At 39.1% G+C, this 72,089-nt stretch overlaps 1 protein-coding gene across 2 annotated transcripts; it reads left to right on the forward strand.

The window, feature by feature from the left end:
• Positions 1-5,544: 5,544 nt before the first annotated feature.
• Positions 5,545-52,385, forward strand: PKDCC (protein kinase domain containing, cytoplasmic; the record flags this gene model as incomplete). Of its 2 annotated transcripts, XM_081346671.1 has the most annotated exons (7): positions 5,545-6,303; positions 27,478-27,600; positions 30,327-30,598; positions 31,925-32,004; positions 33,493-33,600; positions 46,559-46,732; positions 49,981-52,385. In XM_081346671.1, the coding sequence occupies 7 exons, from the start codon at positions 5,545-5,547 to the stop codon at positions 50,058-50,060; spliced, it is 1,596 nt and encodes a 531-aa protein (XP_081202797.1). In that variant the 3' UTR covers positions 50,061-52,385. The 2 variants fall into 2 exon arrangements, with proteins under 2 accessions (XP_081202797.1, XP_081202798.1); XM_081346672.1 differs by lacking the exons at positions 46,559-46,732; positions 49,981-52,385 and adding an exon at positions 39,220-39,416.
• Positions 52,386-72,089: the final 19,704 nt, after the last annotated feature.

A 72,089-nucleotide genomic window follows, 5' to 3' on the forward strand; every position in this document is an offset into this window, starting at 1 on the left:
CTCAAATCTCCCAACTTTCAGCCATGACTTCTGATCAATCATTAAGTCTCTTTGCCCTGCAGAACTGAAATAAGAATAAACAGAGGAAGATAATTATGTGCAATCACTCGTTATGCATAACAACCAAGCTGAGAAATAAATGTTAAATAATATTATGTAGTGCTTATAATACAATATGCATTATATTATATATAATCTGTATTATATTTTATTTAGAAAAGTTGTTCCTTTATATCCTATGTAGTATCTTATGTATTTGTAAGCAAGAAAACAGAAATAAAACTTTGCTTCTAGGTTTTGTGTAGAGAATTCAACTTGCAAGGCAAAGTGACCGTCTCCTCCTCTCTCTAAACTGCATTCTGTTTCCATTGGGAGCTGGTCAGCCAGCATGCACGTTGTCTGCGCCAGGAAGCAGGTAATTTATGTGTAAATCTAAGATTCCTCCTGAAAATAATTGCACTGTATCCATGAACACTCATCAGACAGCTCTTTATTGGCATCACAGTATCATTTAGAGAAGGAATGGACTACTTATTACTCTTTGTATATTGAATGTGTTGTCTGAACAGGACTCCTGTTATAAGGTATACAAAGAAGGAGATAGGCATGCTAGTTTTAATGGTTTCCACTCATATTTCACCAATAACAGACTTAGTTGCAAACTAAAATCCCAGGTAGAATTAAGTTAAATGTTTTAAATCCTTCTACTGTAAATCATTCATCCATTTAAACAGAATAGAATAGAATAGAATAGAATAGAATAGAATAGAATAGAATAGAATAGAATAGAATAGAATAATAACTTTATTGCCACTTTAAATGTACATTAATCAGCATACATTAAAATAAGATTTCATTGCATACAACTCTCAAAGAGTAACCACCTCCAATATACACTGCATAAACATAACAAATAAAAATAAAATTAAAATAATTATACATATACCCCCACACACACATATGACCCAGAGAAACAACACAGTCTAGTTCAGATATATACATATACATGGTGAGAAGTCTGTCTTATTAACTTTTGTATTTATGCAAGGAAACATTCAACAACCTTTCTTGGTTATTCTTGAGAATTATCTCTTTTCCAATCCTTTGGCTTAGTCATTTGTGCAACTGTTTCTATTGCCTCGTTTTTTCACTGTAGATCTTTATGACTGGTTAAAGAGAAAAATTCTTGGCTGGTTCAGGGTTTCATGTTATTCCATTATAACCATCGTCATCATTATTACCTATATGAGCAAGTATGGTACTTTTTCAAAAGGCCACAGAAGGTATGAGGGTTAGGCTGGGGAGTTCAAGGAACTGAAATCACAAAAATTAAAGTTGCTGAGATGGAGAAACACAGTCCTATTGATAAGCTAAGGAGTGGCAGTGCAACACATGAAAAGGTTGGTTTTTAGAACAGGTAGACATTTCAAGCAGTATTTATTTGTTTGTTTCTTTGTTTGTTTGTCAGTCTCTTTGGAGGATGAAAGAAAGAATGAATAGCAAGGTGGAGGAGGAACATGCATTTCATTATTTTTCAGCCCAATTTAGTCATGAACTGCTACAAAAATAGTTTGCTACAACCCTGGGGGTTGTAAGCATCATGGACACATTAAAGCAGATTGGGCTAAAACTATCACAACGAAATAAAATGGCCTGTTGTTTTTTCTCAGGCACTAGTGTTTCCTTTGCAGAAGGAGCAGGTTCCACATTATGGATGCTTGTGACACCTTGTGCTTTTACAATTGGGAGGGCTCTGATAAGGAAAATCGCAGGATCCAGAGCCACTTTTATCAAGATATTAGGTGGACACCAATTCTGCGCCTGCTTGTCCGCCCTTTTCTCTTCCAATGAAGGAGAATATTTATAGCTTGGTGCTCTCTTGAGCTTGTTTTCTTGCAGACGTTTCATTACCCTAGTGATGATGTTACCTAGTTTGGGTAATGAAACGTCTGCAACCTCAGAGAGCACAATCCAAACTGGGCATTAATTGCCGCGACTTGCTTGCTTTGTGCCGGAGACCCAAATGGCGCTCTCCAGCTACAACTTTCTCAATCGAAAGCAATTTCAACTGGATCGCTCTCTCTCTCTCTCTCTCTCTCTCTCTCTCTCTCTCTCTCTCTCTCTCTCTCTCTCTCTCTCTCTCTCTCTCTCTCTCTCTCTCTCTCTCTCTCTCTCTCTCTCTCTCTCTCTCTCTCTCTCTCTCTCTCTCTCTCTCTCTCTCTCTCTCTCTCTCTCTCTCTCTCTCTCTCTCCCCTTTATCTCCTTTCTGGGACTAATTTCATTTGTTAATTAGTTGCTAAGAGCGTCGGCCCGGGCAGATAAGCACACCATTAGCACTCGTCCTCGGCCAGTCTCCAGCAGAGCAGTGGCGACCTCACGCCGAGCCCGGGAGAGCAGGAGGGGCGCAGAGCTTTAACCCCCCACGGATCTCGGCGGGGACCTTTCATTCCTCCCGCGGTAGCCACAACACAGAGCTCCCGGCTGAGGGCTTTAATGAGGGGTAGGGCAAGCTCAGGGGAGAAGCGGAGCTGTGTGGATTGTTTTAAAAATTGTGTCCAGGTCTGTGGACCGGAGAGGGAGAAGCAACTCTCCTAATTTCTTTGTCTCTCTTTTTTACCTTTAAAAAATCCCCAGGAAACTTCCTCCCACCGTTTCTAGATCCGCCCCCAACTCGATGGTGAAATTGCTCTGCCCAGCCGAAAGATGCCCTTGAGGTGTGTGGAATGACAAGGCTCATCATCCCCAGCCAGCAGCAGGCCAGAAAAGATGAGTGTTGAAGACTCACACACCCACACAACCTCGGGTGGAGGCAAGCCAGCACAGAGATTCCTTGAAGATTCCTTCATCGATCCGTTAAATTTAGCACGCCATCCAATGAATTTCGACATATTCCTATCTTACACATCTTTTATTCCGCTTCCAGGAGAGTTAAAACCCTTTGGCCTCGGGCGACGTCAGATTATAGGTGGAAAACTGAGCTGTAAATTTCTCACACAACCTTCCCAGGAGATAAAGGCGCTCAAATAAAGCTTTATTTCTCTCCGCCCCACAAACTTCGCAATCCACCTTGAGCAATATTTGTACGTACGTGCTTTAAGCACCTTTGGCCGGGTAATCAGCGAACCGCTGCGATTAATCAACCCCTTTCAATGGGCTTGCATGTGCATTTAAAAGCTTATTTTTATCCGGTCCTGCCCCGTTCGGTTATGCTCTGATGGAGAAATAGAGAAGCCCATTAATTTAAATATCATGTCAGAAGGAAAGGTTACTTTCCACCCCACCCCCGTGATTTTCTGCAGTTATTTGAAGAAGAGGGGAGGGAGGACGAAGAGGAGGGAAATGGCCTTCATTACGTGGCTTTAAAATATCAATTCGTTCTTATATTTGTACCTTGAGTAGAGTCTAAAATCTTAACGTTAAGATTTCAGGAAAGAAATTTAGGGCCCCTTTAAGCCAAACAGAACGGAATGTCCTGAAAAGCATATCTGAAGAGAGATGGCCAAATCGTGCCCCAGAATTCAACAAAAAATGGTACAATTCCCACAACGTGGAACTAACCCTATTTATTATTGCAGTTCATGTGATGATCTTACTAATTCGAATACTATGGCCTCCGCCCTCACCAAATGATCCCAAGAGCGAAGTTACCTCTATTATGCCTTAATACATGAATGGCCGGCAATGGCACTTATTTCTTTGCATTCACATGAAGCGTTGACCTATGTTACGACTGAATCCATTTATTATTTTATTATGCAAATTTAATACACCCCCCCTATGCAATCAATTCTGGGAGGCAAACAAAAATAAAATCACATACAGGAGCACGGCAGTTTTTCTTCCCGAGTTTCGATATATTATTCAAAGGACTGATTAACAAAATGGTCTAGGATTCACTCTCCTCCCGCCGTTAGAACTAACCAAGTTTCATAAATTATGCAAATGCAGTTGCTTGGCCTATGAATGATCAGGCTAAGCGTGTGATGTGAATACAGTCATTGAGGAGCCTCCCCTACCCGTGTTTACCGCTTGAGGTTGCTCTCATTTTACTAAAATCCCTAGTCTTAGGGATTACACTCGCAGCTGATTTTTCCAGGCAAATCGATCCGTTTGTCAGCCGGTAGAACGACCGATGCAAGTGACTGATTGACTTCCTTTCGCTGTTCATTTCGAAGGGCATTGCGGGGGGGGGGGGAGATCACTTTCGCCACTATTGCAAAAAAAAATAATATCATTTTCGTGGGAGGACAGTTCGATCATTTGGCCTTAAGGGGAAAAATAGGCTCAACTACGCGACATATTTCACATGTACGAGCACATGTGCTTGAGGTTCACGGTGGGCAGTACAAGTTAAATATACTGCAGAACTTGCTTTTAAAAAAAAACGGGAAAGAGTTTCATAAATAAATAAAAAATCAAACATGCCTCTCTTTAATTTCTACTGTATGTAGTTGGTATAGATGTTTGAAAGGTGGGTTATTAAAAAATCGAGGAATTAAACGCGGGCGCCAAAGGTTTCCGCCTCTGGCTAACGGAACATTTTCAAGTAACGCTGCGAAGACTGTCAAAACGGGGCTGTCTGGTCGTGTGAACAGGATGCAGGTCTATAAATACTTACCGAAACAAATTCATAATTAGACATAAACACTCCGATGAATGAATATGGCTTTTCGAAGATCCTGAAACGATCATCAAGAGGCTGGGAAGCGCCACCTAATTTCACTTGCCCTCCCGCTTTCTCGCAAAACGCAACCGTCTTTCCCACACCTCTCCTCGGGATCAATACAGAAACAGCGCGACTGTGAAAGGCGTGGAGGGCAAACGTCGAGTCCCCTTCGGACCTCAGAGAAAGATGCCCTTGAAAGGCTCCTTATCTTTTTGCCCAACCAAAGGCTTCGTTTCCATGTTCTGCTTTCTCAGTGCGTGACGCGACTTGGATCACGCCAAGCGGGATACTTTTCCTACCGTCCCGCTCCATTCACTGCTGTCTTTGGGAGGCGACACCGTTATCAAGCTCCTGCCGCCTCTCGAGCCCGGAGCACCGTGATGATTTCTGGGAGTTGTAGTTCTCAGTCCCATTGTGTTCTGGCCGCCTCCGGTGACCAGAAGACTTCGTTTCCCAGCGATCCTCTCTGCTGTTTTCCCTGTTCGACTGGCGAGGCCGAGCCGTCAATCAGCTGGCGTCACAATGAATGTAAGCACACTTGGATTATTATTTTTTTTCTTGGTATGCAAAACTCTCCTTTTTCCTCCCCACTGCGGTGTATCTAATAATAAGACTTTTAGGGCGGGTTTATAAAGGCAAGGCTGGAGGCAAGTGTCATGTGGGCTTCAGCTCGCCTCAGCGAGGAGTGGCGAGGAAGCAGGGCTGAGTGAAGACGGGGGTTTGGTCGGGGTCCCCCCCCCCGCCATCCACCCTCCATCTGTACGCCCGTCCGTCCGTCTTTTGGTCATCTGGAATGATGCAAGTGAGATCGCGGCGAAGCTGATCGCGGAGACAGGGAGCCCGGGCAGGGGAGGTTCGCGGTGGAGCTTGCAAGGGCAATGAAGCGGCAAAAGCTGGCCGTGGCAGCCGGCTTCTGTCTGTCCTTCTTGCTGGGCACTTTGCTCAACGTCTTATTCATCCCGGCCTTTGATCCCCTTCAGCAGCAACAGCAGCAGCAGCAGCAGCAACAGCAAAATGCGGGCATCGCGCACTCCCTGGCTGGCTCGCCTCGGGACAGGTCGTGGGAGGCGGAAAGGAGAAGCAGCGGCCGTCACCGGCGCTGGGATTTAGCCCGGCAGATCCGAGAGCGCTATGAAGAGGTGCTGCGTTACCAACTCAGGCAGCAGCCCGGAGAAGCGGGAGTGGCGGGAGCCGCTGCGAAGTCTCGGCCGGCGGTGCGACCTCTGGAGAGGCGGCTCATGGATCTCGCGCCGCCGCCGAGGCTCCCCTCCTCGCCCACTGACCGCAGCCCGAGGGGGGCGCAGCCCAATTGGGCCGGTCTCGTCGCTTCCGGGGCGCCCTGGGTCCCCGAATCCAAACTAGAACTCTCTCTCGGGCCGCTTCGGCTGGGATGCCGGGACATTAGCAACGTGACCGAGGTACATTACCTGGGTTCCGGCTACACCAAAGCGGTGTACAAAGCGGTGCTCAACAAGAGCCTGTCCGTGGCCTTGAAATCCGTCGATTTTGGGGGACACGACATCGACAATTGCGTCAAGCTCTATGGGTCTCTGGAAGACTGCTACAGGCTGGCCTCTTATAAGATTATCAAGGAGATGGTCCTTTTGCAGCGCTTGCGGCACCCCAACATCCTCCAGGTAAGTGGCCTGAGGGACTTAAGAGACTTGTATAGGTCGCGCGGCCCAGGCGGTGAAAGATGGGCTCTTAGGATTCAGAATGGATTGCCTTTTTCTTAAGCGAAGGCGAGGGCTGTTTTGTTATCAGGAGACGGAATGATTATTTGTGGTTATCACAACCTATAGTCTGCTCGCTTCCCTCTGATGGGCTCTTGGAAGTGGCGACAGGGGGTTCGTCTCCCTGGGGTATCAAAACTAAGAGTTTACGTCTGGCCACTTGCGATTTCTTGCTAGTGAGGGGGACGAGTTGTTGCAATCTATTTGGAAGTTCTGCAAGTTTGCTATAAAGTGAGCTGAACTGGCTTGGAAGGTAACGTAGGATCTAGGATCGTGTTTCAAGCCGTTGAAATCAAGGCTAAATCCGGAACAAGATTCAGAATATTTAAGAAGGCTTTTTTGGCTACCGATGCTCCTGTCAGAGGTCAGATGCCAGAGAAAGAGTTTGAAGAGTTTGCAGAAGACTGAATACTGTAGAGCCAGCTTCATCATCTTAGGAACACAATCCCAAGCACTTAGAACCTTAAAGCATGTATAGAGTCCCATGCAATTTACTTCCATTTAATTTCCTAATTGTAATGCGTAATGTCATCTCTATAAATGAAGCTGGAAATCTTATGCAGACCCCTGGCAAGTAAATCCTGCTGAATTTTCTCCTGAGCAAGTGAGAAAATGGCATGAACCTGACCTTATAGTCATCGAGAGTCGAGCTCTGCTTGAGGGAGTCTTTATTTTTAGACATGCATAGTAGGATGATGTTATGAGAGTCAGGGTGTTTGGGGACAAGTTGTGAAATGTTTCCTCTAAACTGGAAGTATTGACCCAGTGGTGAGAAAATTGGTAAAACACATAACTGTAATTGGAAAAAATGTATCATGCTGTCACTTACAAACTCTTCGAATTGTGTGTGTGTGTTAGGTTAGTTAGTTGTACATGAATTAGGTGTGGAATTTGGACCAAGCTATTGTAAATCTGGCAGGCCATTCTGTGAGTTCAGACAGGGAAGTGCTGTAATGTAAATGTGTAAATTTTACAGCAAAATGAAATGCTGAATACTCATCCAGCTGTTTCCTCCTGTCTGCATACTGAAACGGTGGAAGTAGGCAAAGCAGGGAGCTAATTTACTTTTAGCAACTCTTGGAATTTAATATTTTCCCAAATCATTATGAATCTTAAAAGTGAGATGAAAATGTGGTGCTTCACAACTTTGTTTCATTTTTTTTTCTGTAAGGATTTAATAAGGCAAAGGAACACCTGCAATTCTGGGTTCTGGACTAGAACTTGACCTTCTTTCATTAGAAATCAGAACTGATAAAAAATAAAAAGCTTGAGTAAAGTCATTTCTCTATTTTTTTTTCCAAAGACAAACCAAGGACCATTTAACTCTGGTTTTCTCATTGAATGTGCATCATACTAATTTGAAGAGGAATTCATTGGCCAATTTCATAATTGCTTGAGGACCAATGTATGAAATTAATTGAAGTTTGAGTGTTTTCAGTTTCAGCAGACTTGGAAATCATCCTACCCAGAAAAGATAGATGAAAAGGCAAGGCAGATGTCAGAAGGGGAAGGAGAGATGGCTAGGCAGCAGCAACTCTCCTCATTCTACATAAACAGCAAGCAGAGCAACAGGAGGCCAAAGTTTCTGTTAACAATTTTTTACTCTAGGTGCTTTTTGTTGTTGGGGGCAAATCGCTTTTGTCAAAAGTACAGACAAGTCAATCAGTGGGGCATGACAGCCAAAACTTCTTTTTCTCTTTTTGTCCTCCTTCAAACTGAGCTTTATATGTTTTGAAAACAAGGATGGTCTTTCAGATTCATACTGACTTTGCAAAGTCTCCCACCTGTGGCACTGTCCAGAATGTCATACGCTGGAGGAAAAAAGACCCCCCCTTTTTTCATTTCCTCTTCCCACTTTCTTCTTTGCCACTGTTAAACCTATGCCTGGGAGTAATCAACTTTGAATTTAATATGCATAGGGTTTCTGTTCCAAATCCACATTTTAAACCAATCCTCCATTCAGTTCTATCTAGGTCATCTGAATCGTTTTTTCTTACCGAATCCAAGTTTTCAGAAAAAGCATATCCAATAAGAAAATTAGTCAGTTCTGTCCACATGGACTTAAGCTCTCCTAGATTCAATAGGTCTTTCTCCCAACTAAAAGTGCCAAGCCTAGAGGAGAATTTGATGCCCCTTTTTCCTCTCCTTCTCTCCTCTGTACTCCATCCTATTTCATCCCAAGTGCTAACCATTTCTTTAGGGCTCCTCTGAGAACTGATTTTATGTGCTTCTTCTTCTTGGAGAAAATAATTGGATGGCGCCTTTCAGTAATCACTGCACCTAGGTACTTCCTGGAGAACTGCTATTTGGAGAAGAAGGTGTGGGTTTTCTGTAAAAAAACAACAACCCCTCTCTTTTGTTCTGTCTTTGGTCCATGAAATTAAGAAAAGGTGGATGAGAAGTTATTTTAAGTATTTCTTGTAGCTTGTCTTTCCAATCTTGTTTTTTCCCCTTTCTTTTTTGAGTGACTTGACAGCCATCTAGTTTGCTTTCTTTCAACACGTATCTCTCTTGCCACTGCAGTTATAACTTTGTTGATGATGTGCCCTTCACACACAAATATACCCCATCAATTATGGAATAATTCATTTAAATAATATGAACCATATTTGCCTATGAACATTTGATTGTGCTCTGAGAAAGCCAAAGCAAAGACTTTCTTGACTGGGATATCCTATGCCCAGGAGGAAAGACAGATGGAAAAAAAAAGAAATGTTACTGCTCCCATTTGACTTAATTCTGCAAATATTGGAGGAAATAGTAATGTGGTTCTGTAAAATGCAAGTTAGGACTAAATGTTTGCTAAAAATTTTGAAGAAAACTTAAGCTGAGAGATTTAGCTAATTATGCTTCCTGTGCCACATTTTCTTTCCTGAGATCTTTGAAATAGATTTTTGAAAGGATGTGTGGAGTAAGGCAACACTGTGGCTTTCAGTTTCATGAATCTGTAGTCAATCTACTTCATTGTCTGAAGTGGAGTTAAGGTTTTCTTTGAAGTTGTCACGCCATTTTTATTCCAAATAGTTAGCTCTGGTTTCATCTTGCTTCATGATAGGAAGCCGTAGCCTTTCAAAAATTCTAGATTCATGTGTATTATTTAAATTTGTATTACAACTTCTAATTTTGTAATCAGTTTGAAATGAATTGAAAGTTCCAGGCAAAAGAGTCTCACTGACTCTGCTAGAATACTGAAGAATCTGTTCTTTCCTCAGGAAAAAAGGGTCTTTTAGAATATGAATATTCTATTACTATTTCAGCTTTAAACTGGATATTATATTACTCAGTGATTTTCATAGAATGTAAGACAGGATCCATCTAAATAACCCTCCAGAGTAGGGGTGTCCAACTTTGGCAACTTTTAAGAATTCCTCAGTTAGCCATGCTGGCTGGGGAATTCTGGAAGTTAAAGTCCACAAGTCTTAAAGTTGCCAAGATTGGACACCCCTGCTCTAGACCAACATTACCAACATTTTTAACAATGGACAACCAGATGATTCTCAGAAATCCCTAAAAGGACACAAAGACAACAACAGATAACCAACTGTGCTCTTCATTACTTCCTCTTCAGTGAGAGAAGGCTTTCCTGACCAAGAGGTTCTGTTAGAGATAGCAATAGCAATAGCAATAGCACTTAGACTTATACATGCTGCATAGTGCTTTATAGCGCACTCTGAGCAGTTTACAAATGTCAGCCTATTGCCCCAAGCAATCTGAGTCCTCATTTTACCAACCTTGGAAGAATGGAAGGCTGAATCAACCCTGAGTTGGTCAGAATGGAGTGAGCAGTGAGTACTGCATTCTAACCATTGCACCACCACAATTATGGTACTTTACCTGTGCATAAGTAATTTCACAAGATTCTCCACTAGATATCCCAGCCATCCTAGGTAAATTAAAGAGCCAAATAAGTCAGTAGTGATCAGAGAATTAAAAAATTGCCTTGTGTCTAATCTTTTGCCAAAGGCTTTTTATTCATTTCATTTCCTGTAAAATTGAATTTTCACTATTCTAATATTTGTTTGTAAGGTTGTTTTGTTTAGGTATCTGTTTTTAAATGGTTATTTAACTTCTATAAAGCTGCCCTAAGAAAATTTCTTTTAAAGATTGGGAAAAAATACTGTCTATAAATATGACTTAGCACACTAGAGAGATTTATCCTAGTTTACTAAAAGTTTTCTCTTTACTTCCAAATATCTAAGACTGTAGATGTGGTCATGTCTTCTGTAACAAATTGCATACAGTACAGTATGTGAAATCCCAATGTCATGATGAGAAATTTGGCTTTCTCCTAAATTCTGAATTTTGTTTCCTTCCTTTCCATCTTGAAGGTAGTAATGGCAAAATGAACTTCTACTTCCAGGCACTAGCAATATGTGCCACTTCACTGAACTTTTTATATAAATTTCTGGGAATGCCTGAAACTCCATCCTTTGACACCCCCCACCTCAGACTCTTCTGGTTTTTGATTTAATTTTGACAGGGGGGACAAGCTTTCTAAATAAACTCAGCCTGTTTAGGGGAATTTCCTTAAGCAAAGCTCTTAGTGTCCAGAGAAAGTGTAGAGAGCTTTCAAGAACAGAAGCTTATTTTCCAGTTGCTGCTTCCTTGAGTGCTGGAATACACTGGAGACCACCCATTCTCCCGCTCTTCTCTCCAGTTCAGCAGCACATCCATCTGCTGTGAGTGACGGGTTGCCAAGGGCCTCCAAAGCATTACTGAATTAGTCTATTTATTCACGAATAGTGCTTTATTTTGGAGTGGTGTTTAACCCTCAGCCAGAAATCAGACTTGAGGAATATGTGCAGGACAGTTTAGCGCACCATTGGTAACTCCCTTTTCGAATAGGATTAGTTCTGGATGAACTCTAAAAATTCAAGCTGCATCTCTTCCTGTCCAGTAAAAAGTATATGTACTTAATAAGTGACAATCTGATATTCTCTCCCCATCTTTGATTCATTAGAAGGCTCTTCCCATTTCTTGCTGTACTGATTCATGCTTTTGGAATTTCCAGGCTTGATTACTGCAACAGAGTTTATCAGGGCAGCTGCTGAAAGCAACTTGGAAGCCTCAGCTAGGGCTCTGGGCACTTGAACAATGAGGGAGGCCCTCCCAAAACATGGCTTGTTCTAATATTTTCAGATGGATCAGTACTTCTGATGCAAGACCACAGAGCCAATTGATTAATCTTTAAAAGCCAAGAGCCATGTCAACATTTTGGATTTTCTTACACTCTCATATTTACTTGATTTTTTTTGTTTCAGTAGATGCAATGCAATGGGTAGGAAATAATCCTGGATATAAGATGCAGTGGGAAGGAATTGTGAAGAGGTCTGAAATGGTTACTGGGTTACCAAGCTGTTCAGTTTTTAAATGCCCTGGTTGTACAGAATGTTAGAAAGCCTATTTTATGCTCATCCTTTCTGCTTCATGAAAGTTGCTTATGGACCTTGCTTAAGGGTAGTGATTGGAGCCCTGAACATCTCATGTACTCGTGTTTCTCCTGCAATAAGTCAGCCTGCCCACATAAATTGAGATCCATCCACCATTTTGCTGTGCATCTTTATTTGCTGCAAGTCAGAGCAACAAAAAGCCCTGCCTAGGAAAGGTAACGGCCATTATTGCAAGAAATGTGGAAAGCTCCATGCAGGCTGAAAATGCAGTTGCTCCATTCTCTTTGCCTGTGCGGAAAGTCACATTGGCATGCTGCTGATCATTTCCAGAATGGAACTGATAAGATAAGATAAGATAAGATAAGATAAGATAAGATAAGATAAGATAAGATAAGATAAGATAAGATGATAACCTTTATTGTCTTTTTTTTAACTGTGGGCACAACAGCACACATCAAAAATTAAATTTAGTTGCCTGCTCTCAAAATGAACATATACATGACACACACCTAAAATACTATATACAACATATGTATAGACTGGTGCTTAATATGTGTGTGTGTGTATGTATATGTGTATGTATATATATAAATAAATATAAATTTATGTATATATATAAATAAATATAAATATAAAAAATTATATATATAAATTTTTTGGATTGCTAACAAAGAATTAAAGGGGAGCAATCCAAAAAATTTACACAAATATGAGCTGTCACTGTTGTGACTACAGCCTGTGGATGGCCTTGGGTTAGGCTGAAACAGGCAATAAGATTTGTCCCGTGTTTGGGGCCTAGCAAGGTATTCTAAAATACTTAACAAACACTTAACACACACACACACACACACACACACACACACACACACACACACACACATTATACACACAGTGCTTTTTTTGTAAAAGAAAAAGGTGCCGGAACTCACACATGTCATACAACCCACCTTGCCTACCCTACAAGGTTCCATCCAAAAAAGGTGCCGGAACTCCGTTCTGAGCGTTGTATGAGAAAAAAAGCCCTGTATACACATATACACATATACACATATACATATATATATGTTATACACATATACACATATACATATATATATATATGTTATACACATATACACATATATATGTATATGTATATGTATGTGTGTGTGTGTGTATTGGTGCTTAATCAACAAAACAAAATAAAATATAATACAACAAAACCAAACCTTGTCCAGCTTCTTTTAATCCCAAGGATGTAAACCTTTGACTCATTGTCTGCATTTAATAGACTTTCTAGAGTCAGACATGACCAGACAGGGAAACTATACCTTTTAAATGATTTTTTGGGGGGCAACAAAATAATAAGTTCCTGAATTACACTAACAATAATATCATGGATTTATGTTGTAGGATTGTTGCAAGAATTTCTGAGATCATACATATCAGCACTTGAAATTCTTGACAATGTTGGGGAATGTTATTTTTAATTAGTATGGTCAATCTGTCCTTGGGTATAAAATTATATCTGGTAAATGGCTTGGGACAGAGTATGAGGTTTAATTTTAGATTGAAGTGAGTGAGTAAATGTTACTTATTCTATATAGATTAGCCTTCTTCAGGTTGATGCTCTTGTAGTTGAAGGAAATTCCCATAATCTCTATCTAGCAAAGGGTAACTGAAAATGATGGGAATTGTAGTGCAATATATTTGAAGGTTGCTGGATTGAGGAAAGGTGAGCAAAAGAGTGTGATCTTCCACTGGATTGAGGAAAGGTGAGCAAAAGAGTGTGTCTTCTGTCATTCCTCAGTCCGTGGCAGCATGTTTGGGAAAGCTATTTTGATATATTTTTTGTGGGGTTTCTTCTCTAATGGGAAGAATTAAGACAAATGCTCTAAAACACTGAAAAAATCCAGGTTCCTTTATTTAGAAGGTAGTACTTGAGTATTTGTGGTTTAGACACAGATAAGGACATTGTCAAGTTTTAGCAGTTGTCTCTTGGGGGAAATGGTAGAGAAAAATAGTCCAGATGTGAGCAACATTTAATTGCGTCAGGACTGCTAAATGTTTTACTTTTTTGACAAGTACAGATAAACAGTTTAGGGCAGAGGTATAAATGGGATTTCTACCAATATATACTGCCACCTTAGTTAGGTTTACTACAAAAAAAGTTATATTAATCTTTTGTAAACGTGTTTAGGATTGTAGACTAAAGTTGTCATCTTAGACCCAGTTGCTAGAGGGCAATTCCTGTTACACATACCTATGCTTATACCTGGCGAAGTTTATTTAGCTCCACTAAAAGGGGATAAATAAGAATGAATCTTCTGTTTCTGAATATAATTTTCTGCAGTGTTGGACGATTGAAACGTAAGCAGATGAAAGGCTGGTTTGACATGGCAACTTATTTGTTGGCAAATTGCTTTCCATACAGAGAAATGTGGCAAACAACTCACAGAAGGGATTTCACCCTGATGATCTCATTTTGTCTCTACCTGGTCTGGCATAATTGAATTTAGTGTAGTTTTGTGTGATCTCCACGGGAATGCCTGCCACACGTTTATTAGATTCATATGGCAACCAATATTATATGGAATAACTCTGGGTGACTAAAAACAGATAAATAACAAAAACAAAATTAAATACTGCGAAAGGCGAATGTTTGTATCTCAGGGTTGAAATGAAGGGTTTTCCTTGGTGTTTTCTGAGCTTGGTTTTCTTGCAGACATTTCATTACCCAAACTAGGTAACATCGTCAGTGCATTACCTAGTTTGGGTAATGAAATGTCTGCAAGAAAGCAACAAAGCTTAGAGAGCACCCAGGACCCCTAAAGTTAAATATCTCTCAGACCACCAAGTACCACAACAGACTTATTACAAAACTACATTTTTAAACTTTTTTTATCAGATTTAGAAACTACTCATCTGTCTTACAGAAGGACACTGAAGGTGTACAAGTAAAATATTAAAATATAAAAACTGTATATAAAATTTAAATAAGAAGCAAAGATGGATAAAAATTCAACATAAAGAGGTGGGGAGAGGGCCTTCAGGATGCTAACCAGTCCTATGACTGAGTGCTCCTTTGTGAGCCCCAAGCAAGGATGGCTGAGTCAGGTCTTTAGACATTTTCGAAAGGAAAGGAGAGTGGCTGGAGTCTTCCTGGGCTCTCCTTCACTCCTGACCCAGCATCATGTGGGAAGGGGAGAGAGGTTTTAAGGGCCTTCTGGAAGACAAGGAGGGTAGGGGCCCTGCACACTTCAGAGGGAAGCTGTTGCATAAGGGAGATGCATATACAGGGGTTTTCTTTTTAGGCTGTACCAAATGGCAACATTTAAAGAAGGGCCCTTGGAGCAAGTCCACCCTATCTAACCCAATGGGTTGTATAGATGTCCACAAGGAGAGGTGGAACCACATACAGCCTGGTCCCATTCCACACTGGGAAACAGGTTATTTAAAGGTGATAGCTAGCATGTTGAATTGCACCTGGAAAGAACCTGGAAGTCAGTGCAGCCTGCATAGCAGTGATGTATTATGAGCAAACTGCAAGGTGCCCAGAACTGTATGTGCCATGACATTCCGAACCAGTTGATGTTTCTAGATCAGGGGTGTCAAACTCAATTTCATTGAGGGCCGCATCAGCATTGTGGTTGCCCTCAGGGGGCCGGGTGGGTATGGCCAGGGTGGGTGTGGCCTACTGGGTGGGCGTGGCTAGAGTGCATATGGCCTACTGGGTGGGCGTGGCCAGCTCTGCATCGTTCGCATCAAGGGTGCCTATGGGGGCCTGGGCAGGAGTACGACAGATCTGAGGGTCTCTGGCAGAAGGGGGGTCTCTGGGGGGGTCTCTGGGCCAGGGCCAAGGCAGTGGGGGCCGTTCCCTCACTGTTTCCAGGATGGCTTCGCGGGCCGCATGAAACCACTTTGCAGGCCGGATCCGGCCCCCGGGCCTTGTGTTTGACATGTCTGTTCTAGATAGTCATCAAGGGCTGCCCCTTGTAGAGTCTGTTGCAGTAGTACAGACGAGGAGAGACTAGGGCATGTGTGCCCATGTATCTCATGAACTAGAGAAACCCTGAGCCACTCCAATTTGCTAGAAGTGAGTTGTAGCCAGTTCTTCCTCATCTATAGAGCCTCTTAGCCTCCAGGCACTTAAAGTTGCCCCTTGAAGTTATTCTTCCCTTACTACAGGCTTTTAATGATTTTTTTTTTGCTTCTTAAAAATGTCTTGAAGGCTTTCGTGTAGGAAAAAAAATGTTTCATTTATTGTTTCATTATTTATTCTGTAATTCACCTTGGGTTATTTTGGTATGTTTTCAAGAAATATGTAATAAAAATAATGGAATATTTTCAAGTCATACTTCTCCACCCCAGCATTAAAAAGGTGTTGGATTAAACTAAGTCTATATCATAAAGCTTACCCTATGGAGCTTCATCCATAGAGTAATAGATAAATTAATTAGAATGAGTCTTGGTGGTGCAGTGGTTAGAATGCAGTACAGCAGGCTACTTCTGCTGCCTGCCCACTGCCTGCAGTTGGGCAGTTTGATTTTCACCGGCTAAGTTAAAGTGCTATTGCTATTGCTATTTTACTATATGAATCCTCTCCAAATGGGTGCCCTTAATCTATGTTGACTGCAATGTAATTACCTTTTATTGGCACAGTTGGCTGGGAGTAATGATACAGTAATTATAATTCATGTTAGTGGGTAGTCAGAGTTGTATATGATTTGTATGTGTGTGTGTACTGTGTATGTATGTAAACTCTAAATACTTGAATCCCAGGTGTAGACATTTTAAAATTAATAAAATTAATGAACTCCGGGATATAAAATAGCCTTTTTATTACTGAACTTTCGTCAAATAGCTGTTGACATCATCAGAGTAAGGGCTGCAGATCAGGAGATCTTACAAATGCACTTGTGTGACCATTTTAATGGTCAAGATATAGAATGTACATATGACATGCTTATACACACACACACACACACACAGAGACAGACAAACACATATATACATATAAACACATATATACATATATGCATATCTATATTTGTGCATGTGTGTGTCTGTAGAAATCATATGTGGAAGGCACCTGCTTGGAACTAGGACTGTATTCTTGTCAATGTTATATTATTGAGCAGACCTTGAATAAGTTTATTATTCTTTCCAATTCTAAAATTGTTATGCTCATCCTTTAAACCTGGAGTACTGTTTAACATTAAGAGGTTACCACAAAGAGGAGGGGGTCAACTTATTTACCCAAGCACATGTAGGCCTAACAAGAAACAATGGGTGGAAACTAATCAAGGACAGAAGCAACCTGGAATTAAGGAGAAACTTCCTAACAATGAGGACAATTAACCAGTGGAACAGCTTGCCTTCAGACACTGTAGATGCTTTATCATTGGAGGTTTTTAAGAAGAAATGGACAGTCACTTGTCTGAAATGGTATAGGGTTGGACTAGAAGACCTTCAAGGTCCCTTTCAGCTCTATTCGGATTGATTTCCTTCCACATATTTATATAAGCAAGCAAATGTAGGTAAGAGATCTCTGGAATTATGCACTATGCATATTATCATGAATCATAGCAACAGTGCAACCTTCTCCAATTTGGTATCTAAATTTTTTGCAGAAGGGCATCATTTAAGGAAATAAATTTAAAAAACCTATGTTATTGAACAAGTCTCAAACCTAGTGTATTTTTTAATGAGGGATTGCTTCAGCTTCTGGAGCCTTCTTATAATTTTACCTTACTTTGCATGCATGAAAGACCTGAGTAGTGCAATCCTAGAAATAATGCTTTGTTTCAAGAGCCAGAGACTGCTTTTAAAATCATACAATAGAATTTTATTCTAAGCACTCCATCTAATATACAAAGTGTTCCTTGCTGACTGGTCACCCTTAGAGGTTATACCTTCCTGGGACTTTTCAAATTGAGCGTGGTCACAAGTCTTACTTTAAGTGGAAGGGGGTCCTCCCTTAGACATACATGTGACCCTGCAAGAGACATTTTCCTTGTAAATCTCTTCCAGATGACAGCTTGAAGTGTGTCTGTAAGATAACAGACTTATTCTTTTACTGTTTCAACCCTTCCCAGTTCTTATCCTGCCAGTTGTCACAGTCAGCTTAGATTGTGCTTGTATTTTTAAATGCATTCTTTCAAAACATTTTGCATGTAGTACATGTTGATAAAATGCTTTTGGTTAATTATAAGGTGGGTCATGATTAATTAAGGCAGTGTACGTTTGATTTTCAAAATCTAGGTAATAACTTAATCGTGCCAATGGTAGAAAAACAATGCCCATTAGAAATGGAAATGGCACCATAGGAAAGGCAGGCAAAAATAAAAATACAGCCAGAAAAGTTGCACTAAAGAAGTCTAAATATGGTTGGCAGCCCGGCGACTAAATGTTATGTCTGTTGTTATTCCAAAGGTGATATTCAAATAATAAAGTATTTTTTCTGAATTTTTAATATACTATTTGGCAAGGGGAAATTAGAATGCATGAATATCTGAATCATCAGAACAGATAGAATGGATTAATCTCACATGTTTTAATTAATTGATCAGCTTAGATTTATTGAAATAGGTGAGATGGACTAATATAAGTAGAGAGAATTAAAACTGAGCGCTCCTAAGAAACTCACTGACTTTGTATTATTTATTGACCCATTTGTCTTGGATGTGGCAGATCATTCATTGGGCATACAATATGGGAAGAAAAGTATTACCCCAAAGATTAGGAAGGTTCAATTGCTGAAAAATTACAACCTTCTATTTAACAAGAACAACAAAAGTCCCTGCCTTTCTTTTATTATGGTGTCGCTAGTATAGCTTGGATACGTTTGCTCTGTATAACACAAGAGGACAGTTTGCTGTAGTGGTTAAGGCACATGTTAGAAATTAGGAGTCAGTGAGTTCTAATCTTGCCTTTATGTATGGAATCCAAGTGGATGACGTTATACCCATCACACTCTCTTACTGTAGTTCTAAGAGGAAGGCAAGGAGAAACCACTTCCCACATTTTTGCCAAGAGAACTGTGGAGACTGTTTCAAGTAGTTGCCAGGAGGCAGCACTGACCCGAAGACCCAGACCCATGCAAAATATAGCACAACAAAGTGTTTGGCCGTTCCACCTCTTCCCTATTTTCTTAGCAAGCGGACATTTTTGTGGGAGACATTTTGATAGGCAGGTTTAATGTTGCTGTGTTTGGAATGAAGGGAAGAGGAAGAGGCGGCGCAGAGAACATTGGCTCATTAAAGTCAGCTTAATAATCAGGGACATTTGCAAAAGAGAGGTTTCAGAGTATGATTTATTCTTGAAATTTTATTTAATTCTGCTAATTGCTGTGTAATTGCTCTCTATCGACCCGGTAGCTAACTGCCTCTTTCTCCTGTTTCTTTGCAAGGTGGTTGCTTGCTTTTGTGGAGGTAGGAGGGTGAGAAGAGATTCCAGACTTTACATTTTAGTTGGGAGATAAATAAGCATGGTTGTAGTTTAGTTTCCCCTTCATGGATTACTGCCTTGTCGTGGCGAAGGGGCTTGCGTAATTCAATGAAGCTATGAGCTATGCCGTGCAGGGCCACCCAAGACGGACAGGTCATAGCTGAGAGTTCTGACAAAACGTGATCCACTGGAGAAGGAAACGGCAACCCACTCCAGTATCTTTGCCATGAAAACCCTATGGACAGTACCAAAAGGCAAAACGATATGACGCTGGAAGATGAGCCCCTCAGGTCGGAAGGCGTCCAATATGCTACTGGGGAAGAGCAGAGGGCTAGTACTAGTAGCGCCAGAAAGAATGAAGCGACTGGGCCAAAGCCGAAAGGACGCTCAGCTGTGGATATGTCTGGTGGTGAAAGGAAAGTCCGATGCTGTAAAGATTTTTTCTCCATAGGAACCTGGAATGTAAGATCCATGAATCAAGGAAAGCTGGACGTGGTCAAACAAGAGATGACAAGACTGAACATCGACATCTTAGGTATCAGCGAACTAAAATGGACAGGAATGGGTGAATTTAATTCAGATGACCATCAGGTATACTACTGCGGGCAAGAATCCCTCAGAAGAAATGGAGTAGCCTTCATAGTCAATAAAAGAGTAGGAAAATCAATACTGGGATACAATCCTCAAAATGACAGAATGATCTCAGTTCGAATCCAAGGCAAACCATTCAATATCACAGTAGTCCAAGTCTATGCCCCAACCACCAGTGCTGAAGAGGATGAAATTGACCGGTTCTATGAAGCCCTACAGCACCTTATAGAAGTAACACCAAAAAATGATGTCCTTATCATCATGGGGGATTGGAATGCTAAAGTAGGAAGCCAAAAGATAACTGGAATAACAGGCAAGTTTGGCCTTGGAGTACAAAATGAAGCAGGGCACAGGCTGATAGAATTTTGTCAGGAGAATACGATGGTCATAGCAAACACTCTTTTCCAACAACCCAAGAGACGGCTCTACACATGGACATCACCAGACGGTCAACACAGAAATCAGATTGACTATATGCTCTGCAGCCAAAGATGGAGAAGCTCTATACAGTCGGTAAAAACAAGACCAGGAGCTGACTGTGGCTCAGACCATGAGCTTCTCCTTGCAAAGTTTAGGCTTAAACTGAAGAAAGTAGGGAAAAGCACTAGGCCACTCAGGTATGAATTAAATCATATCCCTGTTGAATATACAGTAGAGGTGACAAATAGATTTAAGGAATTAGATCTGATAGACAGAGTGCCTGAAGAACTATGGACAGAGGTTCGCGACATTGTACAACAGGTAGCAACCAAAACCATCCCAAAGAAAAAGAAATGCAAGAAAGCAAAATGGCTGTCTGAGGAAGCTTTGCAAATAGCTGAGGAAAGGAGGGAAGCGAAAGGCAAGGGAGAAAAACATAGATATGCCCAATTGAATGCAGAATTCCAGAGAATAGCTAGAAGAGATAAGAATGCCTTCTTAAATGAACAGTGCAAAGAAATAGAAGAAAACAATAGAATAGGGAGGACCAGAGATCTTTTCAAGAAAATTGGAGAGATGAAGGGAACGTTTCATGCAAAAATGGGCATGATAAAGGACCAAAATGGCAGGGACCTAACAGAGGCAGAAGAGATTAAGAAGAGGTGGCAAAATTACACAGAAGAACTATACAAGAATGAGCTTAACGTCCCAGATAATCACAATGAGGTGGTCACTGACCTCGAGCCAGACATCCTAGAATGTGAGGTGAAGTGGGCCTTAGAAAAGCTGAGCAATAACAAAGCTAGTGGAGGTGACAGTATTCCAGCTGAGCTATTCAAAATCTTAAAAGACAGTGCAGTAAAAGTGCTACACTCAATTTGCCAGCAAATTTGGAAAACTCAACAGTGGCCACAGGATTGGAAAAGATCAGTTTACATTCCAATTCCAAAGAAAGGCAGTGCCAAAGAATGTTCAAACTATCGCACCATTGCACTCATTTCTCATGCTAGTAAAGTCATGCTTAAAATCCTACAAGCTAGACTTCAGCAGTATGTGGATCGAGAACTACCAGAAGTACAGGCAGGATTTCGAAGAGGCAGAGGAACTAGAGATCAAATTGCCAACATACGCTGGATCATGGAGAAAGCTAGGGAGTTCCAGAAAAACATCTACTTCTGCTTCATTGACTATGCTAAAGCCTTTGATTGTGTGGATCATAACAAACTGTGGCAAGTTCTTAAAGAGATGGGAGTACCAGACCATCTTATTTGTCTCTTGAGAAACCTATATGCGGGTCAAGAAGCAACAGTGAGAACTGGACACGGAACCACTGATTGGTTCAAAATTGGGAAAGGAGTCCGGCAAGGCTGTATACTGTCGCCCTGCCTATTTAACTTATATGCAGAGCACATCATGAGAAAGGCAGGGCTAGATGAATCAAAAGTTGGAATTAAGATTGCCGGAAGAAATATCAACAACCTAAGATACGCAGATGATACCACTCTAATGGCAGAAAGTGAAGAAGAACTAAAGAGCCTCTTGTTGCGGGTGAAGAAGGAGAGTGCAAAACTTGGGTTGAAACTTAACATTAAGAAAACCAAGATCATGGCATCTGGCCCTCTCAATTCCTGGCAAATAGATGGGGAAGAAATGGAGGTAGTGACAGATTTTGTTTTCCTGGGCTCCAAGATCACTGCAGATGGGGACTGTAGCCAAGAAATTAAAAGACGCTTGCTCCTGGGGAGGAAAGCCATGGCAAATCTAGACAGCACACTAAAAAGCAGAGACATCACCCTGTCAACAAAAGTGCGTATAGTCAAGGCTATGGTCTTCCCAGTTGCAATGTATGGCAGTGAAAGTTGGACCATAAGAAAGGCTGAGCGCCAAAGAATTGAGGCCTTTGAACTATGGTGCTGGAGAAGACTCCTGCGAGTCCCTTGGACCGCAAGGCGATCAAACCGGTCAGTCCTAGAGGAGATCAATCCTGACTGCTCTTTAGAAGGCCAGATCCTGAAGCTAAAACTCAAATACTTTGGCCACCTAATGAGAAGGAAGGACTCACTGGAGAAGAGCCTAATGCTGGGAAAGATCGAGGGCAATAGAAGAAGGGGACGACAGAGAATGAGGTGGCTGGATGGAGTCACTGAAGCAGTAGGCGTGAGCTTAAATGGACTCCAGAAGATGGTAGAAGACAGGAAGGCCTGGAGGAATGTTGTCCATAGGGTCGCGATGGGTCGGACACGACTTCGCAGCTAACAACAACAACAGTTTAGTTTTCAACACACCCTTGGCTACTATACATCACAGTCTGGGGATGAAGGTAGAAAAATCGTTCCTTCAGAACTGCAGTAGCAGAATTGTTAATTTCAAACAATGGATGCAATTGTAAAGAGATAATGGTGATGTTTGATTTACTGTAATCAGATATAATTATAAGCCTTGTCAGTCGGCACAAATGCTCAGACAGGCATAAACACTTGTCTTAAATGATTCTTATTTTTTGGGAGCCAATTACAAGGAAACAATGATTAAGAAACAGTTTTGTTTCTATTGTGTCCTATTCATCTCATGAAAACTTCTCCATATGGAAATCTTTCTGGCCACTTTTTTTCTTTCATGATATGAAATGTATTAAGGAGTAACTTGCTTCCAGGGAATGTTTAATGCTTCCATCATTTTATCCTGCAACTGGTATAAAAACAATTGTTCTATCTAAAGCACTTAAAGATAGGAATGTCATGGTAAGGTTAATATTAGTTAGAGATTAATTGCAAATTAATTATTATTGGTCTCACTTCAAGCCCATACTTACTCATGAATTTTACTGAGTAGCCATGTGGTCAAATTATTCCCTCTCAACCTGATTTTCCTTTCTGAATTTGTAGTAACTGTAGAAGTTTCCTTGTTAGATATTCAGTGGAAGTAAGTTAATATGTGGTCTACTTGAAGACAGATGAAAACCTTCTTGGTAAGTTTTTTTCCAAAGTGGTTTGCCATTGCGTCACTCAAAACTATTTAATATTTTAAAATAAGCGATCATAGGCCCAGTAAACAATACATGCACACCTTTCTGTTATTCTGTGTTGATTCATGATAACTCTTTAATTAACAGTTGAGTTGTCTTGTTGCATACAAATTATATAACATCCAAAGTGGTGTTTGATGGAAGTTAGAGAGGTCAAAGCAGTGCCACCTTCTGGTGATTCATTGGAGGTGTTCCTATGTGTTCCTTTTCTTGTGCAGCCCATGGGATTTGAGGTGGGGGTGGGGGGCAGGAGCCAGCCAAAAGAGCAGACAGATGCGGCTTGGTGAAGAAAGATAAATTACATAAAGTGCTTCTTTATTGCAAGAACGTTTCCCAAAGGTCCAGATGTTATCCTGAGCTTTTAAGAGTGAAGAAAAGATCTGTTAGCACGAATTCTGCTGCTGCTAGAAGCCAGAGCTGATACAACTGTAAACTAGCCCTAACTATCCTTGTCATTATTAGTTGTCTCTTATGTGGCTGCAGCTCTCTAGATGCTAGAAACTATGGAGTGTGTGTGTGTGTGTGTGTGTAGTTGACTTGTGTAAGATGTGATAAGGAGGGGATTCTTTTTACATAAGATAACAGATACACAATGATGTTGATTAAAAAAACAACAACTCTCCACCATTCTTACTCACTTTCAGAACTGTCCTTCATGGGAAATAATCCAGGTTAATTTGTCTATTCCGACATATGTGTTATATAAATCATTCCTAAAGGCTCTGTTCTCAGTTGCTGCTTCTTTAATAGGAGCTGATGATTTGCAACCTCATCTATTTTCCTTAGGAATACTCCCCGGAAAGGCCTGTTATGGAATCAATTGCTACTAATTTCAGTACTGTTTCCAAGCTACTGACATTTACAATGGAAGACAGTTTAATGTGGGGAAAGGTCTAAGATGTGGAGAGCAGACTTAAATTGATTTAGTAGTCAGTCACATTTCACCTGAGAACAAAGAAAAGTATAGTTTGGCGAGGAGAGCTAAGGAGATCTAACTTTGAATTCTACACTAACAGTTACAAGAATTCTTTGGGGTAAACTGCAACCAGTGAAAATTGCAATGTGTGATAAATAATTTTATTTATTTACACATCATCCAGACTGTTTTTCTGGACACTATTCCCTTCTACAGGGTGCACATAATAGAGATGATTGATCATACATTTTCAGACGGTGAGCTCCTCCTGTCCTCTTTGTTTGCTCAAATAGCTTCTATGCTAAATTATACCCAACCTAATAGCAAGGTGATCAATATAATTGGAGTTGTACATAATCACTCATCAGTTTTACACTGCTGATATGTTACAATTCCCCTTACTTTCTCAACTTTGTTTCTTCCTTAACAAGTCAATCGTTTGTTATCTGATCTTTGTTAAAATTAGGTCATGCCCCATGTGTGGATTTCAACACGCTTAAATGAAGATGACTTTTCCTAAAGCAATTGAGGTCGGACATAGCACTGCCACTGCCTCAGTAGTTCCTGGCTAGGCTTCAGGATGGTATGAAACCCAATGTGATATGATTTAAGAATTTAGCTATGCTGCTGCATTTTCTTTATGAAGTGGAATATCCACATCTTCCTGATGATAAGTAGCAACTGAAACTCAAATACGTTCAAAGTTTTAAGCTTTAGGAATATTGCGTTTGTCCTAGGCTAAAAGTTAATCCAGTTAGTGGAAAGTTGCCCAGAGCACTATTAAAACTGTTAGCTGAATTATATATTCTTGATGTTACAAAGGAGGAACACTATTCAATCCATGGAGACCAATCATATTAATAGCATTTAATCAAAGTAATCTCAGTTGGAGTTTAAATTCCAATGTGGATTCTGCTGGCAGGACCACTTTTTGGAATGTGACTCTGGTTCCTTCTTAAAGGATGCAACATGGTTCTGTCAAAGTTCTGCATCTTAAGGAACAAGTCTGATGTCGGATTTTGTCAAACTTCTACTGTACATCTTTCAGATTTCTATTAAAATCATAGTATTTGCTGTTGTAAAATCTTGGAAATTCTTGCAGCTTTGTATTCATTTGTACTTTGTCTTGGCTTTTCCTGCAGTACAGTAGTAATAATTACAGGCAGATGACAACACAATTCTCAATAGAATTCTCACTTCTCATATTTTCCAATTACTTTGCCATCCCCATCGACTTCGATCTTCTTTCTGCTCTTCAGCTGAATAACCACATGACATTTCTCTGTTTCAGAAATCAAACGATGTAGAACTTCTGAAAGTGCACATTTTGTGCCAAATTATCTACAGGTAACCCTTGATGTACGACCACAATTGGGACCAGGATTTCCACTGATAGGCAAGGCAGTTGTTAAGAGAGTTGCCCCTGATTTTGCAATCTTTTTTGCCATGGTTTTTAAGTGAGTTGCTGCAGCTGTTAATGAATCATGTGGCCGTTAAGCAAATCTGACTTTCCCCATTGATTTTGCTTGACAGAAGCCAGCTGGGAAGGTTGATTACATGACCATGGGATATGGCAACCATTCTAAATACATGCCAGTTGCTAAGCGCTCAAAATTTGATCATGTGACCCTGGGACCTGGCAACCATTGTAAATACATGCCAGTTGCTAAGTGCCCAAAATTTGACCATGTGACCCTGGGACCTGGCATTCATTGTAAATACATGCCGGTTGCTAAGCGCCCAAAATTTGACCATGTGACTCTCAGACATGGCAACCATTGTAAATACATGCCAGTTGCTAAGTGCCTAAAACTTGATCACGTGACCATGGGGAAGCTTTGACAGTTCTAAGTGTAAGGACTGGTAGTTAGTTACTTATTTCAGTGCCATTGTCATTTCAAACGGTTTCTAAACAAATCAAGGACTTACCAGTATTGCAGATTTTTAGGTTTTTTTTGTACAGTAATTACATTCCCATGTGTCCAACATCTAATTGTTAAAAGGTATAATTATTGAGCTACAAAGGCATTTAAATCAGAACATTATTTCATAGAAATTCTTGAAATATAATTTTCTTAAAATAGTTTTTTTTCTTAAAATACCTTTTTATCTTTATATTTTGAAAAATAATAGACTATTGACACAGAGTTTTAACACACTGAAGATAGTGGGCATTTTTTCAACATCTATATCTTCTCAGGCATGGGAAATAAAACAGCCATATATTCTTTCCCAATTTCTTCTGCTCAGATCTGTGGTTCATCCTCTTTCTTGTGCAACAGTTCAGAACTGTTGATACTAACAGGAGCTACAGAGGTAGGGAAATAATGGAAAGCCTCATCTGGGGTGAGAATGGGCAAGAGAAGCCCTGGATGCCTTGGCTCCCATTGCACCAAGAATCTTAAAATACCTCGATTTGGGATTAGGGAAGCTTTCTTTGGATAAACTAGATGGAATACCTTTTACAAAATTAGCATTTGATATTTTAAAAATGTGTTGAGTGTGGAAACAGTTACAGAGATAACATGGTGGTGATGAAAATGCAATGAAAAAAAAATCTTCCCACAATGGGGTCTTAATTGGAACAAGGTTCCTTTATTAGCAGATTAATTTATTTTTTTCAAATGTAGCGGCTGTATTCCTCCATTGATAATTTCCAGCCAAGGGGATTCCTATACAGGAATTCTGTGGCTTTTGTGGTTCTATGTTTTGCAAAAATTCAGTTGATTCTCAGGGCAGCTAACAAAATGAAAGGGTAGAGTATAAAAACTTAAAGCTTAATTAAAATTGATACTAAAACCAATTAATTATAATGGAAAGCCTGGCAAAAGAGAGGTGTTTTTACAGGATTTTTCTAAACACAGAGAAAGGGAGCTACATCAGGAAGGGTGAAATTAGAAAGAGCAGAACTGTAGGCTTGTCTGTAAAACTGTGTGTTTTTGTGTGTGGGGAAACCTGAAAAAAAGTAAAGGCAAACCACTTCTACACCACAGAACATGTCCATATATTCAGCAGCAGTTGAATTCAACTTGAGGGACATGTCCATATAGTCAGCAGGAGTTGAATTCAACTCGAGGGAATCTTTACTTTTTATTACCTGCTTTCCTATCTTGATGAACATCACCTGCATAGAAGCATTTTATTTTGTAGGCTAACCCCTTGCCTGTTCTTAATATGCCAATTTTCTCTATGCAGTAAGGTTTTTGTCCAAGTTTTCAACTGTATCACCATGTGAGGTCAGAAGATGATAGGATGAGGAAGAACTCCATACAGAAAATGACTTACATTTTCTATGTGTGCCTTTGCAGCTTCATGGATATTGTTACCAAGACAGCAATGACATCTCAGACACCTTGACTGCCATCACAGAACTAGGTTCACCACTGGAGATGATACAGCTTTTGCAGACTTCTTGGGAGGACAGATTTCATGTAAGTACAATTAGAAATAGTATAGTTTTAATACAACTCTAATGGCAGAAAGTGAAGAGGAACTAAAGAGGCTCTTGTTGCGGGTGAAGAAGGAGAGTGCAAAAGTTTGGTTGAAACTTAACATTAAGAAAACCAAGATCATGGCATCTGGCCCTCTCAATTCCTGGCAAATAGATGGGGAAGAAATGGAGGTAGTGACAGATTTTATTTTCCTGGGCTCCAAGATCACCACAGACGGGGACTGCAGCCAAGAAATTAAAAGAGGCTTGCTCCTGGGGAGGAAAGCCATGGCAAATCTAGACAGCACACTAAAAAGCACATACATCACCCTGCCAACAAAAGTCTGTATAGTCAAGGCTATGGTCTTCCCCAACAGAGAATGAGGTGGCTGGATGGAGTCACTGAAGCAGTAGGTGTGAGCTTAAATGGACTCCAGAGGATGGTAGAGGACAGGATGGCCTGGAGGAACGTTGTCCATGGGGTCAGGATGGGTCGGACATGACTTTGCAACTAACAACAACAACAACAATAGTTTTAATATGCACAAAATAAGTATAGCTAGTCCTTGCTTAATGACCACGCAATCAGCTACCTTGCAAAGTTATGATGTTATTGAATGAGGAGACTTACGACCAAACCTTGTACAGGTAGTCCTTGATGTATGACCTCAGTTGAGTCCAAAATTTATGTTGCTAAGTGAGACAGTTGTTAAGTGAGTTTTGTCCCATTTTACGACTTTACTTGCCATGAATGTTAAGTGAATCACTGCAGTGGTTAAATTAGTAATATGGTTGTTAAGTGAATCCGATTGCCCTGGTGACTTTGCTTGTCAGAAGGTAACAAAAGGTTATCACATGAACTCGGAACAGTGCAACCATCATAAATATGAGTCAGTTGCCAAGCATCTGAATTTTGATCACATAATCGTGAGGATTCTGAAATAGTCACAAGTGTGAAAAATGTTCATAACTCACTGTTCCATTGTAACTTTAAATTGTCACTAAATGAACTGCTGTTAAGTGAAGAACTACCTGTAGTTGCAGCAGTTGCAGTGGCCCCATGATCACTTGATCATAATCTGAATGCTTGGCAACCAGCACAGATTTGTAATAGTTGCAACATCTTGCCATCATGTGATCTCCACTTGCAATCTTCACAAGTCAGTGGGGAAGTTGGCAGGAAGTAGCAAGCCACAAAAAAGTGATATTGGGCTTAACATGCTATTATTCACTTAATGACTGCAGCTGCTGCGATGGCTATTGTGAGTTGGCACACTCATTTGATTTTTTTTTTCACTTTACAACCATGGCACTTAGTGACAGAATTGCTGCTCCCAATTATAGCCATTCACTGAAAGCTACATGTAAAGAAAAGTCTTCTGCTACCTGGCAGTTTTCAGCTGTGTTAGGACTGGAGCTCTCAGCGTAAAAGACCATTTGGATGGGAATTCCGAAGTTGAATCCCCTAAAAACTATTAGGACAGACTGATACAAAAACAAAGACGGACAGGTGATCCTTGGGGGAAATATCAATATAGTGGTACCTTGGTACTCATCTTTAATTGGTTCCAGGAAGCATAATGAGTACCAAAAATGATGAGTACCAAACAATTTTTCCCCGCAAGGAATAATGTAGTGAGTCACAAGGTAGCCGACACCAACAGGTTCTAGCTTGTGTATTGAGTAGCAAACAAACGATAAGTACAGGGCTAAAATTTTCACATCAAAATCTATTGAGTACCAAATTCAATGAGTTCCAAAGCAGTTGAATATCAAGGTATCACTGTAGTAATTCCAAATCAGTGTGAGGTAAATGGGAAGTGACAGAGCTTGTAGACCAGGGGTGTCAAACTCGCAACATCACGTGATGTGTGGTGACCTGTCATGACTTTTTTTCCATTGCCGGCAATGGGGTGGGTGTGGTTTCAGCCTGATGCATCCGGCCTGTAGGCCGGCAGTTTGACACCCCTGTTGTAGACTATGCAAGGGTACTGACACTGTGAGCATTTGCAGTGGGAGAAAGGGGAATATCTTTATCTTTATGTTATCTTTAGTGAAGCGTGCAAACCAATGTTTGCATTTCTTGCATCAGATGAGGAGAGCATATCTTTTGTAAAATGGGGCAAAACTCACTTAACAACGCTGTTACAGCAAAAATTTTGGGCTCAGTTATGGTCATAAGTCAAGGACTATTTGCAAAATGAGTATATTTTGAGGTGTAGTTTTTCTAGACTTTTTTATTGTAGCAGAACAGTTTGCAAGTGAGAAGTATTTTTAATGGAGCAATGTAGAAACCAATTCATTCCATGCCATTTCTATGCTGTATTGTTTCCCAAATAAACTCTCATGTGATGGAAATGTGTGACTGCACTCTGTGCCAGAGCCATCTAGGAGCAATCTGGAGGTGGACTTTGAAATGCATCTTGCAAGATCATGCTGGCACATTGGGTTAAATCAGTTTATAAGAAATTTGTGCATTTGTGATGTTAGCTTCATTTTCTACCCAGGACATCAGAGAGCCAGGTTTGTATGCCAAGGACCAAGAAAAAATATTGAGCAAACTTTCCATGTGCACACTTGGCACTCATAGTTGCTGAATCTGTTTCTAATAATGAAGAAAGCTGAAGGCTTATTGTCATTTTCCATGGTCTCTAACAATAAACAGATATTATTAGGATTGTTCTATTACAAAAGCCATGTGTGACAACTTGGCTTTTCTGATTTCAGATATGCTTCAGCTTAGTTCAGCTTCTGCATTACCTGGCCCATTCTCCTCTTGGCTCTGTAACTCTATTGGATTTCCGACCTCGACAATTTGTGATCGTGGATGGAGAGCTCAAAGTGACAGATCTGGATGATGCGAGCAATGAGGAAACCTTCTGCACTAGCAACCAAGATTGTTTCATGGAATTTCCAGCAAGAAATTTCACTCTTCCTTGTTCTGTTGACGGCAAATGCCAAAGCATGAATGAGAAGAGGAATCTTTACAATGCATACAGGTACTGATCCAAATAGAAGCCGATAACTTAACAAACAAAATCATTGTTTACATATTGAAAACCAGAAAATAGATATTAAGGAGGAGAATGTTACAAGTTATTGTACTGTCCTGGAAGTTGATGAGCAGTCATACTCCAGAGGCTAAAGTAGGCTGGACAGCCATTTGTGAAGGATTTGCGTTACTAGATCCCACACAGTTGATCCTACATTGTGGAGAGGATGAACTAGATGAGTAGATCTGTTGATTATGGGACAGGGTAGCAATTTAAGACCAGTATCAGATAAAGGAGCTGGTTGATCTGTGAAACCAGCTTTGTAATGGTGATGCAAATGTCTATAAGCTGAAAGAACAGTGAAATAGATATATGCTTTGATTTATCACCAAAGTTTCAATGGACACTCCCCCACCCCCCAAAAGGTACTTACAATCCAGATTCAGAATTCTGACAGCTGGGTGCCCTTCCATGATCAGGTGATCACATTTTTGATACTTGGCAACTGGCACATTTATGATTGTTTGCAGCATCTCATGATTTACAATGTTTATTTTTGATGGAAATCAGTTGTTATTTCCAATTTCCAGCAAAAAGCACTCATTGTAGATGATGGGTCTGCTTAATGACTGCTACAAAAATGAAGACAATTGGGACTGCAGGGATTGCCATCACTTAAGTCAGGGGTGTCAAACTCAATTTCATTGAGGGCCGCATCAGCATTACGGTTGCCCTCAGGGGACCGGGTGGGTATGGCCAGGGTGGGCATGGCCTACAGGGTGGGCGTGGCTAGAGTGCATATTGCGTACTGGGTGGGAGTGGCCAGCTCTACATCGTTCGCATCAAGGGTGCCTATGGGGGCCCGGGCAGGAGTGGGACAGATCTGAGGGTCTCTGGCAGAAGGAGGGTCTCTGGGCCAGGGCCAAGGAGGTTGGGGCCATTCTCTCATTGTTTCCAGGATGGCTTCGCGGGCCACATGAAACCACTTCGCGGGCCGGATCCGGCCCCTGGGCCTTGTGTTTGACATGTCTGACTTAAGTGATAAGTCACACTTTACAACTGCATTGCTTACCAATCGAAATTTCAGTCCTAATTGCCATCAAAAATCACCGAGTACCTGTACAGAACATGGTATAATTTTTTTGCAAAGCCCAAAGAGATGTAATTATTGATTGATTGTGTGCCATTAAGTTGCTGTCAATCCCTAGTGATCTTATGGATAGATTTTCTTCAAGATTAACGTGCACATCCCTGCAATTTTATTATTCATTTGAGTTCCTCAACAGCAATTGCCAAACTATTACAAATCTAATACGTTTCATTGCTTTATAGGTTTTTCTTTACATATCTCCTGCCTCACAGTGCTCCTTTATCCTTGAAGCCATTGCTCGATGCGATAGTCAATGCTACTGGTAAGAACACACAAGGAATATTTCTGTATCAGACCAAAATATTTGCATGATCCTGTGCTCATCGAATGCCACTGTATGCATAAATACTTCTTTTCTTGAATCCTAAACTACAGGTAGTCCTCGGCTTATGACCACAACTGAGCTCAAAATTTCAGCTGTTAAGTGTGTTTTGCCCCATTTTATGACCTTTCTTGATACAATTATTAAATGAATCACTACAGTTGTTAAGCTACTAGCATGGCTGTAAAGCAAATCTAGCTTCCTCGTTGACTTTGCTTGTTGGAAGTTTGCAAAAAGTGATCACATGACTTTGGGACACAGCAATGGTCTTAAGTATGAGCCAGTTGGCAAGCATCTGAATTTTGATCACGTGGCCATGGTGGATGCTGCAAAGGTTGCAACTGTGAAAAACGGTCGTAAGCCACTTGTTTCAGTGTTGTTGTAACTTTGAATGGTCACTAAATGAACTGTTGTAAGTTGAGGACTACCTGTTCAGTGCTGAATTTCTTGGAAAGACCTCCAATTTCTTGATTAGGATGAACATTTTGATTCTCCCCACTCAGATACTTTAGCCATTCTGAATGGCATTTTTCAGCCTCCTGACAATTCTATTCCCTTCTTGTTCTTTTGCATTTTATTTATTTATTTTTTTTATTTTAATTCCATTTATATCCCGCCCTTCTCCGAAGACTCAGGGCGGCTTACAAACTTAGCAGTAGCCTTCATTCTATGTATATGCCTGCTTATTAGGGCTTTCACACACACCCCAAGCGGCATTATTACAAAGTCAGCTTAATTGCCCCCAACAATCTGGGTCCTCATTTTACCTACCTCGGAAGGATGGAAGGCTGAGTCAACCTTGAGCCTGGTGGGATGCGAACCATATAAACCATATAAACCATATAAGGTAAAGGTAAAGGTTCCCCCTCACATGCGTGCTAGTTGTTTCCGACTCTAGGGGCCGGTGCTCATCTCCGTTTCAAAGCCGAAGAGCCAGCGCTTGTCCGAGGACATCTCCGTGGTCATGTGGCCGGCATGACTAGACGCCAAAGGCGCATGGAACGCTGTTACCTTCCCACCGTAGTGGTCCCTATTTTTCTACTTGCATTTGTACGTGCTTTCGAACTGCTAGGTTGGCAGAAGCTGGGACGAGTAACAGGCGCTCACTCTGTTACGCGGCACTCGGGATTCGACCCGCCAAACTGCCGACCTTCTGATCGACAAGCTCAGCGTCCTAACCCACTGAGCCACCGCGTAAACCATATACCACGCCATATAAAAAGATATCTTTTGTTTCATTTTCTTCTGGCTGAATTTCAAAGTGGAAATGTAAACGAGAAATTAAGCCTATAATGTTCCCATGCCCACTCCCCCCCATCCAGTTAAAATAATAGGTTTGTGCCTTTCTTTCTACATTTCCTGTACTTTCTGTATGGACAGAGTTTATTTTCTTCTCTAAGTCTTCCCCCCCCCATTTTCTTCTTATAGGAGAACTTCGATGGGGAATAGATGAAACAGCCATTCATCTTGAAAGAGTTTTGTATATGTACAAGAGTGGCATGTATCTTAAGAACTCTACATGGGCACGCAAATCAGGTAAAGTACCAGCTTTTGAAATGGAGGAAATTTCTGGAATTTTATTTCTCAAACAATAAAATATGATGGAAGAATCTGAAAACCATTTTTAAACTGATTTTCACAGAAAGCGGGAAGGGGGAACGAAAAGCCTCTTTAAAGTAGAACTTCATCTGTGGCACGATAGTCAATTGAAATGCAACTCCATGAAAGCTCTTGTCAATCTGAGTCATCCCACACATAAATGTTAACAAGATAAACCTTGGCTATGTTACAGAAGGACCGGGCTCTTAAGCTTTCATTGTGCTTTAGCTGTAAAACATTTTATAGTGCCATAAATTATATTCCACTGTAGTGATACAGAAACAAAGCATATGGGTGTTTGTGGTACAGAAGGGGAGGTTAGTTATGTATGTTCATTTCTAATCTTAAGTCACTGCATTATTAAAGTTGGTTTTCTGGACACTCTGTGCTTTGAAATGATACTGCTTTCAAAATACCTCAGTGGGTTGGTGGTACTGACTGCAAGGAACTAGAATAAATTATCAATTGTAAATAGAACTTGCAGGGTGAGGGAAATAAAGAATTATGCATGCTTACTTCATTGAGTTACTTATAAACTAATAAAGCCAAGATAAAAATCAAATCAAATCAATCAACCAAGCTTATATTTACAATCTAATTATACTTTGCAAAATTATTAGAAATAGTTTCCCACAAACCCCAGCCCACTGATGTTTCATCTAGATCAGAGTTCCTAAAATTGCATTTTGTGGAAAACTACCAATCCCCAAATAACAACAAAATGCCCCTGACCTGTTCTCAAAATCCAAGAAAAGATTTTTGTGGTCTTTGAACCCATTTTTTCCATTGATAAGTTCTGCATAAACCAATTATTTGTTTGGTGTTCCAGGTTCTGAAGTAATTTAAAAAACACCAATCTAGGTCACCTTACTAGCTATATTTTTAGCGGAAAATGTAATGCTTATTTATAAGTAGGACAGATTTGTTATTTTTTCATTCTTATGGTCATTCTTCCCTATATTAATTAGAGTGTGCATGAAAATCCATATGAATTTTTTGCAAATATATGCATTTTTGTATTCCCTTTTCATTATGTACTATATGTACTTTTATAAGATTTTCGCCTAATATAATCTGTTTTTCTGTTATTTTATTCAACATTCACTTTTTCTCCGGTATATATATTAGAATAAATTTATAGCTCACTGGAATAGAAATAGAGTAGGCATAGGTTTGTCAAAACTAATTTGCTCCACTAATTTCAGATGGTCTACTCTAAGCATAATTATATTTGCATCTAACCTTGGCTTCAAAAGTCATAAGCATATTTTACCTTACTAAGATTTTGAATTATACAAAATAGTTAATTTCCCTTAATCCTAAACCAATTGATTTTTTTGAGATTTGAACATGAAAGGACAAGTAAAATAACATAAAATAGCATATGGCATAATTAATAATTGTAAAATTGGCCAGTGATTCTATTGTAAATATATTAATGGTTAAGTTCATGTGTATAAAAGGGAGATTATTTTTTTTCAAGTGGCCAATTGTTACTCTGTTATATATAAAGAAAATTAATACCTATACTATGTTATTCTACAAATAACTTTAAATAGTTTTCATGTCTCTCTCTCTCTCTCTCTCTCTTGAATCTGACAGAAGCATTTAATTTTGTCAATTCAACAAATGAAGGAGAAAAAAATATATTAGAAGTCTGATACACTGTAGGCAGTAACCTGAAAAAAAAAGACTGGGCAGATTTCCAACTTGTAACTATTTTTTTAAAAAGTTTTTTGCTGTGGTTGAAATAAATGGTCATTAGGACTGATTAAAGTCAGATTGAGAATGATTCAAGCAAGTTAAAAGGAGGAAACCACTGCCTCTTTTACCTAATTTATATTACATTGTAGTCCAAGAATTTGACTGGTTAGTGTAAAATGGGTTTGCTTACTATTCAGATAGTAAAGATAGTTTTTTTAGAAAGACTACTTTCCATTCGATACTCACTGTTTTAATATTGTGCTTTTTAAACAGGATATTCGTTTTTGTGTTTACTTTTTTCCAGTAGCCACAAAGGTTGCGTTAAAAATAGTTTTAAGGAGCAGAGGAAGCAAAGCTAACCAGACATTTTGTTGCCCAAGTTGGACAAGAATCCACCTTTTTCATGCAAGCTGATAATTCCAGTATCCAAAGTAAAGTAGATTTTTACTTTGATTCTTGGGAAAGGGCAGCGCTGTCATAAGGACAGCAGGCTATCTTCAGGAATAGGGTTAAATTGCATGGCTTAAATAGCTCTGTTGCCCAATACTTTTACTGTTTTCAACACTTCAGTATCTACTATGTTTTTAAATAATCACTTCCTTCTGCTTACTGTTAGGAACAGTTCAGAAGCAAAGGTTGTCAGGATTCTCTTATATGAAACCAGAAATGTAAATTACACAGGCAATGTTCAGAGAAGCAGATCTGTGTTAAGTAACTTCATTGTGAAAACTGGGGCAGCTGTTAATAAAGGATCACAGTGGTTGCCAAAACAAAATGCAAGCCCTATTTATAGTAAAACTAAGGGCCATTTTTTCTTATTTTTCTCCCATTGACATAGACCCTCATACTTTTGAGTGGAAGGAATGATTAAAACTTGCTCCTTGTTACTGTAAGAGACAGTCGCTAGACTGATCTCAGGCTGTTTGTTTCTGACAATGCCAGAACTACTTCTAACCAAGAATCTCGTCAACTGCTTTTTGGTTTCCTTTATTAACTTTATAAGGCATGTTTGATCTGGCACCCCCTGATTGCTTTGCAAATGTAGCTTTAGCCTAAGCACGATCTAGTTCCTTGCAAATAGCACACGAACATGAAAATCTGTATCTCCACTTAAGATTCCACTAGAAGAGAACATACTGTATACAGCTCACAGCTCAACTGTTGGTTCCTGTATACCAGGGGTGTCAAATTAACAACGTCACGTGACGTATCGCAACATATCACGACTTTTTTGCCATTGCTGGCAATGGGATGGGCGGTTTTGCTATGATGCATCTGGCCTGTGTGCCGGCAGTTTGACACCCCTGCTGTATTCTCTGAGCTTGCTTGTTTGTTTTTTTTAAATCCCATTTATATCCCGTCCTTCTCCGAAGACTCAGGGCGGCTTACAATCTAAGCACAAATCAATGTGCTTAGCAATAGCCTTCATTCTATGTATATGCCTGCTTATTAGGGCTTTCACCCCCCCCCAAGCAGCATTATTACAAAGTCAGCTTATTGCCCCCAACAATCTGGGTCCTCATTTTACCTACCTCGGAAGGATGGAAGGCTGAGTCAACCTTTTCCTGCAGACTTTTCATAATCCAGCTGGTAGTGAAAGATTTGTAGGAACACCTCCACACTCAAAGAACACCAAGATCATACTATTCAGACTATTGGTCTTATTGGAAGCTATACATAATAAAACAAATATCAATGAGAAACTAGTCAAATCCTCTGGTTTAATAATTTTCTAGTTTTTCTCACCTCTAAGATAAAGGTAAAGGTTCCTCCGCACATGCGTGCTAGTCGTTTCCAACTCTAGGGGCCGGTACTCATCTCCGTTTCAAAGCCGAAGAGCCAGCGCTTGTCCGAGGACGTCTCTGTGGTCATGTGGCTGGCCAAAGGCGCACGGAACGCTGTTACCTTCCCACCGTAGTGGTCCCTATTTTTCTACTTGCATTTTTATGTGCTTTCGAACTGCTAGGTTGGCAGAAGCTGGGACGAGTAACAGGCGCTCACTCTGTTACGCGGCACTCGGGATTCGACCCGCCAAACTGCCAACCTAACCCACTGAGCCACCGCGTCCCTTTTCTCACCTCTAGAAGAACAATAAAAAATGAATGAACTCCCTAGTTTGAAAGTCTAATTACCAATTTATTATTGGTCTGCCATTTGTGAAAACCTGACCCAATAGTCTTATAAAAAAAACTTCAAATACAACACACAGCTACACAAAACATTTGGAAAGAGGAAGAAAATACATGTGATTGCTATAACCTTAGCTACGTACGTCTCACATGCACATATAAAAGATATGCCATTTTTAGACAAACTACACAAAGTGACCCCTTATGTCAAATTTTGGGGTCCATATGTAACAATGCATGCTTTTATGCTTACACATTTTTCTTTTCTTTTTCATGATAATAAGCAAAATATGAGCAGAAAAATCTGTGAAGAAAGGGCTTCTGTTATTTAATTGGTGGGCCAAATTGAGGCTTAATGCCTTGATTTTGGAACTTCTTCCCATTAACTCGTTTAATTCTGTGCATATATTTAATCACATGCCTCAGATAAATTCTTCTATGTATTTATAGTATAAATGAAGATATCTTCCATGAAACTACAGAAGTACTCTTGCCATAGGTTTACTGTGATACTCATGGGTTTATAACAAAGCTCTGGTTTGAAATGGGCTAATTCTAAAGGACCAGCAGCTCTTTTATTTTCTAATAATCTTGCAACAATCTTTAATGTGTGTATCGAGGCTGGTAGCATGTGTTGATGCATTTATGTACCTACTTGGTCTTGTCTTCCAGTCTGTGTAGCATGTTTCAGGCAGTGTATGTTTCTTCCATTGGTTGGTTGCTTCCCTGTTCAGTTGTGTTTCAGTTGTGTTCCAGCCAGTCAAAGCAGAGCAACACTGAGTAGAGCACAAATAAGACTGTGTTGTTTTCCTTCATTGGGTGTCCTGCCAATTGTCAGCCAGTGTGGTCCAGTTGACAGAATGCTGGACTTTAACCTGAGTTCAGATCTCAGCTCAGTCATGAACTCAGTGGGTGGCCTTGAACATATACTTATAATAATGTGAAAGGCCAAGGCTGGAAGTCTGGGGTGGGAAAAGGTCTGGGTTACCCAGCTGTTGCAAGAGCTCGGTCATACATAGAGCGGGGTGATGAGCACTGCAGATTGTCATATTTGGAGAGTATTTGATTAGGGAAGGCTGAATTAAAGGGTATACTCAATCCCATTTTCATTATACTGGGGTCTCATTATTTACTGTTCAATGTATTTTGTTTATAGAAAATAATTTCAATATTTTCTTAGCTTTATTCAAATAGAATGAATACAACAGACATTATTAAAGAAACCACTACAGGTTTTAGATTGCTTCCATTTTTTAAAAAATATATTTTTGGACATATTATTAGCTCGCTTCTGGGCCTAAATGCTTACAGATGAATGGTCACCCACAAGAAGGAATATTTTAATGCGTTTTGAGTTAAACTGCTAAATTGGCAAATCAACCTGATGAATAAGAGGTAATGGTGAGACTAGAATGCTATTCTGCCTATGAAGAGTTAACTTTCCATCAAATTATGATTTCATCCTTGGATGAAACTTTCGTCAGTGAATTGCTGTGGCTAAGCTTATATATTGTTGTGGTTGTCTGCTGAAAGCCCTTTAAGAATGATTAAACTACAGCTCCCATCATCCCTAGCCAACATGGCCAATAATAAGAGAGGATGGGTATTGCAGTTGAGTGGCACAAGGTGACTCATATTATCCATCCCTTCAGGGGTAAATATATTTCAAGAACTGCACCCCTTATATAAGCTTGACTAAGTTACAGTGATTTTCTTGTTTCAGAAGGGAATACTTTCTCTGCAGCCACTTAGTTTGAGAACTTTCAAAGAGCTGCTAAAAAGTCAGTATTTTTTTTTAAATTTCACTTCTAATTGCATGTATGTTTGATGTTGGAGTTTAAACATCTCCTCCCTTTGTAGTGTTTCTGAATCTCCGGTTAACTTTTATTAAAATGTCTAATCCTGTTTTAATGAGATTATAGTTCTGAAGTTTTTGAATTTGCAATAAAATGGGCTTTGTTAGGACCAAATTGCAGTTTAGCAAAGTTCATATAAATACAATAAATCTTTTCAATCTTTACTTTACTTTGGTTAAGTAGAGCATAACGGGCAGATCCCCCACAGAGCAATTTAAGAAGTCCTGCCCAGACTGAACCCTAATCTGTACTAAATTCAGCTGCAAACTCTTGGCACTTTCCAGCTGCCTCTGAGCCACTTATCGTACAGTACAAACTTATTTTCTTCACGCAGTGTTTGAGCTGCCATCTCCTCTCAGCTGAAGGAATGTTAGCTTCCATCCGATCCATAAACAATTACCTTCAGGAGAAGCTTGGAATCTTGTGAATCTGCTACATGTTCAGTTAGGATTATTATATCTGTTAGGAATTGTTGTGCAGAGGTCTCCTTGTGCTACCAAGGAGTTGCACAGACAAGGAAGGGTACTGAGAGCAGTAAGAGTCACACAGGAACCACAAGAGTACACTGAGTTGTGAAAACAAAAAGTACTTTACTTTTGAGGTGGTGTAAAAACAAAAATGCACAGTCAAAAATAAACAGTCCAGGTCATACACAATAGTAACAGTCAAAGGAGTATTCCAAATACAAAGTCTTCTTACCGCTCCAGAGGTCAATACACAGTTCAGGTTTATCACAGTAGTAAACCAACAGTACAGCAAAAGTAGAGAGAGCAGTGAATTCAGAGAGAGAGAAGCTATGTTCGTAGCTCCCTCTTATGACCATGAGAACACTTACACACCCATTGGCCAATTAACATCTTAAAGTCACAACATCATAGTTTATATATTTTCAACCCAACTATGTAGGCTATGTAGGCATTCCTATGTGGAACTGACAATTCTGCATTAGTATTATAACTCCTCCTTTCTCCAGGTCATGGTAGAAATGATATTTGGTAGTAAAACACGTACTTTATGTATAAAAGATCTGATATTTAATCCCTGACATCTTCTGGGAGGAATGATAAAGACTCTCATCTGAAATCTGAAAAGCTGTTGCCAGTCATCATAAAACTGATATAGAATGTTTTTTAGGTATATTTATTTCATATATAGCATATGTGTGTATATATGTGCATATGTGTATATATACATATACTGTATGTATACATATACATACACACACATATACATACATACACACACACATATGCACATGCACATATATACATACACATACACATATAGTCTTTTGAGAGTGGGCATCAGAATATCATTTTTTAATGTGTACCAGTGTGTTCACAGAAAAAGTGACAATAAAGGTTATCTCATCTTATCTCATTTTAATGGCAGTGTAAAATAAATATAATATAAAACCAACACAGGAAATAGAATAATTAGCATTATCATTAAGATAATAAATAAGATAAAATATCCTTAATAACTATAAAAATACGAATACCGTGCATATCTGTATAGCAATATGAAGTTCTCGAACTCCGGGAAGAATATAAAACAGCTGTTTACTGTTAAAATAGTAAAAACAATAAAAACAATAAAAACAACTATTTACAAACCTAAAACAACCTAGCTTTCGCTGGTCCACTGCCAGCATCATCAGGGTAAATGCTAAGAGGTGGGGGAGATTGTTTATAAACCTTGTTGACTCAGTGTCCTGCCCATTGATCAGGTGATAGGGCCGCCCGTCCTAACTAACCGTAAATATCCTAGCTGTCCTGCATCTCCTTCTGTGTGTTTCAGTCCTATTGCTTTCTTTTCTCCTGTCGTTCCTTTGCCCCTTCTACCTCTGTCAATCTTACCCTTTGTTGTTGTATCTCCTCTCAACCTGCCCTCCCTGCATCCATCCATGTGATGCTACTGTTATTCCATCTTCCAAATGCCCCCCTCCTGCAATCATCATAGGCTGCGTGTCTTGGGCTGGCGTTGTATATGCCTGCTGTGATGTCCTTCCCCCCTGCCTTGTCCGCATGCAGTGGATCAGAGTGGCTGCTGGATCATTTTCTGTCTTGTTGCGCTGTCCGCCTTCAGCAAGTTGCTCCTCGCGTGTAGGTGTGCATGTGCATTGCGGCATCCTCCCTCCCTGTCTTGTCCGTGTTCTGTTGATTGGAGTGTTTGCAGGGTTATTCCTGATCTTGTTCCACCATCCACATTCAATTGGCTGTTGTTTTTCTTGCTTCTCCTTTCTGCAGGCCATGCCATCCTCCTCTACTCATTGTTTTTCCTCCAGGGGTCCCTGCATTGCTCCGCCCTCACCAATCTGTCGTATCCCCTCCAGACTTCGGGTTGGGCATGCCCGTATGCCTGCCTCACCTCCCAGTTGTTCCTGTTTCTTCACTCTTCATCTGACCGATTCCGCTCTTTCCAGCCAATCTCCATTCTCAAATGAATGTACTGGATGCAATCCACTCTCTCCCCACCCCTTTCGTGTTCAGCTGTCGGGAGTTATTGCAGACTCACTCCTCATCTGTTTCCTTTTCCTGGTCTCAACAGGTTGTTGTGTGTCCGGCTTCCTTTCCCTCACATAGATAGCATGGCTGCCTAACCTTGGCCCCTCTCCTTCTAAGTGCAAACAGTGTTTTGGATTGCTCTTCATATGCTCTCAATGCTTGATAAGCTGGTGGTAGCTCTATGTGCCAGTTAATCGAGTGTGCGTCTGAGAACCAGGCTTCTCTAAGCAGCCAACCTCCTTTGGAGGTATCCTGGGTGATAGCCTTCATCCCCCTGAAGTCAAATGAGTGGCCATTGCCATGTGTGTCCATATTTGCGAGTACTGTTCCTGCCTTTTGATGGCCAACCTATGCTCATGAATTCTGGTCTTAATCCGTTTGGCCGTTTCTCTGATGTAATTACATTGGCAGTCCTTACATTGTATTCTATAGACCACAGATAATTTTTCTTCCTCTAATAATGGCTCCTTGGGGCGCATCATCTTGGTCCGGAGTGTCTGGTAGGGGCGATGGGCCACACTGACCTTATATGGTGCCAGTATGCATGCTGTTTCTTCTGATACCCCATTAATGTAGGGTATCATTGTCCAAGTTGTTGTCTCTAAATCATTTTGTGTTCTGGGGGGCCCTTGGTATCTACAATGCCGCCAGATGAAATCGGTTAGGTAGCCATTCTGTCTGCATATATGGTGCAGGTAGGCGCGTTCTATTTGCTTTGCTCTCTTTGTATTGCAGTGTGTATTTACACGTGTGAACAATGTCCGGATGCATGCGATCTTGTGGGCCATTGGGTGGTTACTTTTGTAATGCAGCATTCTGTTGGTATGTGTCGCCTTTCGATATACTGTTGTGTGGAGGGTGCCATTAGTTTGGTGACTGACCAATATGCCCAGGAAGGCCAGAGTACCATTGGCCTTCTCTTCTGCTGTGAACTGGATATCAGGGAATACTGCATTGAGCTCTTTCATAAAGACAGCCTTGTGTCTGTTCGTTTGATGATGGCAAACGTATCATCAACATACCTAGCACAAAACTTGGGGCGGTAGTCGGACATCACCTTGGATTCCAGGCATTGTAGGACCGCCTCTGCGATGACCCCAGAAATGGGGGACCCCATTGGCGTGCCCTTGATTTGTTCATAAATTGTGCCCTGGAATACAAAATGTGTTCTGAGACATAGGCACAGTAGTTGGATGACATCTTCTATACTAAGTGAACCCTGGTTCCGTAGTCCCTCTAGCTGTAATAGATCTATTATTGTTGAAATAGCTAGCTCTTGTGGGATGGATGTAAACAACGATGTCACATCGAATGATACCATGGTTTCGTCATCCTGTATTTTTACTGACTTAAGTCTTTGCAAGAACTCTTGTGACGATTTCACCGTAATAAAATGACAATACTTAAATTAGCAATAAAAAGGTCTTCACTTAATGCCAAAAGTACTATCATACAATGGGAAACCTCAGTTCCTTAACTGGGGTTATAGTATAAAAAGGAGTCAACACATGCAAGGTTGCAAGAATGGCATATTTCTCTGAGGTCCTTGCTTGCTTTTGTAGTTTCTGATGATATTCTTTCTGTTTAGAAAGTCAGCTATCATTTATTTCACTGGGTGCAGGGCACTGAATCCCTCATAGAGAATGAATTCTGTATGCTGCCCTCTCCCCACAACTGCTGTATTTGTAGAAGAAAAGGGAACAACAGTTGCAATGGGAGTGATTCCAAAAATCTATGCCACTGCTGAAAATTTGCCAAAAAGCTAACGGAAACATTTGGTCTAGTTATATGTCTAGGGTTTTTCCCAAGCATTTCTCCCTGATTCAACTTTACAAGTTCTCATATTCAATAACTTTCTATCTCAAGGCCAAGTTAGAATTGTCTTTCTAAACAGTTGGATATATTTTTGTGTGGCTTGTGTTAATATTTATTAGATATGTTATGAAAAATTATTTATGCTAGTCCAGAGCCCAGAGACATTTGGAGATCTGTGGCTTCTGGGCTCTAGGCATCCGACAGATGGGTGGCATTGCATACCCATGCAAATTGCCAAGAACAGAAAGATTATTTTATTTGTGTGAATCTTTTCACATGAGCAAAGCATGTTAGGTAATGCTACAAGATTTATCTAGGCCACTGAATTCACTGTATGGAGATTTCCCATTAATCTAGTCCTTAAAAAAAACCATTTCTGGAGAGGTGTGTGTGTGTTTCCAGGTTGAACTCTTGCAAATCAAAACAGATACAATTATAGACTTCACATTGCGCAAAGTAGCAGAAATCCAAAAACATATAATTTCTATTTGTCGAATCACAAAATGTTTCTATTCAGTGCAGCTGTCTGTTACTTCAGCATTCTGTGAAGATGACTATCCAGCCTATGTATAAACACATTCAGGGCAAATGCTCCACTTCCTGAAACAGTCTGTTCCACAATTGAACAATTCTAGGGTTGTTCAATTCTAGGTCCAACCAAAATCAAAATCTGGTTCCTTCTAATTTAAACTGACTGCTTCTCATTGTAATTCTGAAATAACTGAACAAATTTGAACAGTCCTGCCCCATATTCCACATCATGCAGTCCTTTCTTCTACAGGTGAAACATACAAGTAACATAGTTTCTTTGTAAGTTATTCCTTCTAGGTCTCTTATTATCTTGCTTCGCTCTGGAGATTTCTAAAATGCAATGCCCCAAACTCAACACAATGCTCTAGATTCTGACCAATACAAAATAGAGAGGAATTATTACTTTTTAAAAATCTTAATATTATATCTCTGTTGATACTGCTTAATACTGCCTTTAAGTAGAAACAGAATATAGTAGCATATTCAAGACTAACCAACTTTATAATTAGATGTACAGAGTGGGTTAGATCCTGCAGGACTTCAAATACTATGGAATGGGGAAGGGATGGAAAAAACCCAGAATGAGATCAATTAAACAATTGTAATAAGCTACAAGCCCATTCTCCCAATTCATACTTTCTGAAATGGATTGGGATTTTTTAATATATATTTTTCTGTTTTATCAGTGCTACCTTGAGGTCAGTGATGAAGTATTCTGGATGGTTGAAAAGTTGTACCATTGTCTTGTGATTGTTTTGAACTGTAATAACTGTCCATGTCTATTTATCACACAAGTTCATTTATTTACAGAATATGTCAAATATTTTTTCATGTGTGTTGCTGTCCAGTATACCCTCTTTCATTTTATATTATACATTTGATTTTTCTTATCAAAATGTAGACATTTACAGTTGTCTTTGTATCATACTGGCTAAGATAATTGTCCTAGCTTGTCATGATCATCCTAAATCTCATTTAATTTTTATGTCAAATTTATATGGTTGACTGTTATTGTCCTATCCCTGAGTCTATACTGACTTGCTAAAAATGCTATTGCATTTCACTGCCTTGTAGTCAGAGGGGAAGATATTTAGGTCTATGCAAAATGTCATAGAATATTTCACACATTTTCTAAATAGGTGGTATACATAATGCATACTAAATAATGAATCTGTCATTTGAACCAATATATTAACTATTAGATACAGGCAATGGTATTCGCAGTACAACTGTCCTAGATGGACCTTACTTTCAGGTAAGTATACAAGTGCAGACCAAAAAAAGCTCTGTGACTGTTCAATTCCAATTAAGACTTTGTTATCAAACTTTCTCCAGAATATCAACAAACTTAAGTTTCATAATTGTAGGCAAATTATTCTTAAACTGAAATGATTCTCACAAAGTACAGGCTATAAAATAGGAAAACTAACTATACTTTCCTAAATACATACAATTAGAAACACATTATATGCATATTTTTAACACATTCTTGGGTTGGATTTAGGGAGTCCTGTGGCTAAACAGAGCTATTTATACATGATTAATTCAACTGTCTGATGTATTCATTAGGGGTATCCTCAGACAGCTGGAAAACAGCACTGAGTTTTGAGCAAAACATGTGTGTAAAAGAGAGGCACAAATGGAAGGGAAATGAATCAAAGTCAGTCCAGGTCTGTGCAGACAAGATGTGCCTGGGCAAGAACAAACTATACTATTCTCCCCCACCCCCCAAGTCTTTCTCTATGGAGCTCATCAAGTCACTGTCCTTTTGTACTAAACTGACAAAGAAAAGTTAGCTTCATTAAGACCTTGCTTGTTCATTACAAAATAGGCAAAACCCAGCTATGCTCTCCTGATTTTGAACAAGGGCTGGGAGTGCTTACGAGGTCCTACTCTGTTCTTCCCCTTTGCAGGTGTGGGATTACATTCCCCAGAATTCCTAGTCAGCCTAATCACTGATTGGGACTTCTGGAATTTGCAATCTTAACACATATGAGGCAGGAGGTTGGGGCTGATTTAAGAATAACAACAGCTTAAATCTTTGCCCATTGATGTGGAGGAGATTCACTCACTCAGTCCACAAAGACCTCAATGAAATCAAAGACTTACTTTTCACAGGAAAGAGAAATAGGATATAGAATTAGGGAGTTTCTTGGCAAACCTTGCTCACATTTTTTTCCTATCAAAGTGCATATAACAAAATATTCTTTTTGGCCGGTAATTGGTGCAAGATTAAAAACACATACAGAGGCAATGGAGAAGAGTGTTGGAAACATTTTTTAAGATGCTGTCAAAGCCCAATTTGCCAGAAAGAATTCATTTTAAATGTGGTTTTTCTTTGCTTTTCTTCTAGATTATAAAAGAGTGCCTGAAGCTACAATAATCAATGAAAATTACAGATGCTGGCCATCCTACCATCACAAAGGATGTCTCCTTTCTGTATTTGATGTAAATGAGGCTATAGAGGTATGCGAGAGTCATTCGCAATGCAAAGCTTTCGTTTTCATCAACCAAACAACTTGGACAGGTAATGGTTGCCAATCAAAAAAGTTTTTTAATCCTAAAGTAGCAAAATGAGAATGCTTGAAAAAAAGATTGGCACATTCTGGCATCCACATAAGAAAATAATTAATCTGTTCATGATATCACAATGGTCTCTGTGATTACTGTACCTAGCTTTTCATGTACCTTGGAGACATTTCTTTATGAAGTAAATGGTAATCAGTTTACCAACTATCTTTTTTTTGTGATAAAATTCTACAAAGGGATTCTTTGTGACTAAAGCACATAGAATTGTCTGAATGAGGATCTATGAATGGCAAATTGTGCTTTCCATCACATTTTATTTTGCAAAAGTAGTAAATAACTATAATTCAAACTTATGAATTCAAACAACTTCTTTATTCTTATTTTTTGAGTTAGGCTTATATTTCTCAGAATTCCAGCTAGAATGTCCAATTGCTATATTGCCTGGCAATATAGCCTTGCAATTCTGAGAAATATATTTTCAAAGCATCTAAAGTCCTATTGGACAATCATTTGACCATGAGCCAGCAGTGTGCAGCTGCAGTCAAAAAGGCTAATACAATCGAGGGTTATATAAACAGAGGCATACAATCAAGATCATGCAAAATATTAGTACTGCTTTATAAAACCCTAGTAAGACCACACCTGGAATACTGCAGCCAATTTTGGTCACCATATCGCAAAAAAGATGTTGAGAGTTTGGAAAAAAATCAGAGAAGAGCAACTAAGATGATCAAAGGCCTGGAGACTAAAACATATGAAAAATGGCTGCAGGACTTGGATTTGGCTAGTTTAAAGAAAAGAAGAAATGGGTGACATGATAGCAGCATTCCAGTATTTGAGGGGCTGCCACAAAGACAAGGGGGTCATGTTATTCTCCAAAGTAACAGAGGGCAGAACAAGAAACAATGGTTGGAAACTGAACAAAGAGAGAAGCAACCTAGAATTAAGGAGAAACTTCCTGATAGTGAGGACAATTAACCAGTGGAACAGCTTGCCTCCAGAAATCATGGGCGCTCCATCACTGGAGATTTTTAAGAAGAGGCTAGACAGTCACTTTTCTGAAATGGTATACGTTCTCCTGCATAAGTGGGAGGCTGGACTAGAAGACCTCCAAGGTCCCTTCCAGCTCCTGTTCTATTACACAAGAGAATCCATCTCTCTGTCTCTCTGTCTCTCTCCCTGTCTCTCTGTCTCTCTCTCTGTCTCTCTCTGTCTCTGTCTCTCTCTCTGTCTCTCTGTCTCTGTCTCCCTCTGTCTCTGTCTCTCTCTCTGTCTCTCTCTCTCTCTATATATATATATATATATGCTGCTCAAAAAAATAAAGGGAACACTTAAACAACACAATGTACTGTATTTAATAGTAGGATGTCTTATCTTGTGTTCCCTTTATTTTTTTGAGCAGTATATATATGACAAGTATATATATAGCAGTCATATATATGACAGAGAGAGAGAGAGAGAGAGAGAGAGAGAGAGAGAGAGAGAGAGAGAGAGAAGATTAGCTCCAAAGATATAAAAATATAAAATATAAAAGCCAGTAAAACATTTCTTGAGGGGAAAAAATGATCTGCCTAAGATTGAAAATCAAGATGGCTAGGAACCTCTAGTGAGGAGGATCACCAAATGATTATGCCGGAGAATTCAGAGAAAGCTGAGGAGATCATTCAGCAGATGGCTTTAGTATTTTTTTTTTCCAAAAAATCTGTCTTGGGAATGTCCAGAGGACAAATTGTTGATGATGATAGCACTTGAGAGAAGGGATTTAGGGAAGCCACTCTTCTTTGTGTTAAGACTAAGCCGAGGTCCACTGGCTACAATAGTGATCCTGTAAAATACATTCCAGCGCCTTTTCTTTATCAGGCCTGATGAGTTCCAAAGAGATTAGCGTGTGTGTGCTGGATGACTGTTTCCAGCTGGATGCAATGTAAGCAGGCTCTTCCTTTGACAAGTAGAGCATTCTGTTCCCATATCTCAGCACTTGCAGATCCTAACAAATGCCACCTCACTCAAAGGGCAGCCTCAGATGAACTCTGGAAACTTGACAAAGGTCATGCCTGCTGCTATCAGTCTTAGCTATTGAATTATATTGTAAACTGTTTAATAATAACTTTGAAATATGCTTCTGGCCTATGAAACAATTTACAAGAAATTAACCCAATATAACATTTAACGATAGTTAAATTACGTATATGCAGAGCCAAAAGTCGTGCAAAATAATCTGTTACAGTTTAGATAGCATATTAACCCCATTTGAACCTTAAAAGTAGATTTTTTTATTTTAGTATTTTTGGATGAATCTTCTTTGATTAGAACAGGGGTCTTCAAAACTTGGCCCTTTTATGACTTGTGTACTACAACTCCCAGAATTGCTCAGCCAGGCACGCTGGCTGAGGAATTCTGGGAGTTGAAGTCCCCAAGTCATAAAAGGGCAAGTTTGAAGACCCCTGGATTAAAACATTGTATCTCAATTTGTTTGGAGGGGCAATACTTGAAAGATAAGGTGAGAAAAAAGGACACACAGTTGTTAATTTCCCAGTCTTTCCCCTATAGATAGATAGGTATGCACCTACCAAATTGTCCTCACTAACTTTTGGGGCTGCACCAGGAATAATGATAATATTGCTATAATCAGAACATACATGCCACACTTCTCCACTTATTACAGTATAATGGATGATTTCAACCAAGAACTCTTCAGTATATATGGCAACATTGCTTAGTTCATAATAATATGTTTTTGTTGGATTAAATCAAACTCATCAGGATTTTAATGGTATTTATATGCCAAAAATCCTGGAATGTGTTAATTCTCACAGAGCAATCATGCGAACACATATCATTTATTTATTTTTGTTGAATCTAAAGCCATTGCGATAAATATGTCTCACACTTCTCTTATAGATGGGCTATGGCTAGTCTTCATAAGAAGGCCATTTCTTTCTTAGACGTAACCACTGAGAATTCTTGATGTACAATTATGATCCTGATTTTATATATACCAGGGGTCCTCAAACTTGGCCACTTTAAGACTTGTGGACTTCAACTCCCAGAGTTTCCCAGCCAGCATGGGAGTTGAAGTCCACAAGTCTTAAAGTGGCCATGTTTTGAGGACCTGTGGTATATACTTTGCAAAAGAAGAGGCTGCAGTTGGATAACTTCAGAGTTAGTTCTAAGATAAAATTTCTTTATACTTCCTAATCAATAGTAGTACTACTACTAATAATAAATTATTTGTTGTCTGACAAGGTCGTCAACTTGTGTACTTCAAAATGGGATCCACTTCCATTGTGCCTGACCATGACAAGATAACGTATGTGAAAGGATGAAGTTTACGCGTCCTATAAGCTCAATTCTGGGCAGGTTTACTCAAACTACATCTACGTGCCTTACTCCATAGTAAGTGCACCCAGGTTTGCTACCCTGGTTCAATTGGTCAATATGACAGCTGTTGGGGGTTTTGTTTTTTGTTTTTTAAAAAATGAAAATGGCTTTTGTGTGCAAAGAAGCTGAGAATGGGGAGGAAACTGCACTCAATCTATACAGAGCAAAACAACTTTAAGAAGAGACATTTATTACCTGAAGGAATGTGCAATATAATGACATTTTAAAAATGTGACTCTATATGAAGAAGCATAATGAAATCCAAAATGTGACACACTGCATGGCTAGCCTTACAGTGTTAGAAAGCAGCAGCATGCTTTTCTGACTAGAATTACACACCCTCTGTATAATTTTGCTGAGGGTTGGTTGAAAATTCTTCCTTTTGATAAGAAGCTCAGGATTACCTATTCCAATATTTATGTGAGTAAGTATAATTAATGCAGCACTGTTAAGTCTCTTGAAGATCAAACTTTCTGGAAGACAATCAGGACTTCTGTGATTGTATGAAACATAAAAGAGCGAACATCAGGGTGGTCCTTGGGTAAGGAATTAATTTGCTATCAGAATTGACATCCAATTTTTAAAATCTAGTAATTCTATCACTTTCATTAAACCAGCAAAATTTGTCTGTGAAAAAATATGTGCAATTGCACAGTTTGCAGAAGATACTATCTTAAAAGAAACATTGCTTCATTTTAACAGAGGAAGAAATCAGAGATGTGGTTCGGTCCTTTTAGCCTTCAAATATTATGACCTTATGAAGTGTATTCTCTCTTGAGGGTATCAAGTATTACTTCACTGACTTTAGCATATCACAAGCTAATTCTGCAGCTCTGGGGACTCAATTTGCTGAATGGGGTTCTGATTTTTTTTTTTTTACCCAAGTGTCCCCTGGTAGCACCACTGGAAATAATGCCACTTTTAAAGTTGCACATGTCATCTGCAGTTTTAATCTGATTGTATATATAAAAGTATGCATTGCATCTGCTGCTCAGTTACTTTTTTTAAAAAAATGATTAATATGCTTTTAATCAGTCCAACTGGTTAACTGACTGAATTTTGCAATTATAGTACCTGTACAATCACCATAGCCCATGCCTAGTTTAACAATAAGCTAGAGGTTGCTCCTTATTGTGATGAAAATGAAGTATGAGAGAACTAACTATACACTGTAAGCCTATGAGTGTGAGCATGTGTTAGTAAATGGGGCAGGGTAATTGCTGTCTCCAGCTCACACTCCAAACTGAATCCATTTACTGTTCCCATATGGGTGGAATGTATCTCACACAGCTTCAGAAATTAAAAGTCCATTAGACATGGGGGCTAATCTTCTTAGTAGGGGAAAGAGAAGGAGGCATTATCATGTTACAGAAGCTTCTGAAAATTGCAGTCTGTTTGCTTAATCCTGATGGACTTCATAGGAACCTCCAGCAATTGAGCCTATAAAGATCAATATAATTTCTCATGGGTTTCATTTCTGGTTATATTGATCCAGTGTTACAGGAATGAATTGATCAAGCTATGCATATCTAAATGCTAATTCAAAATTTGGTTTCTATATATTCCAGTGTCTTATTTTATCTAAAATGGGACACTGGAATAGACCCAAACAAAATTTTGAACTGGCATTTGGATACGCATCGTGACTTGATTAATTCATTGTGATAGCCTTGCATCAATATTTAGAGCTGATTATTATTAATTTGAGTCAAACTGAAAAGTTTTAAAATCTGAGATTAAAATGCACACTTGATGTGCTGCACACATGAGATGGTTAATGAACTAAAAAGTCTGGATTCTCATATTGATGAAATGGACTATCCATATTGCTGTCCAAGAGACACTACTTTGAAAGATATTCTCAGTTGCATTTGGTTCTAAAAATCAGTGGAATTGTTCCTAGAGGAGGCAATATAAATGATGACATAACATTCTGCAACTAGATGTTCAGAATACTAGGGAAAAACTTTGTGTCTAGTCACTTTTATTTATCCAAAATCAGAGAGAAATGTATCCCCTGGCAACTACCGGGGGCAACTACCACTAATGAAAGATGCAATTTTTCCAAAGTATTTACAGTAAAAGATAAATTTCTGCTGGTGATTGTTTTGAATTCTTAAGCTGTTGCTTACTAGCTTTAAAAATAAATTGTCTTTAACAACAGCAAATGAGCCCAAGCCTTAATAATGGAAAATTTGTAACAGGCAAAATGTACGGATGTAGATTATGCTTTCAATGAAAGCAAGCAAGAAAATGTTAAACGTGACAAATGTCATGCTTTTACCTAGTTTGTACATCCAGGAAACTTTCTACTTTTGTTCTTAAATTGTTTATTTTTATATGAAAATAAAATGAAATGGATGAACTTCTTTCTGCTTTGGCTGTAACTTATTTATTTATTTATTAAATTGATATGCAACACAACTCACTGTCGAGTGACTCTGAGGGGCTTTTGGGGTCCCTCTTATTGCTGCTACTCTAAAATACTGTGGTATCATAAAGAAATGCTTCTAGAGATGGTCATTGTCAAATCAAACAGGAGACAGAAGCTTGTGGCCTTCTATATGAAAGGCATTTGTTCAATCTGTGGATTGTTTTAAAACATGAAATGAATGTATAAAAACCTGAAATGAGTTTCAAACTCCAGGAACTATACCTGAATAAAAAGACTGTTTGCCTTTGTAGACATCAGGCTCTAGAGATTAGACTAGGTTGGGATTTTTTTAAAAACTTTCCCTGGCTAGTATCTGCCTCTCTCTGTGATTGTGTTTGCTCACATTGCCAATCTCTGTGAACAGGCATGTTGTGACGCAACAGTTAGAGAGATAGCAATTCAAACATTCCTTTATTCACAAAATTCTAATAGATAGTATAGGAATCAAACCGGTAGGATTATTGTGGGGACAAGGTTGGAGGAAATTCAGTTATGCAGCTTAGATTCTTCTTTAGAAAAGTTATTCCAATACATTTTTAAATGCCTATACAGTACCTTATACATTTCTTTTCTGAAATAAATAAATCTTTCTCAAAAGATGCAATATTTCTATATTCAAATAGATTATGTTTGTTAACATAGATTGTGGTCTACCACAGTTTGACTTAATAGAATTTATGATGCCTCACAGAATGGGACAACTTAGTGTGGCCATCTTGCCATGGCCAACTCACCATGGCCTTGTTGCACCAACTCATCACGGCCATCTCGCCACACCAACCCATCACAGCCATCTCACTGGAGCCATTTTGCCATGCCAACTTGCCATGGGACAACTAGCCATAGCCAACTTGCTGTGGGACAATTCCATGTGAGATAACTCAATGCCATAAATATTATCTGACACTGTTTCTTTGACACCATTTCCATTCACAAAAATGGAAGAAGAAACAATGGTGGATAACATTTATCACATTGAGTTATTCCACATGGATTGTCCCACAGCAAGCTGTCCCACAGTGAGTTGGCCATGGCGAGTTGGTCTGTGGCAAATTGGCCATGGTGTGTTGGCTGCAGTGAATTGTCCTAGACCCAGTGCCTCAAAATTATTTGATTATAAAGCCTTCATTTGGTCGCAATTTTTAAAAATAATTACGTTTCTTGTAGGATGTGAATAGAAACCTATAGAACAGACTGCACAATAAAAGCAGTAATGCTATAATAACTTTTGTTCAAACTTCCTTAAATCCAGTTTTCAGCCCAAGGGAACAAATGTTCCAATGAAAATAGCAGAAGAAAGAAAGGTGCATAACAATTTCTGTAGAAAGTTGGGGTTTGCATTCGTAAGATTTCTTGCGAGCAGCATAGGAACCTTTTCATGTGTTGAAAAATTCAATGGGTTTGTATATTTCCTTGGCTTCTTCAATCAACTTTATTTCTATGGTAGAAAAATGAAAGAATCTACCAACTCTGCTCTAAACAATGATCCTGGGGAAAAAAAGGAATAAAATTCCTCAGATCAGAAGAGAGTTATACTGTTTACATAGCACAAAAGGAATTGTCAGCTTCTGAAATGAACAATCTGCCAGGCAAATTTAGCAAATGGGACTGGGGAGCTGAGGAGATTTTGACCGCAATACAGACCACATTGGTCTTAAAAATGTTGGATCTTTTCAAACTTTTAAAGTATTGAAATGCAAAGGATGGATTTTCAGTTGGTTGGGTGGGGGGGGGGAGAAATAAATTAGTGGGTAGGAAAACAATTTGTTTAAAGATGTTAGTCTTAAAAATGGACATGGTAGTCTTTATATACATGACACAATATATGTACTGTTACTGGTAATGGCAGCAAAACCCAAAAATCTTAATTTTCCATTTGTGCTCCAATGTCATCTCAAGAGACTGGAAAAAATAAAGAAGGTGTCAAACACTATGACCATAAATAAATATTTGTGACTAATATCCATTTCATCAATTACCATTCCCATTTGCCAAATAGATACATGCATAAATATATTGAAGACAAAAAATGGAAATGGCAGTGAAAATTAAGAAGCATAGGGTATGACAACTCTGTGTAAAAGTGTTATATATGCAAAGCTACAATTTCTGAAATAAGCTGTTGGATACAACATGATGATCCAAGGATTGTTATATTAATATACATATAAAACAATAGAATGGAACAGAAAAGTTCTAGCCTGCTTGGCAACTACAATAATAGCTGAAGTCCCCAGAATATAATAATAAAAATACAATTAAGTCTTAAGACCACTGAATTATACTGCAGACTACTGATATGAGAAAAGGAATTTACCTTGCTAGGCCCCAAACATGTGACAAATCTTATTGCCTGCTTCAGCCTAACCCAAGGCCATCCACAGGCTGTAGTCACACCAGTGACAGCTCATATTTGTGTAAATTTTTGGATTGCTAACAAAGAATTAAAGGGAGACTAATATGGCCATTTCAAACTCATTTGTTCTCATCAGTCCCATGTTTGGGGCCTAGCAAGGTATTCTAAAATACTTAACAAACACTTAACACATATCTCCCTTGCCTCTCAGCTAACAAAGCGAGAAAGAGCCTGTGGCCTAGGGGTTAGAACAATTGCCTAATGTGCAATCGGCCCAAGTTCGAATCTCAGAAGGGTATGGCTGACTGATGAGAACAAATGAGTTTGAAATGGCCATATTAGTCTCCCTTTAATTCTTTGTTAGCAATCCAAAAATTTACACACATATATGTATATATATATGTATATGTATGTATATACACACACACACATATATATTTCTCTGTTATATACATATATACATATAATACACACACACACACCATTTATTCTTCAATGTACTATAAGAAGCAAAATAACAAGTTATAATAGCCCCAAGAAGCTGTAGGTTAGTGAGTGTGTGTGTGTGTATACACACATACATACATATACACATACATATATACACACATACATATGTATATATACACATGCACACACACTAACCTACAGCTTCTTGGGGCTATTATTATTATTATTATTATTATTATTATTATTATTATTATTATTATTATTATTATTATTATTATTATTATTATTATTTATATACCGCCCTTTCCCGAAGGACTCAGGGCGGTTTACAGAATATTTAAAAGAAAATCAGTACAAAAGTTAAAAAAATTAAAAAAGATTAAATGAAACCCTGAGAGAAAATAAAAACCCCAGTTAAAATTAAAAATCAAAAATTCTCAGCCTGGGCCAGAGAGCTCGAAGAGCCAGGTCCTCAGGTCCCGGCGGAATGAACAGAGATCGGGGGCAGTCCTAAGCTCCGCGGGCAGCTGGTTCCAAAGGGCAGGCGTGCCCACTGAGAAGGCCCTACCCCTGGGTGTTACCTGCCGGCAATCTTTAACCGGCGGCACCCTGAGAAGACCCTCCCTGTGGGAGCGCACTGGACGAAGGGAGCTTGATGCTGGCAGCAGGTGTTCCCTCAGATATCCTGGACCCAAACCATTTAGGGCTTTATAGGTCATCACCAGCACCTTGAATCTCACCCGAAGGTGAGATTATAACTTGTTATGTTGCTTCTTATAGTACATTGAAGAATAAATGGTTTCAAAACAATTGCCTTTACAACAGAAAACTGCTAATGGAAGAGCAGCTTCGGTGGAAGTAAGAAGCTTAATTGTGTGTGATTCATAATCTGTGAAATGAAGTTTGTTTGTTTTTCTCTCTCCAACATCTTTCAGGATCTGTAGTGGAGAACCATCAGTTACAGTGGCACTCAGAGGAAACTGAAAGTTCTTATCTAAAATGAATCTATTGTCTGTCCTATAAAATATGGACAGCTCATTGATGGGCAAAAGGAGGATTTTTGGCAATCTGAGGATTTATTACAGAACTCTTTAGAATTTGGATAACTTTGAGAATGCTTATAGTAGTAAAAGAGCCCCACTCTCAAAGATGGGAAGGAAGAGCAGGATGTCTTCTTGCCAGATAGAAGCAGATGTGTACTAGCTAGGATTTGATTTGATTTGATTTGATTTTCTTTTCTTCTCTTTTTCTTTCTATGATTTTGTGGGAATCAAAAAATAATAATCTGACTTTTGACATGAGCAAGTGTCTATGTTTCTGGAGAAATTAATCCTGACCATTAGGCTCTCAAGGAATGTTTCAAATAGAATAGACAATTATGTTGGCAATGTAAGACTTTTGAAGGTGTACGATTTGGTTACAGCTTTGTTTTTGTTGTAAATGTGGATTTAAGTTTGGAAAGAATTTAATTTTGAAAATAAATATTATAATTAAGGATCTCAATGTGATATTGAACTATATTCCTAAAACATGGAATTTGTGTTTTAATGAAAAGTGTTGGCCCTCTCAAGGCCAATGTATAGCTAAGGGTCTATGTAATTAGAAAGAAAGCCACTCTCCTTATTTGAAGGTATAGAACCTAAATATGGTCTTTTAAAAATCTCTGTTCTAAACATGAGAAGATGAAATTGTACATTGCTATGTAGCTTAGATTTAATGATAAATAATTTTATATAGATTTTTGTATTTACATGTAGCTCTCTCTGTTAATTAATCTTGCTCTTACATTTATTTCATTTTAGTCATTTTAACATATTTTGATTCCTCCCCCACTGTAATTATTTAATGCAGATTCCTTTTTGTGTATATTTCACCATTTTAACAAATAAAATTCAGGAGAAAAAAGGTTTCCAAACTATATCAAGAACTGTTAGGAAAAAATGAAGTAGGGGGATCACATGAGAGCATTAGATTCCAGAAGGCACCTGATTATCAATCAATCAGAATAGAGTTGGAAGGGACCTTGGAGGTCTTCTAGTCCAACCCCCTCCTGCTCAAGCAGGAGACCTTATACCATTTCAGACAAGTGACTGTCCAGTCTCTTCTGAAAAACCTCCAATGATGAAGCATCTACAACTTCTGAAGGCAAGCTGTTAGACTGGCTAATTGTCCTCACTGTTAGGATTACGTACATAGAATCATACATCAATTAAGAGCCTTGGTGGAGCAGAGGGCTAATGCCTCCTTAAGTAACACCAGCTGCCTGCAATTAGTGCAGGTTCGAGTCCCACCAGGCTCAAGGTTGACTCAGCCTTCCATCCTTCCTAGGTAGGTAAAATGAGGACCCAGATTGTTGGGGGCAGTAAGCTGACTTTGTAATAATGCCGCTGGGGCGGCGGTGAAAGCCCTAATAAGCAGGCATATACATAGAATGAAGGCTATTGCTAAGCACATTGATTTGTGCTTTAGATTGTAAGCCGCCCTGAGTCTTCGGAGAAGGGCGGGATATAAATGGGATTTAAAAAAAAATAGCCCGTAGGCTGCCTGCCTCAGTCTAGAACGTGCTTAGCAAATAAGCAGTGATAGTTGCTTTTTCATTTCATGGATAGCCTTCTGGTTTCTTTCTTCCTTTTTTCCTTTCCACACTATCATCCAAGATCTGGAGGTGTATCCAAGTGTCAAAATGGGCCAGAAAAATAAGAGGAAGAGCTACAACTGGGTGGAGGAATATTTGAGGACTAATTACTTGTTAACAACAGTGGATGTGAATAGACAAAAAGTTAATTATTAAATAGAAAACTAAAAATTGGAAAAAATTGACGGACTTTGGTCATGGCAACTTGGACACTCATGCATGAAGCCCATGAGCTATATAATGTGGTTGGAAGGAGTTTGGGAGAATTTTAAAAGAAAAAAAAAATATTCAGAGCAAAGGGTAAAGCTTTTACAGTTTGGTTGAAAGGCTTTGTATGATGCACTATTGTGATATGTTGTTCCTTACTGCCAGAGTATCAGAGTGTCTCCCTAAAGCTGAAGCTAGTCAACTGAGTGATCCTCATATCAAAGATTAGCTTTTTATAAAAGAGCATCTTTATTTTCCCTTCACTGCTCCACTATGAAATTCTGATGAAGCAGAAGATGGGCTCATTGCTGTCCCAACTTCTCTCCTCATCATGTTTCCATCTTTATTTGTCTACAGAGATGCTCCCTTTGTAGAAATGAGGCAGAACATTCCAGCAATGCAGAAAGTTGCACATGTCTCAGCCATAATAGCAGAAGACAAATATTCATGCATGCCTGACCAACGATGAGCGGATGAGGGCTTTCGATGATACTTCTGCCACAGGCTGGCAAACGGATTTAATTCTGCTATGATCTGTAAATGGAATAGGGGAACAAACATTGACAAAAGAAGAAATACATCAGCCAGGTCTGAACAAAGCCATACTTGATGCTCACTCCTTGAGCTAAACTAGTTGTGGCTGCATGACAGAAATAATACGCAAAATTCCACTCAGAGATTCAAGTAAGGATTAATTTTTAATTCCTTAAAGCCAAATCAAGATACAATATGCATGCTGTTTCAGTTCCTATCCCCATTGTTCTTTCTTTTCCTTCCTTCCTTCTTTCCTTCCTTCCTTCCTTCCTTCCTTCCTTCCTTCCTTCCTTCCTTCCTTCCTTCCTTCCTTCCTTCCTTCCTTCCTTTCTTTCTTTCTTTCTTTCTTTCTTTCTTTCTTTCTTTCTCTTTCTCTTTCTCTTTCTTTTTCTTTCTTCTCCTCCTCCTCCCTCCCTCCCTAATTTTTTAGAGTTTTAAAAAATTAGCTGTTCAGAAGCTTCCTTCACCAATTCATATTTCATTTCACTACCCTAAAACTGCAGAGAACTTTTCCTTTATTCAACTTATTTCTGCCTACCCAGGACTGAGCTATGGCATATATGCTGCTGAATGTTGCTCCTTCAGGTTCAGAAGTCATTTAATTCTACCTGAATATGGACAACAGGACAGTATTTTCTCTGCCTGGGAAGGAAGCAAGCTAACTTAGGTAGCATTCAATAGGCCATATAAATTAATACAGTTGAGCTTTAGGACCCTGCCCTTTAGTTTTTGTCATTGGAGGCAGCTGACTCTTGCCAAATGGGAAGACAGATCCAGATAGAATCATATATACATATACTCCAACTGTTCATTGGGACAGGGAAATTCAGTATATTCTAGTCTATTTTTTACCCATATTTGGAAAAGGTACAGAAATATAGATAAGAGTTATATATTAGGGGATTTGTCATTGTTCAAAATGCAGGTGTTTTCCAAAAGTGAAAAGCTAACATGTTTACTGCCAATGCATGTTATAGTATTATAGCACGCATCACTTCCAGATATATTAGCTCTCAAAGTGGATACTTTTATCTTTATTAAGGACCAGCCTTGCCAAACTTGTTGATCTCTACAGTCCCAGTTCTAAGCTAATGAATGATGAATGAATGAACCTTTATTATCAAAGTACAACCATGTACACATTGAGATTGGCTGAGCCACCCTTCGTGCCCACCACCACCACAACAACTCACAGTGACAACAAACCCACCATTTTGTTACACCATGTGAGCTAATTGCACAACATACCGGCCTCACAAGTCAGTCATACATAAAATTATAAAATTATTTCCTGTTCAAGAGCCTAGCAGCCCATGGATAAAAGCTTTTCTTCAGCCTGTTGGTACGGCTGGCTATACTCCTATATCTCCTACCCAATGGTAGGAGAGTAAAGAGATACCGACCAGGGTGTGAGTCATCCCTGAGAATTTTCCTCACTCTTACAAGGCAGTGAGCCCTGGCGATGTCATCCAGTGGTGCCAGGGGACAGCCCACAATATAATATAATATTAATTATGAAACTTGGAGTTCAACTACAGAAGGCCTTAAGTTGGAAAAACCTAAATTAGAACATTTGTACAACTACCAGATCCACATTGATGGGTTCTTACTGCATAAATGTTATCTTACTTGATCACTGACAGATTACAATAAAATGAGAAAAAATATACAACAACTTCTGCTCATGCATACAATGGCTGCAACTCAGGAGGGCTATATAACATATTCCCATATTGCTCTATCCAATACCTGTGTTGGATAAGGATAAGGAAGATTGCAGTCTAATCTATATCAAGGGTGGCATGCTGGGATGTCAATTTAAGCTAGACATAGTTAGTAGCATCCTTGGGTGGGGGGTGGGGGTGTGTGTGGACATGTAGCTATTCTGTTACCCAGAAGATAGAAGAGCTGGAAATTCCCATAAGGATCTTTTAGTCTATTGAGACGGAATCAGCTTATGGTGACTACTCTCTTATTACTGTCAATAGAATCCAGAAAGTTGGTCAATTTAGCCAATTAATCAGTCCCTGCTCAATGCAGGAATTTGATTTAAGACACTCCCAGGAGACAGTTCTCTAGCCTCTGTGCATGGTATTGATAGACTGCTGCTTTCATCAGAATGCCTAAAAAAGAATCATGCTATAAGTTCTGGCGCATGTGCAATGTCAAAAATGCACATATAAAAGCGGGAAAGGCTTCCTCATGTTGGCAGGATACTGCTGTCATCAGACTCACCTGTTTGACCTCCCCATCCACACTCATCCATCACTGCTGCCTATTCTGGAACACATCCAATGAAGAGGAGCCCATTGTAGTAAGAAGTACTCATGGCCAGTACAGACGAGTTCTACATACTGATCACCTGCTTTGGCAAGTGTCAGAAGTTATGTGTTGGCCATCAGCCCTGCACCAGCGGAATTCCTGTGACCATCTCCATGCCCAGATTCAGCTATTCTTTAGTGAAACTAGAAATGGTTGAGGGGAGGTTAGTGTGTACTCTTTGAAATGTGCATTATGCACTGGAAATTCATGCGGGAATATTTTTCTCCCACACATTTACATATTTGCCTCACTTCTGAATGAATGTTTAATGTGCTGTCTTTACGTTTCAAATTCATTCAATCTTAGGCTGATAAAATTTCATGCTGCCGTCAAGCAGACCCTGTTGGATTGGAAAGAGGGAAGTGGGTGGTGCAATAGAGGGAGACAAAGAGAGAAAAAGCAGTGGAAAAGAAAACAGCAAATTTGCTGTGTTTAACACATTAGAGGCCATCTGTATTTTATTCAAATAGTATTATATATTTGGTGAGAATATAAAACAGCTTCATGAGTCAGTGTACGCATGGCAGTCACTTGAATATCTATAATGGGAAACACGTTTTAGATTGGAAGTTGCAAAGGGAAATCAAATGTTTGAAGTGTCAAAGTTGGAGAAATATAAAATATGCCTGACACCATAACTATTGAAGCCAAATGGAATAAATCATCATCTCAGGGAAGAAAACCCCACCAAGCTCTTGGCTGCAAATCTCATTTTCCTATGTTCAAATAAAATTACATACAACCTGATAATTTAACTAGACTTGTCAATGGGAGATGATTGAGCCCCCAGGCTTTAGCTTATAAGCAGAAAAAAAATCATTACGTTATCTGAGAAATGTATTCAAACACCTAAGGTCTTTAATTCAAATCAATAAACTAGGATAAAACCCTCTTTAAAAACCCGTGCTTATTCCTAAACAGAAAAGATTGTGATGTTCTATTATGTTATGGCTGAGTTAAAGGTAAAAATAGATAAATCAATGAAATAAATTTATTTAGGTAGTACTTCTAACCGGGAGAGGAAGAAAATAAATCCTACTGAAAAGGCAGTGTTCAACTTCCATTGGGTCAAGAACTAACTGTTGCCTTGAATGGTACGTCAGGACTTATTTTCTAAAAGTGTGTGAAATCATCAGAAAAGTGTAAAGTTAAAAATGAATAACAGAAATCTCCCTCTCCCCTCTTTGTCCTCCCCACTTCAGGAATAAAGTTAATTCTTAATAAAAACGATGTTGTTGTTGATGATGATGATGATTGATAATATCCACCAGTAAACCTGGTACTGAAATGTGAATCGAGTTAAGGCATTTTTACTTAAAAGGTCTCAGATAAAATGCCAGGGAAGATCTCAGCCAGTTAACCTAAAAAAATCAAGGTCAAAAGAATGCCGTCTGGTAGCTACCAAACAAGAAGATGCTACCTAGCCCCAAACATAGAAGCTGAAGCATCCAGAAAGAATTCTTTCTGTTATGAGCTGAGCTGACGTTTCTTTCCCTTTTTTAAATAATATTTTATTAATTTTCCAATTTTACATTTAAGTATTTAAAAAGCAACGTAGTGGCTGGGTTAATCAATAGTTCAATAACATACAAAAATCTTTAGTACAAATCTCAAATTACAACATCACATATTTCCTCTCTTTCCCCTTAATATCTACTATCTTGTATTTAAGCTAATACAGTCCTTATTATATCAACTAAGTAAAAACATTATTACATTTATCAATAAATTTTTAGCTTATACATATTTTAATTACTTTTACATTCAACCTTTATAGACAATCAATGTCCTGTTATTGATTTTTTCCTAATTTTTAGTTTCCCATCAATATTCAGATTTAACATTTGATATTTATAATTTCCAGGCTTTAGGTAACCAAAGTTTCCCTTATCTCAATTCATAATAGAATCTAATATTCAAAATACACATCTTATCTATTTGAATATAGTCTTGTTCTATTTCCTAAAAGTTATGCATTTCCCACTATATTAAATCATCTAATTAATAATACAGTAACTCCTTTAATAAATCAAAACCATTATATACATTGTCTGTGTTAATCAATAAATCAAACTTATTCTTTTTTTGGGGGGGTCCTAATTTTTAAATATTAAACAAATAGAATCCTTATTTTCAACTAATTTCCAAATATTTTAAATTTAATGACCAAAATTCCCCTTATCTCAACTTCTCCCTTTAACCCTCTAATTAGTAATATGAAATCCCCACTAATAAATCAAAACCCCAATATAATAATAATAATAATAATAATAATAATAATAATAATAATAATAATAATAATAATAATAATAAATTAATAATAATAATAATAATAATAATAATAATAATAATAATAATAATAATAATAATAATAATAATAATAATAATAATAATAATAATAATAATAATTTGCAGATGACACTAAACTGGCAGGAATAGCCCATACCCCAGAAGACAAGCTCAGAATCCAGAAAGATCTTGACAGACTTGAACAATGGGCTCTATCCAATAACATGAAATTTAATTAGGAGAAAAGCAAGGTTTTATACCTAGGCAAGAAAAACCAAAGTTACAAGTACAGATTAGGCAAAACCTGGCTCAAAAGCAGTAACTGTGAAAGGGACCTTGGAGTCCTAGTGGAGGATCACTTAAACATGAGCCAGCAGTGTGAGGCAGCAGCCAAAAAAGCTAACACAATCCTTGCTTCTATAAACAGAGGCATAGAATCAAAATCATGTGAAGTATTAGTACCATTTTATAAAGCCTTAGTAAGACCACATCTGGAATACTGCATTCAGTTCTGGTCATGATATTACAAAAAAGATGAGACTTTGGAAAAAGTGCAAAGAAGAGCAACTAAGATGATTAAGGGCCTGAAGACAAAAACATATGAAGAACAGTTGCAGGAATTGGGTATGGCCAGTCTAGAGAAAAGAAGGACTAGGGGGGACATGATAGTAGTATTCCAGTATTTGAGGGGCTGCCACAAAAAAGAGGGGGCAACTTATTTTCCAAAGCACCAGAAGGGAAGACAAGAAACAATGGATGGAAAATAATCAAGGAGAGAAGCAACCTGGAGCTAAGGAGAAACTTCTTAACAGTGAGGACAATTAACTGGTTGAACAGCTTGCCTTCAGAAGTTGTTGGTGCTTCATCACTGGAGGTTTTTAAGAAGAGACTGGACAGCCACTTGTCTGAAGTGGTATAGGGTCTCCTGCATGAGTGGGGGGTGGACTAGAAGTGCTCCAAAGTCCCTTCCAGCTCTATTCTGATTGATATATAACCAGGATGGATGGATGGATGAAGACACACATTTTAATATAAAATTCTTGTTCCTAATATGCCCTCGAGATGATGTCCTGTTGCCTGAAGGCGGTCCGGGTCTGGATGGGGAGGAACAGGCTTCAGCTCAACCCTGACAAGACTGAGTGGCTGTGTGTGTTGGCATCTCGGGAAACGCAGAATTTTCCATCTCTTAATATGGGGGGTGAGCTATTACCCCCCGTAGATTGGGCTCGCAACTTGGGGGTCCTTCTAGATTCACAGCTCTCCTTAAAAGATCATATAGGAGCTGTGACTAAGGGGGCCTTCACCCAGGTTCGCCTGGTGCGCCAGTTGCGGCCCTATCTAGACCGGGATGCCTTGCGTATAGTCACTCATGTGCTCGTGACCTCTCGTTTGTACTACTGCAATGCTCTCTAAATGGGGCTGCCCTTGAGGACCACTCGGAGGCTTCAACTGGTGCAGAATGTAGCCGCGCGAGTAGTGTTGGGGGTCTCCCGATACTGCCATGTTACACCTCTGCTCCGCGAGCTGCATTGGCTGCCAGTTGCCCTCCGGGTGAGATTCAAGGTGCTGGTAATGACCTATAAAGCCCTACATGGCATGGGTCTGGATTACCTACGGCAGCACCTGCTGCCGGCATCAACCTCCCTCCGTCCAGTGCGCTCTCACAGAGTGGGCCTCCTCAGGGTGCCTCTGATCAGAGAATGTCGATTGGTGGCCCCCAGGGGGAGGGCGTTCTCTGTGGGTGCTCCAGACCTATGGAACCACTTGCCGGTTGAGCTCCGGATGGCCCCTGACCTTCGCTCCTTCCGGCATGATTTAAAAACTCATCTATTTGAACAATCTGGCCTGGTTTGATGGGTTTAGGGTTGGATCTAATTTTAACATAGTTTTAATTATTGTATTATATTGGGCATAATTATTTAATTCTTTTTAACTTCTTTTTTAACTTTTGTATTTATATTCTGATATTTATTGCCCTGTACACCGCCCTGAGTCCTTCGGGAGAAGGGTGGTATAAAAATTTAATAAATAAAATAAATAAATAATACAAGACGAGGAGGAGAAGAGACAACTTTGAAGATTTTTCCCCCCTGAAGATTCTTCAACTGACTGGAAAAGATTGCTGGTGAAGTTGTGAAGGTTAGGAAAGGAAAAGTAGACATAAACAATCAAGAGATGGGGGAGTCCTTTATCAGCTTATTTCATAAACAGTAACATAGCCCCAGTGAACAGAATTCTGGGAAGAAGTTCAAATCATTCAAGTTCACTAAATGAACTTGAGGAATAAATGAGGATGGGAAATTCCTCTTAAGTTTCCACGATGTTATATTTACTGAGGTTAGCATTAACTCTATGTAGTTCTTACTTGCATGATCTTGTCCAGTTGCATGAGGCTTAACAACAGCCTCCTAGAATAAGAAAGGAATGTCATGCTAGGAGAGAAAAATATCCTTAAGCCAGGATAAGAGAATAATGAACCAACTGTTGGTGACTCATAAATAAAAGGCGAAGGAAATAGAACAGATATTATATCCTGTATCTTCAAGATACTTCTAATACCATCAATGCATTGATCTGGTAAAGCTTTCCCTTTAGTTTACTAATATGCTGACTTCTAGTTCCTAGACTCGTTTTAGTGATATTGACTATGAAATGAAAAATGAAAAGACAAAGTTACTCCCTTCTTATGCATCTTCATACCTATATTTGGCAAAAAAGTACTTTAATTTTTAACCCTATACCACAGGTGTCAAACTCGCCACGTCACGTGACGTGTCGTGACATATTGCAACTTTTTTTGCATTGCGGGAGCTGGGGTGGGTGCGGCCTCTGTATGATGCAACTGCCCCATGGGCCGGCAATTTGACACCCCTAATCTAAAGCATTTCCCATACATTTCAGAAAGTATGTAGTTTTTTTCATTGCATCTCATTTTTCATCTTCCCCAATGTTTCTAAAATTTGTTTTGTGGCATGTATACTAGGACACAGAAGGAGATAAAGTCATAAAAATCTAAGAAAAATAAACACTCTCCACTGTGTTTCTCTAATGGTTTTAATTTATGTTACCTTTTTAAAATAAAAGCTAAGCTCCAAGAACTGTTGCCTCAGCGCTTCAGTAAAACCCTGTTTATATGTTTTTAGCACTGAGCAATTAACAGTTGCTGCTGTTACAAATAATAGAAAAAAATGTTTCTTAGTTTTTGTTTTCTGTATTAAATATAATAAATACTTTTAGATTGGAACCGTCTGTCTTTTACAAAGTCTAATGGAAGACTGTCCTTTGTTAAGCAGGATACCAGTATCTCAGTCTTTAATTACCTACCTGAGTACAGAGCATCAACTCTGCAGATATTAGAGAGAGGCAACTTCCAGTTCATCTCCCCTATATTCATACCCACATCAGACTTTACCACAAACTTCCCAAAGGTGTAGACCCTCCTAGGTACTCTTAGCAATGCCTGGCTAAGAATCTCAAATGGTCAACAGGTTTAGGTTTTCTGTAACCAAATAGCTCCTTGTCTAATTTGGAAGTTGAAGGATATAAACTCTATTCCAGACTATCAATATTAAGTAGTTTAGGATCTGAAACTGTTTCTTCTAAGTAAGAAGTCCTAGAGCAGGGGTATTCCCCTGTCCTAGGGGAATATTTTTGGACTTCCTATAAGCAATTGGTTGACCACTGTGGGAAACAGATTGGTGCCTTAATTCTGAGCTAGCAGAACTCTTCTGGGGTTCTTATGAGAAATGTGCCCTTCTCATTAATCCAGAGATATCAAGCATGACTCATTCAGATTCCAGACCTTACAGTGAGAATTTATTTATTTATTTATTTATTTTAATTCCATTTATATCCCGCCCTTCTCCGAAGACTCAGGGCGGCTTACAAGCTTAGCAGTAGCCTTCATTCTATGTATATGCCTGCTTATTAGGGCTTTCATACACCCCCCAAGCGGCATTATTACAAAGTCAGCTTAATTGCCCCCAACAATCTGGGTCCTCATTTTACCTACCTCAGAAGGATGGAAGGCTGAGTCAACCTTGAGCCAGGTGGGATGCGAACCTGCACTAATTGCAGGCAGCTGGTGTTACTTAAGGAGGCATTAGCCCACTGCTCCACCAAGGCTCTATAATGAATGAATCAGCGAGAATGAATGAATCAGCGAGCCCAATGAAGCTTGCAACAAAATATTGACTTGAAGAACTGGCCAGCCAAGCCTTTCCTTCCAACACTCAATTCCTTCTTGTTATGCTTCCCCTCTGCTAGTTAATTAGTTAGTATTTTATAGTTACTAGGAATATCCAAATCTTATGAGCTGTTATGGAGTCCAGTCCCTTTATTTCTCTGCAAAATAGTTTTATACCTCTTAAGAGTAAATCTGTTAATACTTCCCTTTTGTGTATGAGTGGTACAGTTTTGGCTACATGAACAATTGCACCCGCAGGATGAATCCTGGAAACAATGAGGGTGATAATGAAAATAGGATAATGGTTTGGATAATGATTCCAGGTGTATAATTTATTTAATTTATTACAAGTATATAAGAAAACTGATGCCAAGAAAAATTAAGAATTTCTTAAGCAGCCCAAACTTTCTACATAAGGACTGTAATGAAATTATTTTGTAGGTACAAACGGAATTTGCCAGGACATTTACTCCCAGTTCTGGGTAGATTTTTAAAATAATTAGAAGATTTCAAATAAAAGGTAGCCCAGGAATGAGAAATGATACTACTTTTATTTCTCTGCTAGGTCCCAAGAAAATTTGTGGTTGTACATAGCAATAGGAAAGGGCCGGTTAACATCTTCCTTGAAATACCACTTCTTTCTTTAGGAAACCTGAGGCTGCTTTTCGGTTTGAAACATATTATTTGTAATTTCAAAAATGACTGATAAAAACTTCAATCCTGACCGCTCAAAGTTGACTCAGCCTTCCGTCTTTCCAAGGTCAGTAAAATGAGGACTCAGCTTGTTGGGAGCAATATGCTGACTCCTGTAAACTGCTTAGAGAGGGCAGGAAAGCATGGTGAAGTGGTATGTAAGTCTAAATGTTATTGCTATTGCTTTTTGACTTCTGAATGTGGATTCAGGGCTTTGGAAGCATATTGTCCTTTTTTAAATTACCTATACAGTTGTCCACAGACACAGAAAAGAGAGCATCCCAGGTCATAGGTGAGAGAGTTAGCCATATGGGAGAAAAAAATAGCACAGATGAATGAGAAAAGGTAGGCAAGGAACTACAAAAGTGAATGGAGCTAATGCATGTTTTCTTTTAGTGAATGGATTTCTTTCTGGAGAACATTGTTGAGAGGATGTTTGGTCTGCAGCTGATGAGAATTCTGGAGGAAATAGATTACCTAGACTCATTTCAGTCAGGTTTCAGGCTGGAATTTAGTGCTGAGACAGCTTTCATCCGGCGTGTTGTTAATGATGGCAGAGTATGGCACATCCATTCTTGTGCTTCTTGTTCTTTTGGTAGCATTCCATATCACCGACTACTATAATCTGTGCTGCAGATTGCGGGTACCACTCTACCGTCTCTGGGTCTGATTCCAGTTGGGGAAGACTCATCTCTGATTTAATCCTCCCAAGATTAAGCTTTCAATGCTGGGGCCACCCAGATCTGAGGATATGCCACCTTTGACCATAGTCATCTTTGGGATCCCATTTCTTTATTCAATACATGCAATTCAGGAGTCTTTCTGGACTCACAACTTCCAATGCTGTCAAACATGGTATTCTTCTGAAACAGTTATCCTGTCTACAGTGGTTCTCTTCGTTTCCCCAAGACTAGTTCCACTTAATGTTGCTTGTGGGAAAGAGATCACCCCTAGGTCCCTTTTTTTGTGGCGTGCCTAGGATTTGGAAAGTATAGGACTATCTGCTTTTTTAAAAAAACAAACAAAACAAAAATAAAAAGAAAACCACGATATCCCTAACCGTTGGTGAGCAGTAATGTATATTTGCCTAGAGGCACTTCTTGGCTATACAAATTTGATATATAAAAAAACAAACAAACAAATAAACATCCAAAGAGATATCTATACTGGAGAAAAAATGTCAAGATGGCAGCCACAACAATGTGATCAAAGCTTTCCCTGTTTTTATGTGTAGTGCAGATGAAGAACAGGCATAGCTTCAGTGTTATCATTATCACTGGACAACCCTGGACATTCACATTCAAATGTTCTTCCTTTACTCATTGTCTCTTTTTCTTTCTGTATATTTACATTGTGCCCACCCCACCCCGCACCCCCGACACACACAGTTTGTATATTCTGTCTATGTATATATAAATAAACTCTTTGTATATTCTGCAGTGAGAGTCTGGAAAATACTAAATTGCAATCTTTAATTGACTCAGATTATAGATTAATCAGCTAATGTCTAGCAATCAGTGGGGTTCATTTTTAATTGGTAGGGTTGTTAATGAAGACCACATGAGGTTTATTTGTGGAAATTGTTTTGATTTAAACAAGTTAATGTAAAAGAGAAGGATTGAAAATATGAAAGATTGTTTTCCTTTTAATCAAAGAATAACTTTTCTTATTTAAATTGTACAGTATTTCTTTTGTGGTGTACTTAGTATTTTAAAATGTTCCTATAGAGAAGTTTTGATGAGATGAACAATTATTTAAAAGTTTTCTGTGCTTCAGTGACACAATTAATCAACATCTATACTAATATGGGGTGGGGAGGGGAATAGTTGCATCATGTACCTTCATAAAAATACCACATTTATAAATAAACTCATCAGTGCAAGAATCTCTGTTATGCTTAAGAATTATTTTGTGAATGGCTATTATCTATAGGTAATTATCACCATGTGTACCATCTGCATTTCATTTCCCTTTAACCTTACTGTTTACACCTCTCCTACTTAACCATTAGTATATATCAGGGAACTCAATTTATGGAGGGCTAAAGGTCATACTTGATCTTTCAGTGACATGCCAGTGTCTATATTTTATAATACATTACAGGATGAAAAAGCTGAAACTGGGTAGAAATAAATTTTATTTAATATCAACTTTAGTTTAAACCGGATTAATTATGCCAATTAATTATATTAGATTATGATTACTCCACATGATTTTAATATTTTCCTCTTTCTATTAGAACTACTAATGGTAATTTATTGGCAACTTTTGGATAGGCTTTCTGGGACTATGTGTCCTCCTTAGGAGTCCAGCTGCACATTTTTGATTTGTATAGATGCTCCCATTTAGGATTACACTTGATGTAGTCTGGAGAGGTTTATTCCATGATAAATCTTTGGTTTTCAAGATGCCACAATGTTCTTTGTTGTTACCACTAATTGCACTGTCAGACTCCTTTCTTCTCTCCACATGGGGCAGACCTTCTTGGTGGCATTCCTCCCCCCTCTTTCTACTTCTGTCTTTTCTCTTAGTGTATTTCTCCGGTGGCTGATTTGGGCATGTTCAAAGAAACTTTTTCTTAAAGATGTATTCACATACAGGAAGATAAGCATCCCAGATGAGACAAATCCATCCTAAGGGTGGCATACCAATTAATCATAGGGATTACCGCTGAGGCAATTATCATCTTTGCAACCCTCCAGCCCTTTGTTTGCTGGAGGTGAATGGACTTAGGCAGCACAGGCTGTTCCCATTGCCAGATGCATTCTGGAAGAAGCTTTCATCATTTTTTGTAGCTCCTTCTTTCTCATTCAGAAAATTCTACAAAGGACATTGAATTAGGAATGCACCCATTCCCAAAGCTGTAAGTCAGCTCACCTTCAAGAAAATCTTCAAATAATCTTTTGCAGTCAAAATATGGGATTCTTTGAGGCATTTGAAAAATGAATGAGGAATGGATGCAGCATGTCTGTGTGGCTCATTTAAATCTCTCCATGCTTCCCTGATCTCTTCTTGTGGGATTTAATTGAGACACAGGAAACCAAGGAGAATAAAAGCTGCTAAAGACCCAAAGGTTCCCATGATAGTGAGGAACTGGAAAGACTGTGGAAAAGGTTAATGAAATATGGTAAACTAAATCCTACAAAAAACCAAACATGTCTCTTGTCCCTTTATTTTTATCCCTCTGCCATCGTTTCATTTCATTTCTTTGCATTGTACAGCCACTTATTTGACAAATGACTCTAGATGACAAACAAGTTTAAAGGAGCAATAAAAATATTGGCATAAAAATGAAACATTATACCTGGGGCAGCATTTATAATGATGCTAAAAAATTCCTTAAAAGCACCTCACCTAACTTCTTGGTCCAATACTTGAAGAAAAAGCCAAGGTTTTAATGTCTTACAGAAGAGCATTGTCGTTGGGGCCTTTCAAATCTAAGGTGGCTTGCTGTTTTGTTTCGGAACAGCTATAGTTCATGAATGATCTTCAATCTAGAGCACATATAACAATTATCCAGATGTGAGATGATCAAGGCACAAGTGACCTTAGCAGGGTCTCTCAGTCCAGGAAAAAGTTGTATCTAGGCAAAAACCCCTATCACTTGCTCTTCAAGCAGGAGTCAAGAGCATAAGAGGACCCCCAATTTGCATACAAGTTCCCTCTCAGACAGTGTAATCACACCCAGAATCAATGATGGCAAATCTCCATATCTGGCAGCTAAAATCTATAGCCATTCTAGTCTTGCTAAAATTGAGCTTAAGCTTGGTTCCCTCCTCCCACCCCCAAATTCAGGTCCTTAATAACTCCCAGACACTGATTTAGACAGCATCACTTGGTTGGTCAGAGGTAGAGATGCATAATCATA

This window comes from Vipera berus, assembly GCF_964194415.1.
Source record: "Vipera berus genome assembly, chromosome: 1".
Taxonomy (NCBI): domain Eukaryota; kingdom Metazoa; phylum Chordata; class Lepidosauria; order Squamata; family Viperidae; genus Vipera; species Vipera berus.